At 39.5% G+C, this 69404-nt stretch overlaps 2 protein-coding genes across 11 annotated transcripts in view; one reads left to right on the top strand and one right to left on the bottom strand.

Annotated features, from left to right (window-relative positions):
- Window positions 1-17886: 17886 nt before the first annotated feature.
- On the bottom strand, window positions 17887-45476 carry LOC105704289 (transcriptional repressor p66-beta). 10 transcript variants are annotated; one of them, XM_023433127.1, is made up of 14 exons: window positions 44966-45476; window positions 44861-44899; window positions 44573-44759; window positions 43847-43948; window positions 43661-43780; window positions 43469-43587; window positions 42973-43082; window positions 39896-39964; window positions 35579-35859; window positions 33685-33910; window positions 32557-32854; window positions 24251-24684; window positions 19304-19608; window positions 17887-18169 (listed from the first exon to the last, which is right to left on the bottom strand). In XM_023433127.1, exons 8-14 carry the CDS (start codon window positions 39943-39945, stop codon window positions 17910-17912), a joined length of 1854 nt encoding a protein of 617 aa, XP_023288895.1. In that variant the 5' UTR covers window positions 39946-39964; window positions 42973-43082; window positions 43469-43587; window positions 43661-43780; window positions 43847-43948; window positions 44573-44759; window positions 44861-44899; window positions 44966-45476; the 3' UTR covers window positions 17887-17909. The 10 variants fall into 10 exon arrangements, with proteins under 10 accessions (XP_023288895.1, XP_023288890.1, XP_023288889.1 ...); XM_023433122.1 differs by lacking the exons at window positions 42973-43082; window positions 43469-43587 and having other exon boundaries at window positions 44569-44759; XM_023433121.1 differs by lacking the exons at window positions 42973-43082; window positions 43469-43587.
- A 10577-nt stretch (window positions 45477-56053) lies between these two features.
- The window catches only part of LOC105704290 (F-box/LRR-repeat protein 3), a gene marked incomplete at its 3' end in the record, with an annotated part of 14278 nt that continues 927 nt past the window's right edge, over window positions 56054-69404 (top strand). Inside the window, exons 1-4 of the mRNA XM_023433131.1 lie at window positions 56054-56459; window positions 61753-61847; window positions 64972-65166; window positions 67111-67512. Of these exons, the coding sequence (XP_023288899.1) occupies window positions 56121-56459; window positions 61753-61847; window positions 64972-65166; window positions 67111-67512 (1031 nt within the window). The remainder of the gene's footprint in view (window positions 56460-61752; window positions 61848-64971; window positions 65167-67110; window positions 67513-69404) is intronic.

Here is a 69404-nt window from a genome sequence, read left to right as displayed (position 1 = left end):
GCAGTCTTTGCTTGGAGTAGGTGAACTAACTTCAGCGTTACATCTCTCCCATAAGGAGTGTCACCCCCCTGGGGGTGATTCAGATTGAGATTACCCAAATCATGCGCGTTACGATTATTTTAAATTTGTGAGGAGATTGATCTGAGCGGCTAGATCAATTCCTCTGGTGAGATCTAGGGGAGTGAGGAATAAAAAGGGGTGCGAACGAATGGCTATGTGGCTAGTGTATTAAGATAATTTGCATTTATTCGTCCGTGAGATCTGAACTACAATCAGCTGGGAGGGCACCCGAGGAGCCTTGACCTAATTTTCTCTAGGTTAATATACTTCCGCGTCGCGGCGGTTCGGGTGTCGCGATAGCACGCCTTAGCAGCAGTAGGTTACTGGACGCCGGAGTGCTGATGTGGGAATTCCTTACTGTTTTAATGGCGGTCTACGCGTGGTTCTGTCTCGCGATGCTGAGATTCGAGCTCAGCTGTTTGGAGGAAGTTTAGGGGTTCTTAACACTAGATTGCCTAAGGAAGTCATTTTGACTGCTTTTCAATTTCAATTAGAAAAACAATTATGTTTATAATGACACAGCTTCTTATAATTTTGTGACTTTTTGTACAACATATAAATGCGTTTATTAATCATAGTAGTTGCGTCCCCCCTCCTTCATTTCCGGTATATATATATATATGTGTTATAACTGTATTGCCCAAAAGCAGTCATTTTGACTACTTGGAAAATTTTTAGAAAAAAATTTNTTCATTGTTAATACAAACTAATAACTTATTGTATGACTGTAAATAATATAAAAAATATTAAAAATTAATTTTAAACAAATTTCTTTACACATTAGTTATTCTTTCACAATGCAGTCATTTTGACTGCTTTGGGGCAATATAGGTATATAATAAGTTTCAGTCTTTCTAGTGTTAATCTATCCGGTTAACCGGAGCAAGGCATGGAAGTCGCGATGATGATTAGAATTCGGGTTTGATCGAAGATGAAGGGTTAATAAATAGACTAGAATGAAAATGAGGATGAGTCGAGCTTGCGAAGGATCCTCTACCTGGCTTGTTCAGCAGCCGTATTCAGTGACAGTCTCTTTTGATCGACCCAGCCGGATGACTGTGCGTGAACACCTTCGTCCCGTGACGTGCCCTAGGGTTGGAGGTCTCCTAGAAGCCTCCCGTCCAACGGAGGTCGCAGTGCCGCCGTCTGGTCCTGACTCGGTGGTTGGGACGCTGGAGTACCGAATAACTCTACTGCAACTCGCAGGATAGTGGTCCTTGGCAGGGAGTCCGGCGGTCTCGGTCTCTGACTCGCTAGGAATGGAGTACCGGAGACCAGGAGCTCCACTCGAAGTTTCGATGACGACTGACATTGACTTATTGCAAATTGACTAAAGAATTTCGACTAATGACATTATGACTGCCGTCTTGATCGGACTGCTGGTTTTATTAGCAGGATGTTCCAATTGGTGGGGGTTTCCTAGGGCCCAGTTGAGGGTGGCGTTTCTGGGTCGTGCTGACGCCTTGCGTGGTCATCAGGTTGGTTGCCCCGGGTCGATCGATGACTTTTGGGGCCGTTTGGCCGATGAACTCGTCGGATCCTTTCGCAAGAGTTTCCTAATCGCGTTTCCGCATTCGGATTTCCATGGCTAGCTCCGGTGATCGGAAAATGGGTTTTTCCTATGTTAGGGTACGGAGGGTGTCTACGTAACAAGTAGATTGAAAACTCTTAGATTTTAGTTTACCAAATTATACGCGAAGAGATAGGAATAAGACCGGGGTAATCCGGAATTCAAAATTATTTGATGAAACAAAATCTCCAGATAGGTAGTAAAACTTAACCAAGTCAAATACCTGCGGTTTCTGCCATCGTGGTAGCCATCGCATCCCTTAATTCTGAATCCTCCGAACTCAATCCTGGGACTGTGCTATTGCGGCACCTCCCAAAAACGAATATTAGAACGTGTAAAATACAAGAAAAAGAAAAAAAAAGAAGAGCCGTACCTTCGATTGACGGAAGTCAATCGAAGCACGTTCACCCAAAAAAAAATCCAAGGACGTGTAGATCCGCAACTTCGGCTTTGTCAGTACCACAACCCTGAAGCAGGAGCCAACACGATTTTCATTTGTGGAGGACAGCTCGGGCTCTGTCACAGTGACTGCCTCCGATCTACCGAGCTTTCGCAGTTGGGAAGAACAAGAATTGTGGCATGAATAAGTGCACAAGAACCCTATCAAAAAACATCCTACCGAACCTGAAATGCCAGTGGATATCCGAAGCTGGATAACCTAAAATAAGTTGAGACTAACACCTGTAGAGCAGTGCTCCAGGAATCACATAAAGATAATTCAAGTAATTTAGAGAATCGTGTCGTAAATTGAAGAATACACGGATAACTGGATTCCGAAGCCTGTTGGTTGATCGGCCCCTTCCCCCTGGACTACTTTGCCAATCGGCGCTGTACCCACTGAACACCAAACCTAACAGTTACGTTACTTAAAACTAACAAATAACATAACGTTTGTTACAATGTAATAACCTAACAGTTACGTAACTTTAAGCTAACAAATAACATAACGTTTGTTACAATGTAATAACCTAACAGTTACGTAACATAGAACTAACTAGTTACATGACATTTGTTACAATGCAGTAACTTAACAGTTATGGAACTTGTAGCTAACAGGTTACATAACATTTGTTACTATCATATCCTACATAAATGTAGCGTAACTTTGTTACTCTTATCTTACATTATGTTACTGTCCTGATATTACTGTGTATATGCAGCACATATTTGTAACAAAACGGAACTACATTGATGCTGTCATTTATTTCATTACATCATCGTCATCGTCATTGTCATAATTCATCGTCAAATGTCAGAAAATTAATATATGTCATATTTTGTTTACTACTCGTATGAAAAAATGTGACTTTAATTCATACGCGCATATACATTATCAGTCATTGTTTGCTAGTCGAATGAAATTGAAAAATTAATATTATTTTAAGGTAACTAAAATTATAACATTAATATAACATGTTACCTTACCGAGTGGGAAATAATAACTAACATCTAACTTCCGTGTTACTTTTATGCTACATAACATGTTAGTTTCGAAAAAGTAACATTTACCTAACAGTTATATAACAGTGTTCACTGGGTATGCGTGTGCACCAAGTAGAATAAGTTTCCTTCGATGTAATAATATATGAAGAGCGAGGAACGAGTGACACAGTTCAGTCGTGCTTGCAATATATGTGGTGAAATCAGTTACATATGTTAAAACTCATATCGGAAGAAAATGTAATTATGGCAAAAGTATAAGAATTGCTGTTAAAACTGGTATCGGAAGAAAATGTAATTATTTGCAAAAGTAAAAGAGTTGATGCTGAAACTGGTATCGAAAGAAAATGTAATTATTTGCAAAAGTATAAGAATTGCTGTTAAAACTGGTATCGGAAGAAAATGTAATTATTTGCAAAAGTAAAAGAGTTGATGCTGAAACTGGTATCGGAAGAAAATGAAATTATTGCAAAAGTATAAGAATTGCTGTTAAAACTGGTATCGGAAGAAAATGTAATTATTTGCAAAAGTAAAAGAGTTGATGCTGAAACTGGTATCGGAAGAAAATGTAATTATTGCAATAGTAAAACGACTGACGTTTAAATTTGTATCGGACGAAAATGTAATTATAGCAAAATTAAAAAAATTGAAGTTAAAATTGGCATCGGAAGAAAATATAATTATTTGAAAAAGTAAAAGAGTTGAGAATCAATGTTAAAACTGGTAATTATTTGCAAAAGTAAAAGGATTGATGTTAAAGTTGGTATCGAACGAAAATGTAATTATTGCAAAAGTAAAAGGATTTATGTTAAAACTGATATTGAAAGAAAATATAACTATTTGCAAAAGTAAAAGAGTTGATTTAGAAATTGGTATCGGATCAAAATTTAATCACAAGAGAGTCAATGATAAAACTGGTATCGGAAGAAAATATTATTTGTAATGGTATGCAGTTTTGGTCCGTGCCTATGCACCGAAAATCTGCATCCTTCGAGGGTTCGAGCCTCACGACTCCTGAGACCGAATTTAAATTAAATTCTAATATGTAACAGAAAACGAGACTAGCGAGAGAGAGAGAGGAGAGTGTTTCACGAGCGATCAGCTGAGCGCGTCAATATTCCGGATTTCGGGAGGCCTGTCCGCGAGAACCGGTTCGAGCGAGTTTTTCTAACGCTAAGCGTTCCGGCGCCGTCCGATCTNCATAGATGACGCATGATGTCCCTCTGCAGTCAATTAGGGCCCCAGAAAGCATGAATCCAGAGGATTTCTGGAGTTTTACTTCGATTTCTTGATACTTATTGTACGAAAACGACAGGTGGAGTATGCCATTTGGTACAATATCCAATATAATTCGACACATCTGTCAATATAAGAACGAACGTCGGCAACGTAGGCATTTAGAAAAATCTTCTTTATCGACGTCGATCAAGTTCCTCGACGTATTTCACTTCACCTTAATGTGTTGCACCAATCTCACCTATACATCTTTTTAAATCGACCCCTGACAATACTTTTCGGACAAACACTGTAGATCAGTGAATAAGATTAACCCTTTGCACTCAAGGCCTTTGCCATTCAAGGTGCCAACGGTAACTAAGAGTCACCTCTCGAGTACAAAGGGTCAAATCAGTCGACTGGAATAAGACACTTTTTTTTAAAGGTATTGGATCGAACTGTCCGAAACTTTGACACATGACTCGTGAACACCTAGGAATTATCCTGACACTTTCACCATTCGAATTTGTAAACAAATTTTTTTAAGTTAGCCCAGACCAGGACCAAAATAGCTCTCATATTTGGACTCTCATATTTCCATCGGTATCCAATTATTGAAGACTCTAATATGAGAAATGAAAGTGTCAGGACAATTGTACGACAATTTAAAACACTCTGGTAATCCAGAAACTCGCATTTGAGCGGGATAAAGGCAAAAAAAGTGAGTTATGCGCTTCTATGCTTAAACGATGGTAATACGAGGTCCCGGAGTAAAAATTTAGTTGACCTGGAAATTACAGATGGCGCAGGGGCTCCTTCTGCAGTCAATTACACCCTCAGAAACCATGAATCCAGGGGATTTCTGGAACTTTACTTCGATTTGTTTATAATTATTGTACGACAGCAACAGATGGAGTATGCCATTTAGTACAATACCTAACATAATTCGACACAACTGTCGATATAAAAACGAACGTCGGCAACGTAGGTATTTAGAAAAATCGTTTTTACAGACGCCGATCATGTTCCTCGACGTGTTTCACTTTACCTTAAACACCGTCACTAGACCGATGTACTTTGCTCTCGTTTTTTTCATTTTTTCAAATCGTTTTAATCGTCATTTGTTGGTCACACCAAAAAAGAGCGGGGAGATGTATAATGCCATTGCCGAAAGGAACGCACGGCTCACTAGCGCCGCGGATCTGCTTTCAAAGGGGCGAAATGTTCTCTATTGGTAAAGAAAAACGCGACTGCAGATTTAAAATACGGCACAGTATCGAAAGAATGAAGTTATCGCCTTTTCGTTTTTAGTATCAGGGTCAACGTAGGTTGGGAAAGAAGACTACGAATACCAAATGAAATTGTTATGCGTGGATGATTGAGATACGACGCGGCACACACGTATATTCTGTTTTACCGACCACGAAGATTTGGCCCCTTTGAAAGTAGTTCCAATTTTTACAAAGAAGTAAAAGGCGTAGAGGGCGCCAGTGGGCCGTGCCTCCTTTTCAAACAATGACAAACATCTCTCATGTATGTACAGTAGGCACCCCCACTTCGAAAATATGAAATGAAACCTATTGGAGAATTTAGTGCTTTTTTACTGCTATTTTAGTGCTCCACCCCTTAAACCGAAAATCGGTGGTGGTGCTGAGTAAACGTTCACTCAGCACCCCCACAGTGCATACTACGTTAAGGTAAAGATTCACGGAAAAAACGAGTATGCAGCATTTTGGTGCTATTTAAGTGCTTTAGGAATACCCAAGAGACAGATCCGAACATCACCCCCTTCATACTAAAACTACCCCCGATCGTATAGGCTCCAAGATAGAAAAGGTTGAAATAATAACACATTTTGCACGTTCTTCTCTCGCATTATTTTGGTGTTATTTAAGTGCTTTAAGGATATCGTTGGTGTACATAGAGCACATAAATAGCACCAAAATAATGCTAAAAGAGAACGTGCAAATTTGTATATTTCTACCTCTTTTGTTTTGGAGCCTATACGATTGGGAGTAGTTTTGAGGTGAAATGGGTGGTCTGTAGAATCTGGCTCTTCGATATCCTTAAGACACTTAAATATCACCAAAATAGTGCGAGAGAAGAACGTGTAAAGTGTGTTATTATTTCTACCTCTTTTTTCTTGGAGCCTGTATGATCCGGGGTAGTTTTAGAATGAAGGGGGTGATGTTTCGGATCTGTCTCTTGGGTATTTCTGAAGCACTTAAATAGAACCAAAATAATTCGAAAAGAGATCATGCAAAATGTTATTATTTCTACCTCTTCTCTCTTGGCGCTTATACGATCGGGGGTAGTTTTGGCGTGAAAGGGGTGATGTTTCGGATCTGGGTCTTAGGTATTTCTAGAGCACTAAAATAGCACCAAAATAATTCGAAAAGAGAACATGCAAAATGTTATTATTTCTCCCTCTTCGCTCTTGGCGCTTATACGATCGGGGGTAGTTTTAGCGTTTAAGGGGTAATGTTTCGGATCTGGGTCTTAGGTATTTCTAGAGCACTAAAATAGCACCAAAATAATTCGAAAAGAGGACATGCAAAATGTTATTATTTCTACCTCTTCGCTCTTGGCGCTTATACGATCAGGGGTAGTTTTGGCGTGAAAGGGGTGATGTTTCGGATCTGGGTCTTGGGTATTTCTAGAGCACTAAAATAGCACCAAAATAATTCGAGAAGAGAACATGCAAAATGTTATTATTTCTCCCTCTTCGCTCTTGGCGCTTATACGATCGGGGGTAGTTTTGGCGTGAAAGGGGTGATGTTTCGGATCTGGGTCTTGGGTATCTCTAGAGCACTAAAATAGCACCAAAATAATTCGAGATAAGAACATGCAAAATGTTCCTATATCTACCTCTTCGCTCTTGGCGCTTATACGATCGGGGGTAGTTTTGGCGTGAAAGGGGTGATGTTTCGGATCTGAGTCTTGGGTATCTCTAGAGCACTAAAATAGCACCAAAATGCTGCATACTCGTTTTTTCCGTGAATCTTTCCCTTAACGTAGTATGCACTGTGGGGGTGCTGAGTGAACGTTCACTCAGCACCATCACTGATTTTCGGTATAAGGGGTGGAGCACTAAAATCGAGGTTGTAGTACTAAAATAGCACTAAAAAAGCACTAAATTCTCCAATAGGTTTCATTCCATATTTCCGATGTGGGGGTGCCTACTGTACAATGGCGGACATGAATGCCTCCCCTGCAGATACTGCATCGCCTGTGCAGGATGGGAGGGCATTGATGTCTCCCGGTGTACATACATACATCTCCCCGCTCATTTCTAGTCGCACTTTCTAGGTTCGTGACGCTGTAAAGAGATATTCGAATAACTATTACGTTAAAAGTAATGTAATGGTATACAGTATGCCATGAATGAAGTCATTTTTTATAATTTAAAAAATGGATAAATGTGTATTTTGCGGAAAGTTAAGCAATGCGACATTACACAAGTGCGTAAAGATAAATAACCTTTCCTAGTTTTTCAACCTTACTGATAGTGTTGCTCTAACTTCAGTCCCCGATCACGAGCTAAAGTACATGCAAACATATTCAGTAGTTTAAAGAATACAGATGTACAATTTTTCTTATAATTTGCATACGACATTTTCCTTTAATATGTCGGTCGGACAATGACACTTTCAATTCGCTTCAGCGTTAATGCAGCGAATGTGTAGCAATCTCGTATCCATATTATACAAATCAGTGACCACCGCATATAAGCCGAAAACGCCACCGCGTTTTGGCACTAAAACAGACGTTCGCCATTTTTTTTTTCGCCACTCGAATCGCTGTGCAATTAAAGAAAGGAAATGTATCACGTTTAGTACTCTCAAAACCAAAAAAAAAATCATCATGTTCATAGCGATTCTTATGGCTCGTGTCCACATGCAAGCAAAACTTGCGAAAGATACCCTCAGACACTCATAACCTCACTTCTATGGGAGCTTATAAGTGCCTTACTTATATATGATCGGACCGCTGCTAATAGACGTCATACCTTCTTTTAAGGTGATGTGAAAGAGTAGAGATGAGAGGTCAAATCGTTCGTGAAAGTATTCTCCTAATTGGGTGTATCGATTAGTTACAAATTTTGCCACGTGAATATGGAGGCGCTAAAGGAGGTCCTGAGACTCACAAAATTTCATTTTTCATCAAAAATGAATTTATTTATCATGGACTAGAACCGACGTGGCGTGGTTCGTGCACGTTTTCGACGTTTTACGCTTCTTGAAGGCTTAGAATCGAGAATGAAGAGTTTCAGGACCTAGTTCGAATAATTTAGAACACTAGAGAAATGGAATATTCCAGAATCAGATGGGAAAATATGGAAAATAGATTCAACAACAATTACAAGAGAACGCTGGATTGTCCCGTGGCTAACACGTGTTTTTACAGCAAAAATTTAGTTCCAGCTAAACGTCACAGATGGCGCCATTGGTTCATTGGAGTAGCAAAAGTCACGAATCCACGGGAACTCAAATTTTACATCGATCTTTTTATCATTATTCTACCGAAATGACATATGGAACCCTTCATTTCGTATAATTCTCAACACAAAATGTAAGTCTTCATTATAAATATAAACGTCGGTGACGCGCCAGCTTATGTTCCCACTTGAGTATTTAAAATGGCGTTATCACCAAAATGGGTGTAAATAAATTTAAATTTATCGACGTAGATTAAATTTCTCAGCGCCTTTCATATCATCTTAAAGTATCTTATCGTACCGTCATTCTGAAAAAAAAATGCAACTACAAGATTTTAGAATGGTATTTATGCAAACGAGTGGCTCTAAACGTATGTTTATTTCTCCTGCAGCGACTGCAACAGTTACCGTCTCGTTGTAAGACATTTTTAGTACTGAATATCTAGCGCTCAAGTAAAATTGCGGCAACTTTGGAACTATTAGCAAGGAAGGTACCTGAGGTGTCCCCCTCCGATTTAGTTCATTTTTAAATATGTTATAGAGGACTAAAATCTAAGGAACCCATGTTTTTTTTTATCGGCGGATAAACACTTTTAGGGGGTGAAATCAGGCTTCAAGGTTGGTCGTGCAAGGGGGTGAGTTGGCTGTTTCATATAGAAGCACTCGACCGATTTTCATGAAACAACCGTCAAAATGTAAGGAATGAAGAATTATGAAACATGCATTTGGAATTTTTCGAAAAAATTAATTTTTAAGGGGTGAGCCACCCTTTGAATACTTCTTTTACCCCTTACGCGAGCAGTAATTGTTCTATCCAAATGAAACTTTTTTTTGTATTGTTCTGGTCTATAAATTAACCAAGTTTTATTTGGAAAGAGCAATTACTGCTCGCGTAAGGGGTGAAAGAAGTATTCAGAGGGGTGGCTCACCCCTTAAAAATGAATTTTTTCGAAAAATTCCAAATGCATGTTTCATAATTCTTCATTCCCCACATTTTGACGGTTGTTTCATGAAAATCGGACGAGTGCTTCTATATGAAACAGCCAACTCACCCCCTTGCACGGCCAACCTTGAAGCCTGATTTCACCCTCTAAAAGGGTTTATCCGCCGATAAAAAAAAACACGGTCCCTTAGATTTTAGTCCTCTATAACATATTTAAAAATGAACAAAATCGGAGGGGGACACCTCAGGTACCTTCCTTGTAGGTAAACGCCAAGGCAAGTTCTTCTATCAAATCATCCTGCAAGTCCTTACTAGAGCAACTTGCGGCAAGAAACTTGCTGCAAATCCATTGATAGTGTACACAGAAATGTAATTGCTCTACCAAATCGTCCTGCAAGTCCTCACTCGAGCGACTTGCGGCGAAAAATTTGCTGCAAATCTGTTGATAGTGTACACAAAAATGTAATTGCTCTAACAAGTAGCCCTGCAAGTCCTTACTAGAGCGACTAGCGGCAAGTAATTTGCTGCAAATCTGTTGATAGTGTACACAGAAATGTAAGTTCCTCTATCAAATCGTTCTGCAAGTCCTTGCTAGTGCAACTTGCGGCAAATCCATTGATAGTGTACACAGAAATGCAATTGCTCTATCAAGTCCTCCTGCAAGCCTTTACTAAAGCGACTAGCGGCAAGAAATTTGCTGTAAATCTGTTGATAGTGTACACAGAAAGGCAAGTTCCTCTATCAAGTCGTTCTACAAGTCCTTGCTAGAGCAACTTGCGGCAAAAAACTTGCTGGAAATCCATTGATAGTGTATACAGAAATGTAATTGCTCTATCAAGTTACCCTGCAAGTCTTTACTAGAGCAACTTGCGGCAAGAAATTTGCTGCAAATCTGTTGATAGTGTGTACAGAAATGTAATTGCTCTATCAAGTCACCCTGCAAGTCCTCACTAGAGCGACTAGCGGCAAGAAATTTGCTGCAAATCTGTTGATAGTGTACACAGAAAGGCAAGTTCCTCTATCAAGTCGTTCTACAAGTCCTTGCTGAAGTAACTTGCGGCAAGAAACTTGCTGGAAATCCATTGATAGTGTACACAGAAATGCAATTTCTCTATCAAGTCACCCTGCAAGTCTTTACTACAGCGACTAGCGGCAAGAAATTTGCTGCAAATCTGTTGATAGTGTACACAGAAATGCAAGTTACTCTATCAAATCGTCCTGCAAGTCCCTGCTAAAGCAACTTGCGGCAAGAAACTTGCTGGAAATCCATTGATAGTGTACACAGAAATGTAATTGCTCTATCAAGTCACCCTGCAAGTCTTTACTAGAGCGACTAGCGGCAAAAAATATGCTGCAAATCTGTTGATAGTGTACACAGAAATGCAATTGCTCTATCAAATTGTCCTGCAAGTCCTTGCTAGAGCAACTTGCGGCAAGAAACTTGCTGGAACTCCATTGATAGTGTATACAGAAATGTAATTGCTCTACCAAATCGTCCTGCAAGTCCTCACTCGAGCGACTTGCGGCGAAAAATTTGCTGCAAATCTGTTGATAGTGTACACAGAAATGCAAGTTACTCTATCAAATCGTCCTGTAAGTCCCTGCTAGAGCAACTTGCGGCAAGAAGCTTGCTGCAAGTCTATTGATAGTGTACACAGAAATGTAATTGTTCTATAAAGTCGTCCTGCAAATCCTTACTCGAGCGACTAGCGGCAAGAAATTAGCTGCAAATCTGTTGATATTGTACATAGAAATACAATTTGCTCCAGCAATTAATGTCGCAAACAGATTACACGTGGACACGAGCCGTCAGGAGAGGAGCAGACATGGCGGATCGTTTTACAGCACAGAGAAGACCTTATGGGGCCATCGGAATCGGAACGTTGCGCAATCGCGCGCACTTGACGATACACATTTACGCAGTCTTTTAAAAACATTACGAAGAGAAATCGGCGCGTGCATCCAGGAGACGTAACGGCGCCACAAAAAAGCAACGAATTCGCATCTCGGCTCCATTACAGCCCCTTCGGGAAATAATACACATCAGGGTTGGGTAAGTATAATACGTAATGTAATATACGTGCTGTTCTACGTGTATATTACAACGTATAATACGTCCCTAGTTTTCTACGTGAGCGCAAAGTACATTACGCCCTTCTCGTTTCGAATAGAAAATACGAAATCCAATTAGAAATTTGATATTAAACAGAGTCAAGTCGACAGAATTTGAACACAAACGGCATATTAATTGTTTCTTAACAATTTTTACGTGTTTATATGTGCGCTAAAAGACGTTAACCTCGCGAGTACATGTATCAGGTATCTGTGGAATCCGCCATATTAAAAAGAAAATTCCAAACAATTTTGAATACAAGCGCCAAATTAATTCATTGTTCCTTACAATATTTCCGTGTTTACATGTGTGCTAAAAGACGTTTATAATCTAGCAGGAGCCGTATATCGACCATCTGCGGCATTCTTCATATTGGAAACGCAATTTACTGGTTTTCTACGATTTTCTCCGGTAAACTACTTTGTTACTTAATATACGTGAAAAAATGGGGAATTACCCAATCCTGATAAACATTCAGAGGGGAGCCGATCTGTACAGTAGAGACGTCATCTGCAATTTCCTGCACGCGCGAATGCTCGACTCGCCCCAATTACTTCCCTCGAGCACCACAGAGTGCGCCACCTCACATATGAAGAGTAAAAATGTGAACCCCATTAGGCCTAAAATTGGACCAATTTAGTGATGCGACGAGTCGAGTATCTTAACTTGTCAAACTCGAGTCAACTCGAGTCATTTTTATAGTGACTCGAGTTATTGGTACAAACGAATGCGAGTTACGAGTGTAAGAGTGAGAACGCGTTACTTGGACCGAACACCAATCACGCTTTATTTGTTTATTCGAGTAATCGTTATTCGAATCGTTATACTCTCCAACTCGCACTAATCTGTATACTAACTGGATAGCTAACACAAGACACACCAGCGCCACTACACGTGAGCAGCGGTACTAAACAAGTAACGTGTGCGCATGTGCAACAGTTTTAAACCGTCAATTCGTCAATCACAGCAGTAACAAATGTTGAACCGTTAAGTCGCGAGGATAAACATTTAAGGTATAAAGGGAAGAAGAGGCAATTTAAACGTAAAATGGGGCTCTGGGAATATCGCAAGAATGCTTCAACTAAAACAAAAAAATTATCTTTTTTCCCGTAAATATTTCAATAAAAATGACAATTATTTTCTTCCGGTAAAGTAATTTGATCCCCCTTATGCTATCTACGGTTGAATGACGCGTTGGTTTGACGCATGCGCAAATACTACGATATTAGTTAACGTGCTCATAACTAGAGGTCTCTGTGGTCATTTCAAAACGCCGCGCCATTTTGTAGGATATTAGTTCATAGATCAGTGCCAACTCGCCGTTGACTCGACTCCAAACTCGAATCAGCAATTCTTTTGAATTGGATTAACTCGAGTTGGTAAAGTATCCGTCTCGTCACGAGCATTTTAACTCGTTAAACTCGAGTCATTTAGAATCATTTTTATTGTAACTCAAGTTATTGATGCAAACGAAAAAATTCGGATTGGTATACTATTCAACTCTGTAAAATCGAATCAAACGTGTATTCAAATCAATTCGATTCAAACATGTATTCGAGTCAACTCGAATCAAACATATATTCGAGTCAACTCGAATCAAACGTATTCGAGTCAACTCGAATCAAACATCTATTCGAGTCAACTCGAATCAAACATGTATTCGAGTCAACTCGAATCAAACATGCATTCGAGTCAACTCGAATCAAACATGTATTCGAGTCAGCTCGAATCAAACATCTATTCGAGTCAACTCGAATCAAACATGTATTCGAGTCAACTCGAATATTCGAGTCAACTCGAATCAAACATGTATTCGAGTTAACTCGAATCAAACATGTATTCGAGTCAACTCGAGTCATTTTTATTGTAACTCGAGTTATTGGTACAAACGAATGTGAGTAACGAGTGTAAGAGTGATACCGAGTTACTCGCACCGAGATACCAATCGCGCCTTATTTATTTATCCGGGTAATCGTCATTCGAATTATTTAGTCTCCAACTCGCCATTGACTCGACTCGTCGCGCCGAATGTTTGCGACACCAAATTATAAATTCGAGACTAACCTCGAATTAAGGGGAAATGGTACATAGTTTTTTCTATGTGCGTTTTCACACCTACGAGAGCTATAAGCGGGGAAACTTCGCACTCAAAAATGTCTGCACAGAATGTACTTTGAATAACTTGAATGGCTGAAATCACAGCCTTCCGAAAATATAACTTTCCCTGTGCAACCAGATTTTTCAATTATCTGTCAGAAAAAATATAAATAAGGAGTAAAAATCCGAACTGGCAGCTCACGAATCTGTCATGGCGGCCCAACATGGCCTGTGTTGTTGCTCGTTTAACGCTTATAGCATTGTTACACGAAACCACTAATGAAAATCCGAAAAAGGGCCGCGCAAAGAAAATTGTTCACTCGCCAACTTCACCTCATATCACTGGAAATCGCGGTTAATAAGCCGAACTCGACCTTTTTGGACGCGAACATACGAAGCCGTCAACGAGTACATTTCTCTCGCATAAAACTTGAGCAAATTTCCGCCACGAGCGCTAGTTGTACGTCGTGACGTCGTGCGCTGTTAAAGATGCGCAGTGGACGACCTGCAGAAACAGCCAGCGACATGAACGTACTTATCGGGGTCCTTGTAGAATTTTCCATTCGATGCAATACGTTCATGCATCGTGAAAACACACGAAACTTATAGATGTTGAATCCTTTTCTTGTGTAGTACAGTGGATATCTGTTTTCTAATGAATTAATTATTAACAATGTCCTTATTTCTTTACGTGAAGTGTGAAATTTTGATCGAGGCCGCACCCTGTGACTCTTACGATCGACGTTCCTATTCTTGATATCAAAATCACTGTGCCGTGACTTCCAAGGTTGTTACGTCACAAGTGTTGCCTCCGCTTGCCGTTACGCGGCAGCACTGTCGACTCGACTGTCTTGAAACGTACCATTCCCCCTTAAGAGGATGTGTTACAGAATCGTTTCAAACTTTACAATGTGAACACGGAGGCTACAAGGAAGCTTGACACGCTTGAAATTTCATATTTTAAACAAAATTTTGAAAATATCTATAAACAAATTAAAAAAAAAATGGAAATTTTATGAGTACCAGGACCTTCCTTATAGTCGCTGTGTTGACATTGTAAAGTTTGAAAGGATCCGGTAAACCCAGTTTAGAGAAAAGTTTCATAAACGAGAACTCTGACGCCACTTTTACATCACCTTGACAATGCTCTCGAAATCGCGTAACTCGAGTTGGTAAAGTATTCGACTCGTCACATCGCTAGACCAATTGAAACCACCAGGCCTCAATTTCAGTTCTTTCCTCGCCGAATAATTACAAGATTTTGCTATGCATAAAACGCGGCGTTCAATCGCAAGTTGGCCTGCCAAATTATTACGAAATCTAGAACAACGTACGTAACTTCTTCAAAGATCCGGCAGAGGCGCCAGGGGGCGAACACCTTTTAAACGAGGATTAAGGTGATGTGAAAGCACCGTGAAGAGGTGTTTATGAAACTTTTCTCCGAACTGAATGTACCTAATCGTTTCAAACTTGACAATGTGAATATGTAAGCTATGAAGAAGGTCCTGCCGCCCATAAAAATTTAATTTTTAAAAAATTTGTTTATAGATGTTTTCAAAATTTGTATAGAAAATGAAATTTTATGAGTTTCAGAACCTACCTCAGGGCTTCCACATTCACGTTGTAACGTTTGGAACGATTCGGTACACCCAGTTGGTTGAAAAGTTTCATGAACGATGGACCTTTCGGATGCTACGTTCATATCCCCTTATGATGATAGGAGTCAATCGTTCATGAAACTTTTGTCCGAACTGAATGTACCTAATCGTTTCAAACTTCATAACGTGGACGTGAAGACTATTAGGAAGGTCCTGACACCCATGAACTCCATAATTTTACAAACAATTTTTAAAGGGAGCAAAAAAAATTGAAAACTTTTTATTTAGCCTAGACTACAACAAAACTCATATTTTTGGTGATAAATGAAATTTCAGGAACATTGCGTTTTTTCTTAGGGCCTCAATAATCATGTGTTAAAGTTTCAGAAAATTCGGTGCACCCAGTTTGAAGAAAAGTTTTATAAATATTTTCACGTTTTGATATACATAGAATGACCCTTTCATATCACTTTAAAGTGATACGAAAGTGGCGACAAGGTCTCTTTTATGAAACTTTTGACCGAATTGAGTACACCAAATCGTTTCAAACTTTACTTTGTGAATATGGAGGCTGTAAGGAAAGTCCTGACACCCAGGACATTTAAAATTTTTTTTTAATTTGTTTATGGCATTTTAAAACTTGTTTATAAAAAAATGAAATTCCATGGGTGTCAGAACATTCTTTACAGTCTTCCCGTTCTCGTTATAAAGTTTGAAGCGATTCGGTACACCCAGTTCGGACAAAAGTTTCATCAACGATTGGCTCCTCAGACGCCACTTTCACATCCCCTTAAGGTGATATGAAAGGGTCATTTTATTTACATATAACGCCAATATATTTATGACTTTTCTCCAAACTGAGTGTATCGAATCATTTGAAACTTCAGCACGTAATTATAGAGGCCCTAAGGAAGAACACGGTGCTCATGAAATTTGATTTAAAAAAAAAAAAATGTACTGGTTCTAGTCTGGGATAAACAAAAAATTTTTTTATTTAAATTGAAATTTCATGGGCACCTAGTTTTCCCTTAGGGCCTTCATAATCATGTGCTGATGTTTCGAATGATTCGGTGAAATGTGGAGAAAAGTTTTATCAATATTTTTACTTTTTATATACATAGAAATTACCTTTTCATATCCCTTTAAAGCGATATAAAAGTGTCATATACATACCAAAATGTCAAAATATTTATAAAACTTTTCTCCAAAATAGGTGCACCGAATCATTTGAAACTTCATCACGAGATTATGAAGACCTTAAGGAAGAACGCAATGATCGTAAAATTTGATTTGTCAAAACAGAGTTGTTTATTTAGTTTATTTTGTTATTTAGTCTAGACTAGAACCAAGATTACATTTTTTTTGTGATAAATGAAATTTTATTAGCATGGCGATCTTCCCTAGGACCTCTATAATCTCGCGATGAAGTTCCAAATGATTCGGTGCACCCAGTTTGAAAAATAGTTTTATATTTTGACTTTTTATATGTATAGAATGACCCTTTCATATCACCTCAAGCTGATATGAAAGTGACATCTTATGAGTCGATCGTTTCAATGTGAAGAGTGGCAATAAGGAAGGTCTTGACACCCATGAAATTTCATTTTTTACGAAAAATGTTAAAAATGCCTGGCAAAAGATATTTAAATAATTGAATTTCATGGGTGTCGAGACCTTCCTTATAGCCTCCATATTCACATTGCAAAATTTGAAACGATTCGATATACCCAGTTCCGAGATAAGTTTCATAAACGAGACCTCTTCGACGCCACTTTCGCATCGCCTTAAAGATTTGTTGCGATACGAGCGATTCACGCGTGCGCGTGCAGAGGGGCGCATCCGGAGCCGAGGGAAGAAACAGCAAAGGGGGAAGCTCCTCCGTGCGAGCTCTACGTTAAGTTAAACCTTAGGAGTAGTCACAGTTCGATGAAAATAAAGAGATATACACAGAGAGGAGATTTAAATCTAGGCGTCCATTCTCAAAGATGAAGCTCGACGGGATCCTTAACCACGCGCAGTCTTCCTGGAAGTCCGAAGAAGATCCCACTCTCGATGGTGCCGCCGCCGACGTCGTGACGAAGAACTACTCGCATCATCACCGCCGACTAACGTGCCTCCAGGTGTTTGCAGAGCGACTCGCATCATCACCGTCGGGTAAAGTGCCTCCAGGAGTTCGCAGAGCACGAGAGTCACCACCTGGAGACGCAGTCGTAGCCTTCTCCGAGACCCCCGGACGGGTTCCCCGAGCAAGCCCTGGTTCCCCCCGAGCCTGCGACGCGATACGTCCAGGACCCTCGTCCCCGGGGCCCCGGTCCCTTGGGCACTGTCGATACCCAGGCACACGCCACCCGGAGAGTCTGCCGAGGAAGGACAGGTCGTCATTCCCTGCCTCCTGGGGGCGACGCGTCGCACTTCCGACTGCGGGGACCGTGCGGTTACGTCTTCCAGTTGTGCGGATGGGCCCGAGGGGGCGGCTGGTTGCCCTGGCCTTGGGAGGCCTGCGACGGGATCATGTCCAGGAGGTACTGGCGCTGCATGTCGGCCGCCTGTCTTTGGAGCTCGACCAGACCCTTGCCGCCGGCGGCCTGCGCCATCGCCAGCTGGTACGGGTACAGGATCGGGTTGAAGGGCGGCATCATGTGCGCCGGCAGCGGCTGATGCGGCGGGAGACCCGGCACCGGGTTCTTCGCCAATTCTGGAAAACGACAGCGACGGGACGGGTGAGACTCGGCAGACTTTGCGCCAAATACTTAAGGTGAAGTGAAACACGTCGAGGAACTTCATCGACGTCGATAAAGAAGATTTTTCTAAATGCCTACGTTGCCGACGTTGGTTTTTATATCGACAGCTGTGTCGAATTATATTGGGTATTGTCCCAAATGGCATACTCCACCTGTCGTTTTCGTATAATAATTATCAAGAAATCTAAGTAAAACTCCAGAAATCCTCTGGATTCATGCTTTCTGGGGCCCTAATGGACTGCAGAGGGACCCCCTGCGTTATCTTTGGTTTCCAGATCAATTAAATTTTCACTCCGAGTCCTCGTATTGCCATTGTTTTAGCATAGAAGCACATAACACACTTTCTTTGCCTTTATCTCGTTCAAATGCGAGTTTAACGATTACCAGAGTGTTCTAAATTGTCGTAAAATTGTCCTAACCCTTCCATTTTTCATTTCAGAACCTTCGATAATTGTATATTGATCAAAATATGAGAGCTCGACGCCATTTTGGTTCTGGTTTGGGCTAAGTCAAAAAATTTTTTCCATAAATCTAAATTTTGAATGTATCAGGACAATTCATAGATGATCACGAGGCATGTGTCAAAGTTTCGGACAGTTTGGTCCAATATCCTTAAAAAAAAAAGTGTTGTATCGAATGGACTGATTGAAGAGCGTTTCATTTCACCTTAAGAGGATGTGAAAGTGGCGTGAAGAGGTCTCGTTTATGAAACTTTTCTCCAAACTGAGAGTACCGAATCTGTTAAAACTTTACAACGTAAACGTGTAGACTATAAGGAAGGTCCTGACACTACTGAAGTTTCCTTTTTCATAAAAAATTTTGAAAATATCAATAAGCAAATTATAAAAAAATGGAAATTTTACGGGTTTCAGGACCTTCTTTATAGGCTGCATATTCACCTTGTCAAGTTTGACACAATTCGATACACCCTGTTTAGAGAAAAGTTTCATGAAGTCTTTGACGCCACTTTCACATCCCCTTAAGGCTTGTACACCCAGCCCATTTGTACAAACGATATATGTAAATGATCCTTAGCAGGCGCCGGATTTTGTTTGTTTCCATATCTTGATAAACAGGCGGAGAATCACCTCGGAGAAGCTGCTGCTGTAACGCAGCCGCAGCGGCCGCGTGGTGCGGGTTGAATTTGCCGCTCTCGGCTAACTTGACCAGCGGATGCTCCTGCAATTTCGGGGCAGGCGGCGTAGGTGCAGGTGCAGGTGCAGGGGGCACCTGGGGTGGAGGCGCCGGAGGGGTAGCCATTCTTCTAGTAGGAGTCGCCAGCTTCGGAACCGGCTTCGGGGCCGGTGGGTCAGGACTTGGACACGCCACCTGAGCCAGCTTCTCCTCGATCTCTTCCTCTTGTTTCAATGCCTTCACGAAGGCCGCTTTCAACCTGCGAGCATTTAAGCAACATCAATTCCAGCGTGTATATAAAGCTGGAATTGCCACTTTAGCACAATTCAATAAAACTTGTTGAAAAATTTATTGCTATTTTATTGCACAAGAATGACATTTTTTGCTCTCATGCTTTTCCGAAAAATGGTGGCGATGTCAGCTTTATATAAAGCTAGCACTGCGACAATAAAAAACAATTATTAAGTAAATGTTCATCGATGAGTTATATACCGGAATTTATTGCTAATTAATTGCTCGCGGAAAAACCAAATTTCAATTTTTTTTTGCTCACCCCTAAAGGGGTGAGTCTCCACCCTGATCGCTGTACAGAAACATGAAAAACATGGGAGAATCAAACTATTTCTTCGCGTGGGAATTAATTGCTCCAAGAATCAATATCTTCGTAAAGATACAATTTTCAAACCTACATTAATTAGCAATTAATTCCCACGCGAAGAAATAGTTCGATTCTCCCATTTCTTACGTGGCCATGCTGGGGCGACATAAGAGGGGTTGGCCTACCACCTTAGGGGTTGTGAATAAAAATTAGGTTCTTCTCGGAGCAATTAATAAGCAATTAATTTCCACGTGAAGAAATAGTTCGATTCTCACATGTTTTTCATGGTTCTGTCCTGCAATCATCACTAGGGGTTGTGATCCACCCCTTTAGGGGTGAGAAAAAAAATTGAAATTTGGCTTTTCCGCGAGCAATTAATTAGCAATAAATTACGGTATATAATTCGTCGATGAACGTTTACTTAATAATTATTTTTTATTCTGGCAGTGCTAGCTTTATATAAAGCTGACATCGCCACCATTTTTCGGAAAAGTATGAGAGCAAAAAATTTCTTTCTTGTGCAATAAAATAGCAATGAATTAGCAATAAATTTTTCAACAAATTTTATTGAATTGTGCTAAAGTGGCAATTTCAGCTTTATATAGATAATTCCAGCTACATTAAGATGATATGAAAGGCGCTGAGAGATTTAATCGACGTCGATTAAATCAAATTCATCTATACCCTTTTCGGTGGGAACGCCATTTTGAATACTCAAGTAGGAACATAAGCTGGCGCGTCCCGTTACCGACATTTATATTTATGTTGAATCTTTTACAGCCTACGTTGAGAATTATACGAACCGAAGGGTTCTATATGTTATTTCAGTGAAGTAACGATGAAAAGATCGATGTAAAACTGCCGAAATCCCATGAATTTAAGACTGTTTATATTTCGACGAACCAATGTCGCCATCTGTGACGTTTAGCCGCAACTAAACTTTTCTTTCAAAAACACGTGTTAGTCGCAGGACAATCCAGCATTCTCTTGGAATCGTTGGTGAAAGTATTTACCACATTTCCCCATCTGACTCTGTAATGTTCCATTTCTACGGTATTCTAAATTGTTCGAGCTAGGTCCTGAAACTCTTAATTTTCGATTCTAAACCTCCAAGAAGCGTAAAACATCGAAAACGTGCATGGACCCCGCCATGTTGGTTCTAGTCCATGATAAATAAATAAATTTTTGATGAAAAATAAAATTTCATGAGTTTCAGGGCCTACTTTACAGCCTTCATATTCACGTGGTAAAATTTGAAACGAAACGGCACCCCTAATTCGAAGAATACTTTCCTCAACAATTTGACGAACTGAACCGTTCCATATGTAATTTCGGTAAAGTAATGATGAAAAGATCGATGTAAAACTGCCGAAATCCCGTGAATTCATTATTCTAACGACTGTTTAGGACCAGTGTCGCCATCTGTGACGTTTAGCTGCAACTAAATTTTTGCTCTAAACACCCGCGCTAACCCCGGGACAAGCCAGCATTCTCTTACAATCGTTGGTGAAAGCATTTACCACATTCTCCCATCTGACTCTGTAATATCTCATTTCCACGGTATTCTGAATAGTTCACACTAGGTCCTGAAACTCTTCATTTCCGACCCTAAGCTTCCAAAAAGCGTAAAACATCAAAAACACGCACGGACGAGATCACGTTGGGTCTAATCCAAGATAAACAGACAAATTTTTGATGAAAAATGAAATTTCATCATTTCATTTCCTTCCTCATACCTGTATATTACCCTGCATAATTGTATCGTAAAGTTTGAATTTATTCAGTATTCTCAGTTTGGAGAAAAGTTTCATTTTGCATAAAAAATTTTGACAACGTCTATAAACAAATATTAAAAAAAAATTGAAAATTCATGAGTTTCAGGACCTTCCTCATACCTGTATATTACCCTGCATAATTTTATCGTAAAGTTTTCATTTATTCGGTATCCTCAGTTTGGAGAAAAGTTTCATTTTGCATAAAAAATGTTGACGTCTATGACCTTCCTCATACCTGTATATTACCCTGCATAATTGTATCGTAAAGTTTGAATTTATTCAGTATCCTCAGTTCGGAGAAAAGTTTCATTTTGCATAAAAAATGTTGACGTCTATAAACAAATATTACAAAAAAAAAAATTGAAATTTCCTGAGTTTCAGGACCTTTCTCATACCTGTATATTACCCGGCATAATTATATCGTAAAGTTTGAATTTATTCAGTATCCTCAGTTTGGAGGAAAGTTTCATTTTGCATAAAAAATTTGGAAAACGTCTATAAACAAGTATTAAAAAAAAAAATTGAAATTTCCTGAGTTTCAGGACCTTCCTCATACCTGCATATTACCCTGCATAATTTTATCGTAAAGTTTGAATTTATTCAGTGTCCTCAGTTTGGAGGAAAGTTTCATTTTGCATAAACAATTTGACTTCACTTTCACATTCCCTTAAGGCTTGTACACACATGTATACGAATGCTATATAAATGATTCTCACGGTGAAGTGAAATACATCAAGGAACTTGATCGACGTCGGTAAAACAGGTGTTTCTACGTACCTTCGTTGCCGACATTCGTTTTTATATTGACAATGGAGTGTACCATTTAGTACAATACCCAATATAATTCGACCCATTTGTCAATACAAAAATGAACATCGGCAACGAAGGTATTTAGAAAAATCTTCTTTACCGACGTCGATGAAGTTCCTCTACGTGTTTCACTTCACATTAAGGTGATATGAAAGTCTGATATACGCGTACCAAAAAGTCAAAATATTTATAAAACTTTTCTCAAAACTGGGTGCACCGAATTATTTAAAATTTTAACACGTGATCGTGGAGGCTCTAATGAAGAACACGCAACCCATGAAATTTCATTTTTCGAAAAAAATATCTTTTTTTGGTTTTTGTCCGAGATAAATGGAAAATTTGTTTCGAAAAATGAAATTTCACAAGCAGCGCGTTCTTCCCTAGAGCCTTCATAATCACGTGATAAAGTTTCAGATAATTCGGTGCACCCAGTTTGAAGAAAAGTTTTATAGATATGTACGTACCAAACATCACCTTAAGGTGGGATGAAAGTGACGAGAATAGGTCCCGTTTATGAAACTTTTCTCCGAACTGAGTGTACCGAATCGTTTGACTTGACAATATGAACATATAACCTATAAAGAAGGTCCTGACAGCCACAACATTTTAATTCTTTAACCAGTTAACTGTGATTGACGAGTATACTCGTCATGGAGAAGTGGCACAATTTTGTGTATTGACGAGTATACTCGTCATGCGTATAAAGTAGGGACCATTGGGTATTTAAATTTAAATTTCTGAGATAAACAAAACATATTCTCAAATTTCAAGATGTTTAGAATATTTTGAGGCCAGGCCGGAATAAAACAAAGGAATAAAAAATAGAAATAATTTGAGATAAACTCATGCGCCCCGTATGCACCGGCTGAAACAGCTTGCCATCTATTAGATATTATTTGTTTGAATTCATATATATTATACAAAAAAAAAATAATGGAACGTTATCGCGAAAGAATTTTTTGCTAGAATTTGTTGAGGACCCTATTGCATTATATCCAATAACCCGGGAAAAATCGACACAAACTCGGCCATCTAGGCCCAATGTAACACAATTACTCGGGAGTCATGTTCTGGATCATATACCCAGAACTTCGAACACAACAAATCCTACCCGAAGGTGTGCACGTTGTTATAAACGCAAATCAGGAAAGAATCCCGTTACTGGTGTTCCATTTGCAAAGTCCCATTATGCGTAACACCCTGTTTTGCCGAATACCACGCCACGGCAGGAATTTAAATTCTTGCTATCAAATGCATTTAATTTCTCTTGCGTTTTTCGTCTAATAAGTATGTAATATATGTTTAAGTTGACCAAATAAATATACATTGGTAATAAAAGTGTCAATTTTATAAAATAAACCCATCTTTTTGATCCAGTATCTTAACAGCGACACCTACTCTGTGATTGACGAGATACTCGTCATCGCTCGATTTCGGCGACACATATAGTTCCGCGCTCGCAAAAGGGGGCGCCACAGGTAGCTGGTTAAAAATTAGTTTATAAATGTTTTCCAGATTTTGTGATAAAAAAATGCAATTTCATGAGTTTCAGGACCTACCTTAGGCTTGAAATAACCTTAAAAAAAGAAGCGTTTCACATTCCGAATCGGGTCCCTTTCGTAACATGCGAACTTACACCTACTTATCCCATGAGAAGTCTATCGAAGGACCTACGCACATCGAGAATAATTTGAAAAGAAGGGTAGAAGAGTGTTTACCGATTGGTATGCTCAGCCTTGAGTCCCTTTTTGACGTTTGTCGTGACACAATGCTCGCATATTACTCTAGGATCGCGACCTGCCGGTGGTCTCTGAAAAGTGGCATGTTGGCCCCGGGGTCCCTCCTTCTTGCCACTGTTAATAGGCTTCTCCCATTTCCAGACCGGAGTGAAGTCGGTTACGCACTGGGTGCACTCAAAGGGCTCCGGAGGAGGTGGTATGGCCGGCTCTTTCGTAATAAAGTCCACGACGTGTTCCAGGCCCACCAGGTAGATGAACTCCGTGTTAGATGGATTGGGCACAAAGTGCATCTCCGGGGGCGGAGGCTTCGGTGGCGGTATCTGGAGCAGAGTCTTCTCCAGCTGCTTCCTCAGGGCGAGCTTTGCGGCGGATTCGCGCTGCTCGGAGGTCTGATTGCTCTCCCGTGGTCGTTCCTGGTCAAATAAAGGGAATTATTGGTACATCCAGGTTTAGCTGCGACAACATATCATGAATAAAGAGCCCTTTTTCTATACTACGATGTCTAGTTATTTCGCGTTATACGGGGTGGTTCATTTAACCTCTTAACTTACAATATCGTGTGAGAGACGTGATAAATCGATCGGGCCAAACGTGAACAAAACGTGTGAGAGACGTGGTATGTCAATCGGGTCAAACGTGAACAAAACGTGTGAAACATGGTAAATCAATCGGGCCAAACGTGAACAAAACGTGTGAGACATGGTATGTCAATCGGGCCAAACGTGAACAAAACGTGTGAAAAACATGGTACATCAATCGGGCCAAACGTGAACAAAACGTGTGAGAGACGTGTTATGTCAATCGGGTCAAACGTGAACAAAACGTGTGAAACATGGTAAATCAATCGGGCCAAACGTGAACAAAACGTGTGAGACATGGTATGTCAATCGGGCCAAACGTGAACAAAACGTGTGAAAGACATGGTACATCAATCGGGCCAAACGTGAACAAAACGTGTGAAACGTGGTAAATCAATCGGTCCAAACGTGAACAAAACGTGTGAGAGACGTGGTATATCAATCGGGCCAAACGGGAACAAAACGTGTGAGAGACGTGTTATGTCAATCGGGACAAACGGGAACAAAACGTGTGAGAGACGTGTTATGTCAATCGGGCCAAACGTGAACAAAATGCGTCAGAGACGTGGTATGTCAATCAGGCCAAGCGTGAACAAAACGTGTGAAAGACGTGGTATGTCAATCGAGCCAACCGTGAACAAAACGTGTAAGAGACGTGGTATACCAATCGGGCCAAACGTGAACAAAACGTGTGAGAGACGTGGTATGTCAATCGGGCCAAACGTGAACAAAACGTGTAAGAGACATGGTATATTAATCGGGCCAAACGTGAACAAAACGTGTGAGAGACGTGTGAGACGTTGAACGTTCAGTCAAACCGAGAAATGGCCCGATGTATGTCCGACATTTTTGTTGTTTGTGGCACGCGCTATTGGAATTTAAATCGTAAGGCAAGGGGTTAACTTGAGACACCGAATTATCTCAAGAAATACGGATCGTACGAAAAAATGTTTCAGAACAAAAATTATTCCTATTAGAGAGACACATAAAGGGGAGCTATCAGTTTCACCGTAGATGGCTCTCTTGTCGATGAAAGTGAGATTAGGTTGATTTTCGTGAGGTGAAATGAAACACGTCGGGGAACTTGATCGACGTCGATAAAGATTTTTCTAAATGCCTACGTTGGTTTTTATATTGACAGCTGGGTCGAATTATATTGGGTATTGTACCAATAGGCTATAAGGCTAGTCCTGACACCCATGAAATTTTAATCGTTGAGAAATTTGTTAACTCAATTTGTATTTTGAAAATCCTTTATTAAAAATGAAATATCAAGAGTGTCAGGACCTTTCTTATAACCTCCACATTCAATTTGTAAAGTTTGAAACGATTCGACACACCCGATTTGAGGAAAAGTTTCATAAGCGAAATCTCTCTGATGTCACTTTCACATCCCCTTAAGGCGATGAGTCAATGAGACCTCGTTTATGAAACTTTCCATCGAACTGGGTGTACCGAATCGTATCAAATTTGAAAATATGAACACGAAAGCAATAAAGAAGGTCCTGACACTCATGAAATTTAAATGTTTTAACCATTTGTTTATAGATGTTTTCAAAAATTTCTTATAAAAACTGAAATTTCATGAGTGTCAGAACCTTTCCTGTAGTCTCGATGTTCATATTACAATGTTTGAAACGATTCGGTGCACCCAGTTCGGAGAAAAGTTTCCTGAACGATTAACCCCTCGGATGGCACTTTCACATCACCTTAAGGCGATGAGTCAATGAGGCCTCGTTTATGAAACTTTCCATCGAACTGGGCGTACCGAATCGTTTCAAATTTGAAAATATGAACACGAAAACTACAAGGTAGGTCCTGACACTCATGAAATTTCAATGTTTTAACCATTTTTTTATAGATGTTTACAAAATTTCTTATAAAAACTGAAATTTCATGAGTGTCAGAACCTTTCCTGTAGTCTCGATGTTCATATTGCAAAGTTTGAAACGATTCGGTGCACCCAGTTCGGAGAAAAGTTTCATGAACGATTGACCCCTTGGATGCCACTTTCACATCCCCTTAAGGCGATGAGTCAATGAGGCCTCGTTTATGAAACTTTCCATCGAACTGGGCGTACCGAATCGTTTCAAATTTGAAAATATGAACACGAAAACTACAAGGTAGGTTCTGACACTCATGAAATTTCAATGTTTTAACCATTTGTTTATAGATGTTTACAAAATTTCTTATAAAAACTGAAATTTCATGAGTGTAGGGACCTTCCTTGTAGTCTCGATGTTCATACTATAAAGTTTGAATCGATTTGGTACACCCAGTTCGGAGAAAAGTCTCATGAACGATTGACCCTTCGGATGCCACTTTCACATCCCCTTAAAGGGTTATATGTAGTTGTCGTAGGCGAAATTCAAGAATTTTTGTTCATAACTGAAATGCATTTTTTAATCGAAAACAGGATGTGATTTCATAGTACAATTATTGAACTTAATATATCATTTTTTTTTTGTCAGGATATATTAAAAAATTAGGGAGGTACAGCAATCCTCCGAAAAAGTTTCTCTTTTTTTTTGCGGTGACCACGATATCTCAAGAAGTATTTCACCGATCGGCTTCAAATTTTCTACAATGGATTTTTCGAAATTCCAATTATTATCAAAATGGCAGAGGTTTTCCTGAAAAATCGCTTTTTTCGTCTTATAACATTCTCATTTTTCCTTAATAAAACAGCAAGTTTGCATAGAAAAAAAAAGAATCATTCGTTCATTCAGGAGTCCTCCATGTGTCCAAAGGAATGAGCCCTAAAAATTTGAGCTGATCGGTGAAATACTTTTTGAAATATCGTGGTCACCGCAAAAAAAAAAATTTTTTCAGAGAATAGCTGTACTTCACCAATTTTTAAATATGTCTTGGCCAAAAAATGATATGTAAAGTACAATAATTGTACTATGAAGTCACGTCCTGTTTTCGATTAAAAAATGCATTTCAGTTATGAACAAAAATTCTTGAATTTCGCCTACGACAACTACATATAACCCCTTAAGGGGATGTGAAAGTGGCATCCGAAAGGCCAATCGTTCATGAAACTTTTCTCCGAACTGGGTGTACCAAATCGATTCAAACTTTATAGTATGAACATCGAGACCACAAGGAAGGTCCCTACACTCATTAAATTTCAGTTTTTATAAGAAATTTTGTAAACATCTATAAACAAATGGTTAAAACATTGAAATTTCATGAGTGTTAGGACCTTCCTTGTAGTTTTCGTGTTCATATTTTCAAATTTGAAACGATTCGGTACACCCAGTTCGATGCAAAGTTTCATAAACGAGGCCTCATTGACTCATCGCCTTAAGGGGATGTGAAAGTGCCATCCGAGGGGTTAATCGTTCAGGAAACTTTTCTCCGAACTGGGTGCACCGAATCGTTTCAAACTTTGCAATATGAACATCGAGACTACAGGAAAGGTTCTGACACTCATTAAATTTCAGTTTTTATAAGAAATTTTGAAAATATCTATAAACAAATGGTTAAGAAATTGAAATTTCATGAGTTTCAGAACCTTCCTTATACCCTCAAAACTTAAATTTTAAAGTTTGAATCGATTCAGTACACCAAATTCGGAGAAAAGTTTCAAAAACAATACCTCATTGACGTCACTTTCACATCACCTTAACCACCATGAACATTCAGTAACTTCGTCACTGCACATCACGCAATAACCTACTGATCTATATAGAAGGTGTAACAGAAATGGTGGACACGGTTTATAGAGTGCTATTCTTGTTGAAAAAGGAGTCGAAAAGTCCTGTACTATTTTTTCCTACAGTGCGTAGTTTTCCTGTAATAACTAATTGAAGCACAGCCAATCAAATGCGTTCGCCAACGGAACGCATCGAAGGGGACGACGGAAAGTCTGCTATGCGCAGTCAGCCGAATGCAGCTTAAGGGCTAATTTACACGGTGCCAGTAACTGAAGTCGGTAAAACCGAATATTAAAATAAATTTACACGGTGCCAGGAACTCATACGAGTCACTAAAACCGAGTATTAAGGCGAATTTACACGGTGCCAGAAACTGAAATCACTGAACCCGATTATTAAAGCGAATTTACACGGTGCCAGGAACTGAAGTCACTAAAAACGAGTATTAAGGCGAATTTACACGGTACCGATATCTGAATTCAGTAAAACCGAGTATTAAAGCCAGTTTACACGGTGCCAGCAATTCGTACCAGTTACTAAAACCAAGTATTAAGGCGACTTTACACGGTGCCGGTAATTGAATTCAATAAAACCCAGTATTAAAGCGAGTTTACACGGTGCCAGTAACTGGTACGAGTCAATAAAACCGAGTATTAAAGCGAATTTACACGATGCCAGAAACTTAAATCACTAAAACCGATTATTAAAGCGAATTTACACGGTGCCAGGAACTAAAGTCACTAAAACCGAGTATTAAGGCAAATTTACATGGTGCCAACAACTCGTATGAGTTACCAAAATCAAGTATTAAGACGAGTTTACATGCCGCCCATAATTCAAGTCACTAAACCCGAGTATTAAGGCGAATTTACACGGTGCCAGTAACTGAAGTCAGTAAAACCGAATATTAACCCTTTGCGATCGTATGTCTACTCTCAGCCACCAAAATTCTCTTGATCTTGGGAAAATGCGACCGCAAAGGGTTAAAGCGAATTTACACGGTGCCAGTAACTCGTACGAGTCACTAAAACCGAGTATTAAGGCGAATTTCCATGATGCCAGCAACTCGTACCAGTTACCAAAACCAAGTATTAAGACGAATATACATGACGCCAGTAACTCGAGTCACTAAAACCGAGTATTAAGGCGAATTTACACGGTGCCAGTAACTGAAGTCAGTAAAACCGAGTATTAAAGCGAATTTACACGATGCCAGTAACTGAAGCCACTAAAACCGAGTTAAGGCGAATTTACACGGTGTCAGGAACTCGTACGAGTCAATAAAACCGAGTATTAAGGCGAGTTTACTCAGTGCCGGTAACTGAATTCACTAAAACCGAGTATTAAAGCGAGTTTACACGGTTCCAGTAACTGATACGAGTCACTAAAACCGAGTATTAAGGCGAGTTTACACGGTTCCAGTAACTGATACGAGTCACTAAAACCGTGTATTAAGGCGAATTTACATGGTGCCAGTAATTCAAGTCACTAAAACCGATTATTAAAGCGAATTTACATGGTGCCAGTAATTCAAGTCACTAAAACCGAAAGCGAGTTTACACGGTGCCAGTAACTGAAGCCACTAAAACCGAGTTAAGGCGAATTTACATGGTGCCAGTAATTCAAGTCACTAAAACCGATTATTAAAGCGAATTTACATGGTGCCAGTAATTCAAGTCACTAAAACCGAGTATTAAAGCGAGTTTACACGGTGCCAGTAACTGAAGCCACTAAAACCGAGTTAAGGCGAATTTACACAGTGCCAGGAACTGAAGTCACTAAAACCGAGTATTAAAGCGAATGTACAAGATGCCAGCAACTCGTACGAGTCCCTAAAGTCGAGTGCTTTACAAGATAGTATCGTTTACACCGTCTTATAGTACTTGCACAGTAGTAAGCAGAAAGCCATGTGCTATAACCCAAAAATGTCGAAGGGGCGACGCAATTTTAACCCTTTGAACACGGAGCTATTTCAACATATGGGCGAAATTCGTCTGACCGTGCAGGCAATATTGGACCAAACGTCGGGTGCCTTTAGGCGCTCTTAATAGCCAAAGGGTTAAACATTTTACGAATAAAATCATTAAACGGTAATTGAACGTGTCGGGTGAAGAGCGGTACTCTATTCTCTATTCTCTATTCGCTATTCTTGACCTGTTGTAGTTTCAAATTCCACAGGCATTCTTCCCCCTAATGCAATTCAACAGATATCAACGTGGGGTCTTCTGTCCGCCTTTGAGCCATCTCGACCCAACATTCAACACAAAATTGCACAAAAGTGCTTCACTTTGCTCTTGGAACTTGCATGCCGCCCTCGAAAAACGCATCTACATGTGTCTGATAGACAAGACAGTAGAGTAAAACACGTGGTGGAGGGTTACAACCCGCGCCAAGAAATAGGATTGCTTTCTATTCCCTCGACTCGCATTGCCACTTGAGCGAGTACTCTACTCCAGTACTAAAATGGCAGTTTACACAAGAAAAGTAATCCTCGGTTTTAGTGACCCGTACAAGTTACTAGAACCATGTAAATTCGCCTTACTACTTGGTTTTAGTGACTTGTACGAGTTACTGGCACCGTGTAAATTCGCCTTAATCCTCGGTTGTAGTGACTCGAGTTAGTGGCACCGTCTAAATTCGCCTTAATACTAGATTGTAGTGACTCGAGTGATTGGCACCGTGTAAATTCGAATTAATACTAGGATGTAGTGACCCGAGTTACTGGCACCATGTAAATTCGCCCTAATACTCGATTTTAGTGATACGTACGAGTTACTGGCACCGTCTAAATTCGCCTTAATACTCGATTTTAGTGACTCGAGTTACCGACACCGTGTAAATTGGCCTTAATACTCGGTTGTAGTGACTCGAGTAACTGGCACCGTGTAAATTCGCCTTAATACTAGATTGTAGTGACTCGAGTTACAGGCACCGTCTAAATTCGCCTTAATACTCGGTTTTAGTGACACGGACGAGTTACTCGCATCGTGTATATTCGCCTTAATCCTCGATTTTAGTGGCTCGAGTTACCGACACCGTGTAAATTGGCCTTAATACTCGGTTGTAGTGACTCGAGTAACTGGCACCGTGTAAATTCGCCTTAATACTAGGTTGTAGTGACTCGAGTTACTGGCACCATGTAAATTCGCCCTAATACTCGATTTTAGTGACACGTACGAGTTACTGGCATCGTGTAAATTCGCCTTAACACTGAACCTAGCGACGATTTATACCCCCATTACAAATACCATTTAAACCAGTCAAGTTGACCCGCCGGTGGTAGATTTAGTGTTAATACTCAGTTTAGTGAGATCTTTCACGCCATTGTTTGAAAGGGAGGCCCGGCCCACCAGCGCCCTCTACGCCCTCCATACCTGTGTAAAAATTGGAATTACTTTCAAAGGGGTGAAATCTTCGTGGTCGGTAAAACAGGGTATACGTGGGTACCGCGTCGTAATCTCAATCATCCACGCATAACAACATTATTTGGTATTCGTAGTCTTTTTTCCCAACCTACGTCGACCCTGACATTAAAAACGAAAAGCTGACAACTTCATTCTATCGATACTGTGCTGTATTTGAGATCTGCAGACGGATTTTGCTTTACCGACAGTGAACATTTCGCCCCTTTAAAAGCAATTCCACGGCGCAAGTGAGCCGTGCCTTTGTTTCGAAAATGGCGTGAAACATCTCCCCGCTCAACTCTGGTATCAGCAATCCAGTTGGTATACAGATCAGCGCCGTGGCCACGAGCCATAACCTAACGAGACACCTGCAAACTCGCCATCATTGACTCAACAGCGAAAACAACGACGACAGCGTGCAAAGGTAAACAGATCGAAAGTCAGTACCTGCTCCGAAGGTGCAGGAGTGTTTAGGGACGCACTTTTACTCTCTTGAGATCCAACAAGCTGCTTTGCAATTGCACAAAAAGACGACATTTCGATATTATTCAAGAGACCATGGTTAACGCTAAAGGTAAGACCAGCAGCGAAGGTACGAGTCGAAGCTAGCGAACCTGGTGAGTAAATGTGCAACTACTTACTACGTCGAAACTCACTTGATGAGCCGGCGCCGGGGTCGGATCTTTCGTGGATCTTTCCGTCCTATCAGCCGGAGTGTGATAGGTGGAAACACTCGGACTTCCGCTTGGTGGACGACTTCGGGGATGCGGTGGCTGTGGTATGACCATGTTCGGAGGAATCCCTGTACTGGAGGTTGTGTTTCTCCCAGCGGTTGGTGGCAACAGCATACCCGGTGGTGGTGCGTGTATGCTGCTGCTGGTTCGAGCTGGTGCTGGCTGGCCTCTTAATAGAGGTGGAGGCGCCTTCCCGGTACGGTGACTAAAAAAAGGATTCATTTTACTTCGCTTTAAGGTAGACATCAGGTATAAGCCATTCTCCTCCAATTTAAGGTGAAGTGAAACACCCTTCAAATCAGTCGATTCGAATACAACACTTTTTTTTAAGGGTATTAGACCAAACTGTCCAGAACTTTGACACATCACTCGTGATCATCTAAGAATTGTCCTGACACATTCAAAATTTGGATTTTTGAAAAGAATTTTTTAACTCAGCCCAAACCAGAACTAAAATGGCGTCGAGCTCTAATATTTCGGTCGATATACAATTATCGAAGGCTGATATGAGAATCGAAAGGGTCAGGACAATTTTACGATAATTTAGAATACTCTGGTAATCGATAAACTCGCATTTGAACGGGATAAAGGCAAAGAAAGTGTTTTATGCGCATCTATGCTAAAACGATGGTAATACGAGGTCTCGGAGGGAAAATTTCATTAACCTGGAAATCACAGATGGCGCAGGGGGTCCCTCTGCAGCCAATTAGGGCCCCAAAAAGCATGAATCCAGAGGATTTCTGGAGTTCTACTACGATTTTTTTATAATTATTGTGCGAAACCGACAGGTGGAGTATGCCATTTAGTGCAATACCCAATATAATTAGACACAACTGTCAATATAAAAACGGACGTCGGCAACGTAGGTATTTAGAAAAATCATCTTTATCGACGTCGATCAAGTTCCTCGACGTGTTTCACTTCACCTTAACTAAAAGACGTTTAAACGCTCTGCTAAAAGTGAGTTATGAGTAAGAGCCTAGATTTTATTTTTTTATTATTGTCATATTAGCCTGATATATGAACAATTCATACCTATGGGGTGTTTGTTGTGTCGTAACCGGAGGTGGTAACTTGCTGGGAACTTTCGGTACCGCTGCAATGTTCTCCTTCAATTGTTGCGATTGTTTAAGCTTCTTTATCAACACCAACTTCATTTCTTCAGATCTCAACTCTTCCCTGAACTTCCTGACGATCCTCTCGCGTTCAGCCAGTTCATCAGAAGACAATTCCTTAATTGGTAGCAATGGCGGCATTTCACCTAATGCATAAATATCATAAGTAAACATAAGTCCCATGTATTTACCTTAAGCTGATGTGAAAATGGCTACAGAGTTCCCATTCATGAAACTTTTCATCAAACTGGGTGTATTGAATCGATTCAAACTTTGCAATATAAATATGGAGGTTTACACCCTCCATATTTATATTGCAAGGTCATGAGATTCATGAAATTCGTTCATGGACATTTAAACAAATTTCTTAGAAAAAATGAAATTTCATGAGTCTCAAAGCCTTCCTTATACCTCTCCTTTAATGTTGCAAAGTTTGACACGATTCTACACATCCAATTCGAAGAAAAGTTTCATGAACAATTGATTCTTCAGATGCCACTTTCACATCACCTTAAGGTGAATTGAAAATGGCGTCAAAGAGTTCTAGTTCATGAAACTTTTCATCAAACTGGGTGTATTGAATCGATTCAAACTTTACAATATAAATATGGAGGATATAAGGAAGAACCTAAAACTCATGAAATTTCAATCTTTTTTAAATTTGTTCGTAGATATTTCTAAAATTTTGTATAAAAATGAAATTTAATGTGTCTAAGAGCCTTCCTTATACCTCCCCTTTAATGTTGCAAAGTTTGACACGATTCTGCACATCCAATTCGAAGAAAAGTTCCATGAACAATTGATTCTTCAGATGCCACTTTCACATCACCTTAAGGTGAATTGAAAATGGCGTCAAAGAGTTCTAGTTCATAAAACTTTTCATCAAACTGGGTGTATTGAATCGATTCAAACTTTACAATATAAATATGGAGGGTATAAGGAAGAACCTAAAACTCATGAAATTTCAATCTTTTTTTTTTTTTACCGACGTCGATCAAATTTCTTGACGCGTTCCACTTCACCCTAGAATGAGTATGAAAAAAATTAAGAGAAAATAGCGCTTCAATTTCCCGAATTAGACCACTATAACTTTCAAACTGAAACGTACTACCATGGTATAACAAATTTCACTTCATAACAAAACCTTTTTTAAGGTATAAACAAACAAATAGAGCCTAATGAACAGCGTGTACCTTCGTCGGTATCAATTGCATTTCCATTTAAATATCCATTCGACACAGGTGTCGATATAAATACGAACGTCGGCAACGTAGAAATTTAGACGAATCTTTTTTACCGACGTCGGTCAAATTTCTCGACACGTTCCAGTTCACCGTAGAATGAGTATGATAAAATTTTGAAGAAGAAAGCGTTTCAATTTGCCTTATTAGGCCACTATAACTTTCAAACTGAAACGTACTACCATGGTATAACAAATTTCACTTCATAACAAAACCTTTTTTGAGATATAAACAAACAAATAGAGCCTAATGAACAGCGTGTACCTTCGTCGGTATCAATTGCATTTCCATTTAAATATCCATTCGACACAGGTGTCGATATAAATACGAACGTCGGCAACGTAGAAATTTAGACGAATCTTTTTTACCGACGTCGGTCAAATTTCTCGACACGTTCCAGTTCACCGTAGAATGAGTATGATAAAATTTAAAAGAAAAAGGCGTTCCAATTTGCCGAATTAAGCCACTATAACCTGAAAACCGATACGTACTACCATGCTATAAGTTTCACTTGAAAACAAAACCTTTGCTGAGGTATAAACAAACAAATAGAGCCTAATGAACAGCGTGTACCTTCGTCGGTATCAGATGCATTTCCATTTAAATAGCCATTGATTCTCGGTTCATCAGGACTTTCTGCATAACTTCTTTCAGTTCTTGGCCTAAGATTACGGCGTGATCTTCTGTCTTCGCCAGACTTTGGGGCAAGAATGCCCCTTGTGGCATTTTGAATATTTCTAGCTTCCGGCATGTTGCTATCCGAAGTTGGACTCGACGAGAAGTGCACACCTAGGTCTAACGGAGTTCCAGGATCCGTAGATGTCGGTAAAACAGTCGGGGAATCTCTCCTGTTGCTACAACGAATAAAGAAAGATAACTCATTAGCATTTTAAGGTGATATGAAACTAGTGACAAAGAAGTCTCATTTATGAAACTTTTCTCCAAATCGGGTGTACCAAATCGATCCGAAAGAAAACTCATTTAGCATTTTAAGGTGATGTGAAACTAGTGACAAAGAGGTCGCATTTATGAAACTTTTCTCCAAATTGGGTGTACCAAATCGATTCAAACATTACAATATAATTATGAAGGGCTTAAGGAAGATCCTGAAACTCGTTAAATTTCAATTTTTTAAAAGTTTATTCGTAGATATTTTCAAAAATTGTTATACAAACTGAAATTTCATGTGTAAGGACCTTCCCTGTAGTCTCGACGTTCATATTGTAAAGTTTGAAACGATTCGGTACACCCAATTCGGAGAAAAGTTTCAGGAACGATCGATCCTTCGGATGCCACTTTCACATCCCTTAGGGTGAAGTGAAACCCTCCTCAAATCAGTCGATTCGAATACAACACTTTTTTTTAAGGATATTGGACCAAACTATCCGAAATTTTGACACGTGGCTCGTGATCATCTAAGAATTGTCCTGACACATTGAAAATTTGGATACTTCAAAAAAATTCTTTTAACTCAGCCCAGACCGAAACCAAAATGGCGTCGAGCTCTCATATTACGATCAATATACAATTATAGAAAGGCTCTGATATGAGAATCGAAAGAGTCAGGACAAACTTACGACAATTCAGAACACTCTGGTAGTCGATAAACTCGCATTTCAACGGGATAAAGGCAAAAAAAGTGTTGTACGCGCTTCTATGCTAAAAGGATAGTCATGCGAGGTCTCGGAGTGAAAATTTAATTGACCTGGAAATCACAGATGGCGCAGAGGGTCCCTCTGCAGTCAATTAGGGCCCCAGAAAGTATGTATCCAGAGGATTTTTGGAGTTTTATTTCGATTCCTTTATAATTATTGTACGAAAACGACAGGTGGAGTATGCCGTTTGGTACAATACCCAAAGTAATTCGACACAGCTGTCAATATAAAAACGAACGTCGGCAACATAGGCATTTAGAAAAACCTTTATCGACGTCGATCAAGTTCTTCGACGTGTTTCACGTCCCCTTAAGGTGAACTGAAACCCGCCTCAAATCAGTCGATTCGAATACAACAATTTTTTTTAAGGATATTGGACCAAATTATCCGAAATTTTGACACGTGGCTCGTGATCATCTAAGAATTGTCCTGACACATTGAAAAGTTGGATGTTTCAAAAAAATTCTTTTAACTCAGCCCAGACCGAAACCAAAATGGCGTCGCGCTCTCATATTTCGATCAATGTACAATTAATGAAGACTCTGATATGAGAAACGAAAGGGTCAGGACAATATTACAATTTAGAACACTCCGGTAATCGATAAACTCACATTTGAACAGGATAAAGGCAAAAAAAGTGTTTTATGCGCTTCTATCCCAAAACGATGGAAATACGAGGTCTCGGAGTGAAAATTTGGTTGACCTGGAAATCACAGATGGCGCAGGGGTTCCTTCTGTAGCCAATTAGGGCCCCAAAAAGTATGAATCCAGAGGATTTTTGGAGTTTTATTTCGATTCCTTTATAATTATTGTACGAAAACGACAGGTGAAGTATGCCGTTTGGTACAATACCCAATATAATTCGACACAGCTGTCAATATAAAAACGAACGTTGGCAACGTAGGTATTTAGAAAAATCCAAATTTTGTATGTATCAGGACAATTCTTAGATGATCAGGAGTGGTGTGTCAAAGTTTCGGCCAGTTTGGTCCAATACCCTTAAAAAAAAAGTGTTGTATTCGAATCGACTGATTTGAAGGGGATTTCGCTTCACCTTAAGGTGATAAAAAAGAATCACTCTATACCAGGTGTATAAGCTTAAATCCGCTGTTTGCTCATAGATTGCGTTAGTGAGCATATTAAGTTACTATGGACCCGCCATACTTTTCTTTTGTATGAGTTTGACATCTGTCAACGATAATCAGGGCACATCATCAGCAATTTCATACAACAACATACATTTTTCCTTTGGTAATCGTGTCTAGTTTTTTGCCAGAAATAGAGCATATGCGGGAAGCTCTGCTTTTCTGCTTCAATTTGAAGAAATCGGCTGCCGAATCGTATCGAATGCTTGTGGAGGCCCATGGCGACAGTGCTTTATCGGAAATAACGTGCAGAGATTGGTTTCGTCGGTTCAAAGACGGCCATTTTGACCCGAGCGACAAGAAGCGTGAAAATCAGCCCAGGATGGTTGAGGACCATCAACTGCAGGCTCTTTTGGACGAGGACGATACCCAGTCGCAAAAAAGCTTGCCGAGCAATTGGATGTTACTCAACCAGCCATTTCCATACGCCTACGTGCCATGGGAAAGGTTCAAAAGATCGGAAAATGGGTGCCGCATGAATTGACCGATAGGCAGATGGAGCGACGCCAAAACATGGGAAATCTTCCTCGCCAGACAAAAAAGTAAGTCGTTCCTATATCGGATTGTGACTGGCGATGAAAAGTGGATATTTTTCGAGAATCCTAAACGCAAGAAATCCTGGGTTGATCCTGGCCAACCATCAAAATCGTCCGCAAGACCAAATCGCTTCGGACGGAAGAGGATGCCGTGAATTTGGTGGGATCAGCAGGGTATCGTCTAGTATGAGCTGTTGAAACCTGGTGAAACCGTCAATGCCCTCTGCTCCCACTAACAGCTGATCAAATTGCCCCGTGCTCTGCGTCAAAAAAGGCCGGGTTATCAACAAAGACATGACGAGCTGATTTTCCTCCACGACAACGCCCCATCGCCCCCGTCAGAAATGGTCCGAAAGTACTTGGAGGCCCCCAACTGGAAGTGTTACCCCGTGTCGCTTATTCCCCAGACCTGGCCCCTTCCGACTACCACCTGTTTTCGTCGATGGGCCACGCACTCTCTGGGCAACACTTCGATTCTTACGAAGACGTCCAACAATGGCTTGATGAGTGGTTTGCCTCGAAAAAGAAGAAATTTGTTGGCGTGGTATCCACAAATTGCCCGAGAGATGGAACAAGTGTGTAGCTAGCGAAGGCCAGTATTTTGAATAAATTATTTTTTCGCTTTCTGTGAAAAAATCGTGTTTTTCTGACTAAAAAACGGCGGATTTAAGCTTATAAACCTGGTATACCAAAACGTCAAAATATTTATAAAAGTTTCCTCTAAACTGGATGCGCCGCATCATTTGAAACTTCGACACATGATTATGAAGGAAAGAACGCGAAGCTCGTGAAAAATCACTATTCACAGGGGAAAAAAAAATGTGACCCTGGTTCTGCTCTAGGCTAAAAGAAAAAACATTTTGTTAAAAAAATGAAATTTCACGAGCATCGCGTCCTTCCTTAGGACTTTCACAATCACGTGACGAAGTTTCAAATGATTCGACGCATTCAATTTGGAGAAAAATTTTATAAATATTTTGACTTTTTGCTATGTATATGTTACCGTGAATGACCGAAATTGGAGAATGTCGACTTTCACCAGTGAATGTCAACAGATACCAAATACGTCGGTGAAAGATCGAATATTTCATTACATTGTTGTACATTCGGACCCTCTCCAGTGTGTGTCGACAATCACAGATATTAGTGCATGGTGAATGTCAACATTTACCGGTGAAAGTCGATATTCTACAGATTTCGGTGTTTCACTGTAACATATATATGACGTTCTATATATCAAGCCGTCACGTGATTATGATGGCCCTAAGGAAAAACGCAAAGCTCGTGAAATTTCATTTTTCACAATAAAATGTAACCTTGGTTATGGTGTAGGCGGAATACAAAAACATTTTATTGAGAAATGAAGTTTCATGAGCATCACGTTCTCCCTTAGGGCCTTCATAATCACGTGATGATATTTCAAATGATTCGGTGCGATTTTGAGGAAGGTTTTATAAATATTTTAACGTTTGGATGTATAGAACGGCCCTTTCATATCACCTTAATCATTTAATATAGCTTAAAAGCACCCAATTTGAATGTTTTAAATCTTACTTGACACTTAGATCGACAACTGCATCTCCATCCAAATCCATTGCCTCCATTCTCCCTTGTCCAGTTAGCCTAGAATATAAAAATAAATATTAAACATCGTTTAATAACCCGCTATCATTTTTAAAATTCATTTCCATTACATACAACTAATCATTAAAACAACAATTTTTCAAGGCGTTCTTTCTTAACAATGACAGAATAAAAAACGTCCTATTATCGGCCTAAGAGGATATGAAAGAGTCAGCCTGTATATATCTCAAAAGACAAATCGTTGGTGAAAGTATTCTCCGAATTGGAAGCACCGATTCGTTTCAAATTTTACCACCAGAATATGGAGGCGCTGAAGCAGGTCCTCAAACTCATGAGATTTCACTTTTCATCCAAAATTTCTTTACTTATCATGGACCAGACCCAACATGGCGGGAGCCGGGCACGTTATCGATGTTTTACGCTTCTTGGAGGTTAAGAATCGAAAATGAAGAGTTTCAGTACCTAGCTCGAACAATTAAGAATACCGTAGAAATTGAATATTACAGAGTCAGATGGGAAAATGTGGTAAATACTCTCACCAACGTTTGCAAGAGAATGCTGGCTTGTCCTGCGGCTAACACGTGTTTAGAACAAAAATTTAGTTGCAGCTAAACGTCACAGATGGCGACGTTGGTTCGTCAAAATGTAAACAGTCATAAATTAATGGGATTTCGACAGTTGTACATCGATGTTTTTATCATTGCTTTACCGAAATCACGTATGGAACCCTTTCGTACATATAATTCTCAACGCGGACTGTAAAAGACTTCAACATAAATATAAATGTCGGTAATGGGACGCACCAACTTATGTTACCACTTGAGTATTCCAATCACCATTACCACCAAGAAGGGTATGGATGAATTTTACTTTATCGACGTCGATTAAGTTTCTCAGCGCCCTTCATATCCTCTTAAGAGGTGGTATGTATTAAAATGTGATAAATACTTTCACCAACGATTGCAAGAGAACGCTGAATTGTCCTGCGGCTAATGCGTGTTTTTAAAGCAAAAATTTAGTTGCAGCTAAACGTCACAGATGGCGACGTTGGTTCGTCCAAATATAAACAGTCATGAATTCATGGCATCTCGGCAGTTTTACATCGATCTTTTTATCATTACTTTATCGAAATTACATATAGAACCCTTCAGTTCGTATAATTTTCAACGTAGACTGTAAAAGACTTCAGCATAAATATAAATGTCGGTAACGAGACGCGCCAGCTTATGTTCCCATTTGAGTATTCAAAATGACGTTCCCACCAAAAAGGGTATACATGAATTTTAATTTCTCGAGCTGGATTAAATTTCTCAGCGCCTTTGATATCATCTTAAGAGGTGGTATGTATTAAAATGTGATAAATACTTTCACCAACGATTGCAAGAGAACGCTGAATTGTCCTGCGGCTAATGCGTGTTTTTAAAGCAAAAATTTAGTTGCAGCTAAACGTCACAGATGGCGACGTTGATTCGTCCAAATATAAACAGTCATGAATTCATGACATTTCGGCAGTTTTGCATCGATCTTTTTATCATTACTTTACCGATATGACATATAGAACCCTTCGGTTCGTATAATTTTCAACGTAGACTGTAAAAGACTTCAACATAAATATAAATGTCGGTAACGAGACGCGCCAGCTTATGTTCCCATTTGAGTATTCAAAACACTGTTCCCCCCAAAAAGGATATAGATGAATTTTACTTTATCGACGTCGATTAAACTTCTTAGCGCCTTTCATATCCTCTTAAGGTGATATGACAGTGTCAACAAAAAGGCAAAATATTTATACAACTTTTCTCCAAACCGAGTGCAGAAAATGATTTCAAACTTTAGCACGCGATTATGAAGGCCCTTAAAAAGAATGCAGTGAAATTACACTTTTCAAACAAAATTTTTTTTATTTTAGCCTAGACTCGAAACAAAACCTCATTATCTTATTGAGATAAATAAAGTTTCACGACCACCGGGTTCTTCCCTAGGGCCTCCATAATCACGTAAAGTTTGAAATTATTTAGTGCACCCAGTTTGGGAAACACTTTTATAAATATTTTGTTTTACAGTTTTATAAATATTTTGAATTTTTTGTATGTACATATCACACTTTCATATCACCTTAAATATTAGACTTCGGTTACATATAAGAGTTTTGAGGTTAGAACATGTATTCAGAAAAAATAATCAAGTATCAAATATTAAAAGAACCATGAGGCGCATGCATACATGGTGAGCTGATGAAACATGTGTTCATATATCAAGAGACTTATATTTTAACTACATAAGTCGCAGTAAAATTGAGGTTACGATTTCCTTTCTACGAATCCCTTCATATCAGTTTGTGAATTATTCGTGGAATAAAAGTTGATTTATAGTTTTATATTCAATAATGAATTATTTTTAGTTTTGTTTACGTTATAAACATGCCTCCGGCTTGTTAAAATCATATCTACAACAATTACAGTTATAACTTGAATAATATTTTCTGTATACTTGTCTCATCACTAAAGTTACAGCAGTAGCGTAACATTTTCTTTGCTCGGATAATTTTGTACAGTGAACAAAAATCATGTACTCAGATTTGCAGAAATCCCGTCCGCTCTCTACTACTTCTCTCGACATAGATTGAGCTAGGTACGATCTGTATTATCCATCTATAAGGTTCATAATGTACTATTACGCTATCTTCAGATCGAGCTACCATTCATACATACTGCTCGTCCACAAAGTTAACCTTCAAACCTGGCTTATTTTTTACATCGTTTACTGCCATCATGTTCAAATAGACCCATGACAATCAAATATGATAGTACGATCCCAATTTTGTTTACATAATTAATATTTAAGTGATTAACTACATAGCAAATAGGTATAAGAGAAAGAAAATTGGTTCATATCTAAATGGACCCAAAGTAGACAAGAAGGTTAAATAACGTATCACTCCTTTCGACGTAGATTAAGTGTCCAGTCGTAGACTACGTGCACTCTGTCCACAAAATTGATAATGCATTCCTCTCGACATAAATTGAGCCACCGTTTACATACACTACCTGAATCATGCATCCGTAAACATAACCTTCATGCCTTTCTCGAGTCTATTTAGATCCTCTTCGACTCTTTTTCCATTCATACTTCTTTCCCTCGATCTTCTTCGCTACAACTTTAATTACCCAATTATTAATTATATGAATAAATTTGCGGGAAATAATTTAAATATTAGGGAAGACACAAAGAATAACAATATACCATTACTCTTGACATTGGTCGATCCACATTCACACGTACTATCTGTATTATTCATCCATAAAGAAGTATAAGGAGATCTAATGCTATGTATTGAAATCGTTCCCACTTTAAGGGTCTAAGATGTTCAGATTTTTTTCTGATCTAGTGCCAAGAGCGCCTCCTCGATGAAATTTTGCAATTAAAAATTATCGTCAGCTAGTCTTTATCACGTTAAAATCATTACAGTGTATATCATCCACGGATTATTGTTTCACTTTGCGTCTCTTAATTGCAAAATTAAAAGCATTTTAGGTAACTTACATCGCTAGGAAATGTTTTGGTCATGTAGGATTGGAGTTCCCTCATGTTCCGCAAGTAGCGCTCGCATCGTTAGATCAGAAAACATCTGAAATCGTGGGTCCCGATTTTGAGGCTACTTTCTGTGGAACCGACCATAGAGGTTATGTCTCCTTATACTACTTCATGCATCCATCCACAAAGTTAATAACGTACAATTGGTCTTGATATAGATCGAGTCTCTGTCCCATGTACTACCATTCACCCGTAAAGTCAACTGCGTACCATGCTACCAAATTTCTAGCATTAAGACAAACAATATACAGCACTATTTACCTGCAAAATGAAAAATATTATACACTCCCCAAAATATACAAAATACGAAAAGCAATTAATACATACTCGCAGTTAAAAGACCGCCATTACATCCTTAGCAAAATCTGAATGTATCGGCGACACAGCTGCTCGTAAACATTAAGACAAATAATATACGGCACTATTTACCTGCAAAATGAAAAATGTTATACACTCCCAATACATACAAAATCCAAAAAGCAATGAATACATACTTAAAATTAAGAGAATGAAATTACATCCTTAGCAAAATCTGAATGTATCGGCGATGCAGCTGCTTGCAAACATTAAGTCAAATAATACACAGCAATATTTAGCCGCAAAATGAGAAACATACATTCCCAAAAATATAGAAAATACAAAAAACAATGAATACATACTTGAAGTTAAAAGAACGCCGTTACATCCTTAATAAAATCTGTATGTATCGGTAACGTAGCTGCTCGCAGGAGATTAGGGATTCTCGACGTGGCGATCCGAGGATGCCGATTATGAGAAACTAGGACTCAGCGCGTCCGCAACATCAAAGGAAGTCAATTAAGTCAAGATGTTTTGAGCAGTGTAGATCTAAGGTGCAAAATCAGGTCCAAAGTAACCGATCCAACTAGATCGCACCCTCCGTTCGCACGTACTACCAATCCCATTCACGTGCAAAGTCAACTACGTACCATGCCACCTAATTGCAAACATTAAGACAAACAATATACCTGCAAAATGAGAAACATTATACATTCCCAAAAATATAGAAGATACAAAAAAACAATTAATACCTACTCGCAGCTAAAAGAGCGCCATTACATCCTCAGTATAATCCGAATGTATCGGCGACGCAGCTGTTCGCAGAATGTTAGGGGACCTCGACGTGGCGAGCCGAGGATGCCGATTAAGAGAAACCAGGACTCAGCGAGTACGTGACATCAAGCGAAGTCAATTAAGTCGAGATGTTTTGAGCAGTGAAGATCTAAGGTGCAAAATCAGGTCCAAATTAACTGATCCAGCTCGATTGCACCCTCCGTTCGCACGTACTACCAATCCCATTCACACGCAAAGTCAACTACGTACCATGCCACCAAATTGCAAACATTAAGACAAACGATATACCTGCAAAATGAAAAACATTATACATTCACAAAACTATAGAAAATACAAAAAACAATGAATACCTACTCGCAGCTAAAAGAGCGCCATTACATCCTCAGCATAATCCAAATGTATCGGCGACGCAGCTGCTTAGAGGATGTTAGGGGACCTCGACGTGGCGAGCCGAGGATGCCGATTATGAGAAACCAGGACTCAGCGAGTCCGGGACATCGAACGAAGTCAATTAAGTCGAGATGTTCCGAGGTGTGAAATTAGATCCAACCGCTGGAAGATTCACAGCCGGTGGCAACGGTTCGCTCTCGTTCGCACCCTAACCTCAACTGGCACGTATCCGACTGTCGATCGAACGGTAGCGCACCCTCCTTTCAAGACGCATCCTCGGAGAATACCATAGCGCCTACGTAGCCAGGATCCGAAGCGAGTCGCCCTGGACCGCCGAACGGCGAGGTTAGGCCTCGACGATGCTTCCTCTGGCACTCTCTTCCCCGGCGACGACGCGTTCCGCGTTCCCTGGGGAGCCCGGCGCGTCGGATAAACGCTCTCGGCAAGGAACACCGTACGGTACGCACTGAGTAAGAAGACCGCGAGCCGCGCACAATGGCAGTCGAGATCAACGCGCAGCGGCGATACGAGACTAGCGACCCCAACGGACTCGTGATTGGCGGGCAGCCTAGGCTCCAGGGGAAAGCGGCCGCGCTCTAAGAGAATGCGACTGCGCGTGGCGCGCGCGACCGAGACCCCGCCATGGTGCATGGAGGGTGAGGGAGCGAGAGGGGCCACCGAGCGGCTCGGCAAGCGCGCGCGGCGCTCCCATTGGCTGGTCGCCGCGGCCGCTCGACGCTCATTGGCTGGCCGCCGCTGCCGCTCGACGCTCATTGGCTGGCCGCTGCGGCTGCTCGACGCTCATTGGCTGCCGATCCTGGGACCCGCCGAGTGGGGAATCCTCCGAGCGCGCGCAGAGGTACGACGGCGAGCATTAATTACTTCCCCTCCTCTCCTCCCCTGCCGTGGCCCGGTACTACAAAAGTACCGAGAAGGGGTTGACGGAGAGAGAGAGAGACGGAGGGAGACGCGCGCGCCGGAAACGGATGGAAATCCGTCGCCCTTTCCCCTCGCTCGGTCGCACTCGGCCTCCACGCCGGATTTTCCCGAATTTCATCAACCCCTCCACTCTGACCATTGGGCGCTTCTCGCGACCCTACAAATCGATTTTTCACCTCCGAACCAGGGACCCGCGATCCGGGGCTTCTTTAACTTTTCGCGGATTATTTATTTGCGCGTTCTATACCCTTTCGCCCTCGCTTCGGCTCGCTCGGGGTTGGGTGATGACGCTTCTTTCGAGGCTTTTTATAGAAAATNTTCTCTATTCCCAGAGTGTTCAAAATTGTCGTACAACTATCCCGACCCTTTCCTTTCTCATATTAAAGCCTTCAATAATTGTACATCGATCGAAATATGAATGCTCCACGCCATTTTGGTTCTGGTCTAGACTGACGTAACGAATTATTTCCGAAAGTTCGATTCAATTCCTTTACGAAGTAAAACTCCAGAAATCCCCTGGGTTCGTGGTTTCCGAGGCCCTAATTGACTGCAGAGGGACCTCTTGCGCCATCTGTAATTTCCAAGTCAACTAAATTTTCACTCCGAGACCTCGTCTTCCCATCGCTTTAGCATAGCAGCGTTAAAAAGAGAAAGGCAGTATGTATCTCGTTCCAATGTAGAAAACTAGAGACGTATTATACGTTGTAATACACACGTACAAAAGCACGTATATTACATTACGTATATTTGTATATTAATTTTTAACTTATATTACATAACAAAGTGGTTTACGGCAAAAAATCATAGAAAACCAGTAAATTACGTTTACAATGAGGCCCTAAGAAAGACAGTGGAGCTCATAAAGTTTCATAAAAAAGAAAATATATATTCTTGCTTCTAATCCGAGATAGGTACCACAATTTTTATATTAAAAATGATATTTCATGGGCATCGCATTCTTCCTTAGGGCCTTCATGATCACGTGCTGAAATTTCGAATGAATCGACGCACCCAATTTATAGAAAAGTTTTATAAATATTTTGACGCAGTCTATATATATAACTCATTCATGATTTATATATATAGTGTCCTTTTCATATGACCTTAATAACGCTCTAAATAAATGTGGTGGAATAATTACGTTTTAAACCTATGGTTAACGACCGGTTCCGCTAACCTCGATTAAATCATTGATTACATAACCGTAGGTTAAAGTTAACATCTAACAAGGAAAGTATCCCAGGTCGATCTCTCCGATTTGATTTCTTTTAACATGTTAAAGTAGACTAAAAACTAAGCAATACGTATTTCTTTTTTATCTGCCATTAAACACTTTAAGGGGGTGAAATTACCATCCAAAGTAAGGCATGTCAAGGGGCGATTTGACAGTTTCACCCACAAAAACATAATATTTTCTAACCAATCCACCTGGAGAAGCTTTCTCATAACGACAAATGAAAAATATAATTTTTTCAATTAAGGTGAAGTGAAACACGTCGAGGAACTTGATCAACGTTGATAAAGAAGATTTATCTAAATGACTACGTTGCCGACGTTCGTTTTTATATTGACAGCTGGGTTGAATTATATTGTGTATTGTACTAAATGGCATATTCCACCTGTCGTTTTCGTACAATAATTATAAAGAAATCGTTAATACATACTCGCAGTTAAAAGACCGCCATTACATCCTTAGCAAAATCTGAATGTATCGGCGACACAGCTGCTCGTAAACATTAAGACAAATAATATACGGCACTATTTACCTGCAAAATGAANACGTTCGTTTTTATATTGACAGCTGGGTTGAATTATATTGTGTATTGTACTAAATGGCATATTCCACCTGTCGTTTTCGTACAATAATTATAAAGAAATCGAAGTAAAATTCCAGAAATCCTCTGGATTCATGCCTTCTAGGGCCCTAATTGACTGCGGAGGGACCCCCTGCGCCATCTGTGATTTCCAAGTCAATTGAATTTTCACTCCGAGACCTCGTATTACCATCGTTTTAGCAAAGAAGCGCATACAACCCTTTTTTGCCTTTTTCCCGTTTAAATGCGAGTTTATAGATTACCAGAGCGTTCTAAATTGTCGTAAAATTGTCCTGACTGTTTCGATTCTCATATCGGAGCCTTCGATAATTGTATATTGATCAAAATATGAGAGCTCGACGCCATTTTGGTTCTGGTCTGGACTGAGTTAAAAAATTTCTTTGAAAGATCCAAAGGTTTAATGTGTCAGGACAATTCTTAGCTGATCAGAAGTGATGTGTGAAAGTTTTGGACAGTTTGGCCTAATACCCTTAAAAAAAAGTGTTGTATTCGAATCGACTGATTTGAAGGATGTTTCACTTCACCTTAACAGTTTTCAATGTTCGTTTAATAATGTAATATAACCTCGCAATAACAAAAACTAACCTGTACATCCTAGCAAATTCTCTTTCTTCTCACGAAAATGGGCCTGAGGCGTCACGTAATTCCTTTCTTTTTCTAATAAGATTATTATTACATCCCCAAATACGATTGGTGCCAAAAATCAAAACACCCAGAAGGTTTTCCATTTTGAATTTCGGTGTCACAATCCGTGGAAGATGGCGTTGACGGTACTTATTTGTCCATCATTTCTTGTATGTTTCACCATTTCGCTTAAAAATTCGTGCCGAACCAGTTCATATGAATGGTTTCGCATTTTCCCCACCAAAAAGTGTTCCGTAATACCGTGAGCTAATCATTTTTCACATTTTCCTCCAGGCCCCCAGGATTAGGTAATTTCCCATTTTTTGAGGGTTTTAACGTATATTACGTAACAAAATCGTTTACCCTAAGAAAATCCTAGAAAACCAGTAAATTACGTTTCCAACATGAAGAATGCCGCAGATGGACAATATACAGCTTCTGCTAGGTTATGAACATTTTTCAGCACATATGGAAACACGGAAATATTTTAAGAAACAATAAATTAATTTGGCGCTTGTATTCAAAATGGCGGTCTGCACATATGCATGATATATGTATTCGCGAGGTTAACGTCTTTCAGCGCACATATAAACACGTAAAAATTGTTAAGAAATAATTAATATGGCGTTTGAGTTTAAATTCTTTCGACTTAACCCTATTTAATATCAAATTTCGAATTGGATTTGTTATTTTCTATTTAAAAGGAGAAAGGCATTATGTACTTTGCGCTCGCATAGAAAACTAGGGACGTATTATACGTTGTAATATACACGTAGAAGACCATGTATGTTACATTACGTATATTTGTATATTAATTTTTGACTTATAATACATAATAAAGTGGTTTACGGCAAAAAATCATAGAAAACCAGTAAATTACGTTTACATTATGAAGAATGCCGCAGATGGACAATATACGGCTTCTGCTAGGTTATAAACATTTTTCAGCACATATGGAAACACGGAAATATTTTAAGAAACAATAAATTAATTTGGCGCTTGTATTCAAAATTGTTTAAAATTTTACGTTTTCAATATGGCGGTCTACACAGATGCATGATATATGTATTCGCGAGGTTATCTTTCAGCACACATATAAACACGTAAAAATTGTTAAGAAATAATTAATTTGCCGTTTGTGTTCAAATTCTTTCAAAATAACGCTGTTTAATATCAAACATCTAATTGTATTTTTTATTTTATATGTAAAAGGGGAAGAGAAATAATATACTTTGCGCTCGCGTAGAAAACTAGGGTCGTATTATAGGTTGTAATACACACGCAGAAAAGCACGTATATTACATGACGTATATTTGTACATTTTTATATTTATTTTTGACGTATATCACGTAACAAAGTGGTTTACAGCAGAAAATCGTAGAAAACCAGTAAATTACGTTTCCAATATGAAGAATGCCGCAGATGGAGGATATGCGGCTTCTGGTACGTTGTAAACGTCTTTTAGCACGTATGTAAACACGAAAATATTGTAAGGAACAATAAATTCATTTGGCGCTTGTATTCAAAATCGTTTAGAATTTTACGTTTTCAATATGGCGGACTCCACATATGCATGATATATGTATTCGCGAGGTTAACGACTTTCAGCACACATATAAACACGTAAAAATTGATAAGAAATAATTAATATGGCATTTGCGTTTCAATTCTTTCGACTTAACCCTATTTAATATCAAATTTCTAATTGGATTTGTTATTTTCTTTAAAAGAAAAAGGGCATAATGTACTTTGCGCTCGTGTAGAAAACTAGGGACGTATTATACGTTGTAATAAACACGTAGAAGACCCGAATATTGCATTACGTATTATACTTACCCAACCCTGATGTAATGATTCCTCCACAGCCTTCCTTCCGGGGCTGTCATCGTTTTCTGCAAATCCCACTAATCGTTTTATTACCTTGCAATTGTAAAAGACGAAAATTACATCTTTCACGAATTTCAGGAATAGAGGGTCAATAAGTGTGAAAATATTATAGCAGTAGAATGAAAAACAATTTTAACTACACCAGTGAAAAATTATAGTTTACTTCATTTCAGCCACAGCAACGTAGTAATACATAATTATTGTAAATGAATGAATAATTAATTAAGATTGTTCTAAAAATTACGTGCAAAATTAAAACGCTAAATCGTTCTATACGTGAAGATAATGCGTTAATAATTATTTACATTTCTATTACGTTGAGATGTTGGGACAAACTTCGTATTTTCCTGTGTGTAGGTGTTTTTAATTTTCAAATTTGCCGCCAAATTCGCGGGCTACACTTTTGCACTCGCTCGCAGGGTTGGGTAATTTCGCGTCGTTTGAGGTTTTTGACGTATATTACGTAAACAAAGTAATTAACCATAGAAAATATTAAAGTTAAGTGAAACACGTAGAGGAACTTGATCGACGTCGGTAAAAAAGGTTCTTCTAGGTATCTACGTTGCCGACATTCGATTTTATATTCATAGCTGTGTCGTGTTATAATGAGTATTGTACTAAACGGCATACTCAAACTGTCATTTTCGTACAATAATTATAAAGAAATCGAAGTAAAACTCCAGAAATCCCCTGGGTTCGTGGTTTCCGAGGCCCTAATTGACTGCAGAGGGACCTCTTGCGCCATCTGTAATTTCCAAGTCAACTAAATTTTCACTCCGAGACCTCGTCTTCCCATCGCTTTAGCATAGCAGCGTATAAGACACTATAATTGCTTCTATCTCGTTCCAATGCGAGTTTCTCTATTCCCAGAGTGTTCAAAATTGTCGTACAACTATCCCGACCCTTTCCTTTCTCATATTAAAGCCTTCAATAATTGTACATCGATCGAAATATGAAAGCTCCACGCCATTTTTGTTTTGATTTGGACTGGGGTAACGAATTATTCTCAAAAGCTCGATTCAATTCCTTTAAAAAGTGTCCTGTTGGAATCGACTGATTTTAGGGGGTTTCACTTCGCCTTAATGTTGCCGATGTTCGTCTTTATATTGACAGCTGCGTCGAATTATATTGAATATTGTACTAAATGGCATACTCCACCTGTCGTTTCTGTACAATAATTATAAAGAAATGGAAGTAAAACTCCAGAAATCCCCTGGATCCGTAACTTCTGAGGCCCTAATTGACCGCAGAGAGAATCTCTGCGCCATCTGTGATTTTCGTGTGAACTAAATTTTCACTCCGAGACCTCGTATTATCATCGTCTTTGCTTAGCAAGGCATAAGACACTTTTTTTACCTTGATCCCGTTGAAATGCGAGTTTCTGGATTACCAGAGGGTTCTAAATTGTCGTAAAATTGTTCTGACCCTTTCGTTTCTCATATTAGAGCCTTCATTAATTGTACATCGATCGAAACATGAATGCTCCACGCCATTTTGGTTCTGGTCTAGACTGACATAACGAATTATTTCCAAAAGTTCAATTCAATTCCTTAAAAAAAATGTCTTATTCGGATCGACTAATTTGAGGGGGTTCCACTTCGCCTTAATATTGCCTACGTTCGATTTTATATTGATAGCTGCGTCGAATTATATCGAGTATTGTACTAAATGTCATACTCCACCTGTCGTTTTTGTATAATAATTATAAAGAAATGGAACTAAAACTCCAGAAACAACCTGGATTCATGGTTTCTGAGGCCCTAATTGACCGCATAGGGAATCCCTGCGCCATCTTTGATTTTGATTTCCGTGTCACCAAATTTCACTCCGAGACTTTGTATTCCCATCGTTTTTGCATAGCAAGGCATAAAACAATTTTTTTTACCTGTATCCAGTTCTAATGCGAGTTTCTCTATTCCCAGAGTGTTCTAAATTGTCGTACAATTGTCCCGACCCTTTCGTTTCTCATATTAGAGCCTTCAATAATTGTACATCGATCAAAATACGAAAGCTCCACGCCATTTTGTGTTCGGCCTGGACTAAGATTACGAATTATTTCCAAAAGTTCAATTCAATTCCTTCAAAAAAAATGTCTTATTCGAATCGACTGATTTAAGGGGGTTCCACTTCGCCTTAATGTTGCCGACGTTCGTTTTTATATTGACAGCTGCATCGAAATATATCGAGTATTGTTCTAAACGGCATACTCCACCTGTCGTTTTTGTACAATAATTATAAAGAAATGGAAGTAAAACTCCAGAAATATCCTGGATTCATGGATTCTGAGGCCCTAATTGACCGCAGAGGGAATCCCTGCGCCATCTTTGATTTTGATTTCCGTGTCAACTAAATTTTCACTCCGAGACCATGTATTACCATTGTTTTAGCTTAGAAGCGCATAAGATACTTTTCTTGCCTTTAACCCGTTCAAATGCGAATTTCTCGATTATCAGAGTGTTCTAAATTGTCGTACAATTGTCCTGACCCTTTCGTTTCTCATATTAGAGCCTTCATTAATTATACATCGATGGAAACATGAATGCTCCACGCCATTTTGGTTCTGGTCTAGACTGACATAACGAATTATTTCCGAAAGTTCGATTTAATTCCTCTAAAAAAAGTGTCCTATTCGAATCGACTGATCTGAGGGGTTTCACTTCACCTTAATGTTGCCTACGTTCATTTTTATATTGATAGCTGCGTCGAATTATATTGGGTATTGTACTAAATGGCATACTACACCTGTCGTTTTCGTACAATACATATCAAGGAATCGAAGAAAAACTCCAGAAATCCTCGGAATTCATGGTTTCTGAGACCCTAGTTGACTGCAGAGGAAACCCCTGCGCCATCTGTGATTTCCGTCTCAACTAAATTTTCACTCCGAGACCTTGTATTACTATTGTTTTAGCTTAAATCGCATAAGATACTTTTTTTGCCTTTAACCCGTTCAAATGCGAGTTTCTCGATTATCAGAGTGTTCTAAATTGTCGTACAATTGTCCTGACCCTTTCGTTTCTCATATTAGAGCCTTCATTAATTGTACATCGATCGAAACATGAATGCTCCACGCCATTTTGGTTCTGGTCTAGACTGACGTAACGAATTATTTCCGAAAGTTCGATTCAATTCCTTTAAAAAAAGTGTCATATTCGAATCGACTGATCTGAGGGGTTTCACTTCACCTGAAATCCTAACCAAGATTTGCTTGCTCAGGGTAAGAGACCGTTTGAAATTCCAGAAAATCCAGTGGAGTTTTCCCGGATGGCGAGGTATCGGTGGGCTAGGAAAATTACGTTGCAGGGCGTACATAGTTATCCCTTCCATTTCATCCCTACTACGCGGTCGAGCTACAGGGAGAGAGAGGGTGAGATATAGAGAAACGTCCAACCCTTTACCAATGTTTGCTCCCCGGGAAAGCTTCGCAGCGATTGCGCTTCCGCGGATTTACTCCCACAACTGCAACCCCCCTCTCGCTCTTTTCCAATCCTTCCTATGGTTACCTTTCGAGTGAAACATCCTACTGAGCCCTACAGGGGAAAAAATAATTTCATTATAATTACTATAGGGACATGCCACCGCGGAACGAGGAATGTCCGTAAATTAAGGTGAAGTGAAACACGCCGAGGAACTTGATCGACGTCGATAAAGAAGATTTTTATAAATGCCTACGTTGCCGACGTTGGTTTTTATATTGACAGCTGGGTCGAATTATATTGGGTATTGTGCCGAATGGCATCCTCCACCTATCGTTTTCCTACAATAATTATAATGTAATCCAAGTAAAACTCCAGAAATCCTCTGGATTCATGATTTTCGAGGCCCTAATTGACTGCGGAGGGACCCCCTGCGCCATCTGTGATTTCCAGGTCAATTAAATTTTCACTCCGAGACCTCGTATTACCATCGTTTTAGCAAAGAAGCGCATACAACACTTTTTTTGCCTTTATCCCGTTCAAATGCGAGTTTATCGATTACCAGAGTGTTTTAAATTGTCGTAAAATTGTCCTGACTCTTTCGATTCTCATATCAGAACCTTTCTATAATTGTATATTGATCGAAATATGAGAGCTCGACGCCATTTTGGTTCTGATCTGGACTGTTGACAAATTTTTTTTTAAAATCCATATTTTGAATGTGTCAGGACAATTCTTAGATGATCAGGAGTGATGTGTCAAAGTTGTGGACAGTTTGGTCTAATACCCTTAAAAAAAAGTGTTGTATTCGAATCGACTGATTTGAAGGGTGTTGATGGGGGTGTTGAAGGGAATTGATCGAAATATGAGAGCTCGACGCCATTTTGGTTTTGGTCTGAACTGAGTTAAAAAATTTTTTTTAAAAATCCATATTTTGAATGTGTCAGGACAATTCTTAGATGATCAGGAGTGACGTGTCAAAGTTTCGAACAGTTTGGTCTAATACCCTTAAAAAAGAAGTGTTGTATTCGAATCGACTGATTTGAAGGGGGTTTCACTTCACCTTAAATAATTCATGCTTGCATGACACGATAAGAAAATGATATTGTTGGACTTTTAAATATAGTACATGTAAATATGAATGCAATACATATTTAAAAAATATGAGTAGACTCGAGTGTTCTTCTTTACTTTTAACGGCTTTCCATCTTCCCGCCTTTCCTGCCTATAAGCCTCACCTCTCAACAATTTTCGATTTACAAGGTATAAACCTTTATTAGCAATATTACTAGACCAGAAGTGCTAGTGATCTCGTTCTTTCATATAGCGCATACGTAATTCGGCGAATAAACCCACGTGAGATGAAAGTGCGAGAAGTGAGCGCGCTCGTCAAAAATACGTAATGAACGCCCTGTGTATGCGCCAACGTTTCGGAATAGCGCCTCTGGTGACTGAAAGTTGTACTAAAATTACCCAAGGAACCGTCTCCCCGTGCCATCGAAGATTTCGCGGGGTTTCCAAAGCTGTATATAGGAGCGTGAACTGGACCAATCTTTTCCATCTTCCCGCCTTTCCTGCCTATGAGCCTCACCTCTCGACAATTTTCAATTTACAAGGTATATATCTTTATTAGCAATATTACTAGACCAGAAATGCTAGTGATCTCGTTCTTTCATATAGCGCATACGTAATTCGGCGAATAAACCCACGTGAGATGAAAGTGCGAGAAGTGAGCGCGCTCGTCNAAGATATATTGAATAAACATAACCTCACTCTTAAACATTTGCATGCACACAAAGGTTATGCATACCTTAGAATGTACTGCTTCTATATTACTTAACTTACGCAAAATTAATACCCACGTCAATAATTACAAAAGCTAAATTTGCTGTTTGGTTAAATTCATAAATTGCGTTTAATTAAAGCTTGTTGGTTGGGAGTCTCTGTATATATTTTAAATGTCACGATGGAACCAATGAGAGAAGAGGTTTTCTTGGATTCCCATTGGTTAACGCTTCGACATTACTCGTTACGCTCTTAGCGAGAGGTCTTTTAGGGCTCGATATACTACCGATACCCATAACGACATTTGTCGCTACATTAACGACGTTTGTCGCTTCAAGAAAGTTATAGAATAGGTTTTGTCGTTACGGTGTCGCTTCGGTAGATTAGCGATTACGATAGCTGTCGTTACGAGTTAGAGAATAGGCCTACAGCGAAGATTTCGCGGGGTTTCCAGAGCTGCATATAGGAGCGTGGACGGGACCAATCGAAGCGAGGCATTTCCCGCACGATGTGCGCAGGGCCAGCGGTTGATCTCGAGCCCGCTTTCGCAAAGCGGTGAGGATCGTTGACGTCTCGGGGCCGCGAAAAGCTGGTATCGCGCTTCGGGCTCCTCTGACTCCGAGTCGCCGAGACATGGTGAAGGGCGACGGCGCGGACGGCGACGTCCTCCGGGACGACTCGAAGGACCGGGAGACGAGAGACATGGCGGCCGACGGGGACGACGGAACGGGGCCGAGGGCTCGCTTGACGGCGGCCGCCACGTCGACGGAGAAGCCGGAGACGACCTGTGGCCCCAGGAAGGGCGAGGCTCCGTCGCAGACCACCAAGGGGAACAACTGTAAGCTCGTGAGTCGTCCTCTGGAGGGCCCCCAGGACGAGAACGGCGGACCCTGCTGGGGCAACCTGCCCAGCGTCATCCTCCTCGAGGTCTTCTCTTATCTACCGCACGAAAGTCGCATCGCAGCATCTCAGGTAATCTTGTGCTTAAGGTAATACTATATATATGAAATGTGCAAATATTTATAACTTTTCTTAAAACTAGGTACACCGAATTATTTCAAATTTCAGTACGTGATTATGAAGGACGTAAAGAAGAACGTAATGCTCATGAAATTTCAGTTTAGTGAAAGAGTCATTCTATATATATGAAGCGTCATAATATTTATACAATATTCTCCAAACTGGGTGCACCGAATCGTTGGGAACTTTACATGTGATTATGGAAGGTCTAAGGAAAACCGTGAGGCTCATGAAATTTCAGGTTGTTTACCTTAACCGGTTAACTGCATTCAATGTGTATACATGCCAATAACCCATAATGTTACAGTAAATTCCACCGTTAACAGGTTATGGCGATACGAACGGGTCATTCTATATATAAAAATGTAAAAATATTTATAACTTTCCTCAAAATTGGGTACATCGAACCATTTCAAATTTCAGTGCGTGATTATGGAAGACGTAAAGAAGAACGTGATGCTCATGAAATTTTAGTTTAGTGAAAGAGTCTTTTAGAGACTATATATATAAAGTGTCAATATATTTATACAATATTCTCCAAACTGGGTGTACCGAATCATTGGGAACTTTACATGTGATTATGGAAGTCCTAAGGAAGAGCGTGAGGCTCATGAAATTTTAGGTTATTTCACTTAACCGGTTAACTGCGTTCAATGTGTACCCATATCAGTAACCCATAACGTTATAGTAAATTCCACAGTTAACAGGTTATGGCGATACGAAAGGGTCATTCTATATATAAAAATGTAAAAATATTTATAACTTTCCTCAAAACTGGGTACATCGAACCATTTCAAATTTCAGTACGTGATTATGAAGGACGTAAGGAACAACGTGATGCTCATGATATTTCTGGTTATTTCACTTTACCAGTTAACTACATTCGTCGTGTATATATGTCGGTAACTCATAATGTTACAATAAATTGCGCAGTTAACAGGTTATGGTGATGCAAAAACGTCATTCTATGTATCAAAATGTAAAAATGTTTATAACTTTTCCCAAAACGGTGCACCGAATCATTGGAAACTTGATCACGTGATTATGGAAGGCTCACAAAAGAATTTGATGCCGATGAAATTTCTGGTTATTTCACTTAACCAGTTAACTGCGTTTATCGTGTATACATGTCGGTAACCCATAACGTTACAGTAAACTGTGCAGTTAACAGGTTATGGTGATTTGAAAGGATCATTCCATATATCAAAATGTAAAAATATTTATAACGTTTCCCTAAACTGGGTATACCGAACCATTTAAAATTTCAGTACGTGATTATGGAAGTTTTACCATGGAAGGTACCCCAGGTCAATCTCTCCGATTTGACTTCTTTTATAATGTGTTATAGTAGACATTTAGCTGCAGCTAAATTTTTGCTCTAAAAACACGCGTTAGCCGCAGGACAATCTAGCATTCTCTTGCAATCATTGGTGAAAGTATGTACCACATTTTAATACATACCACCTCTTAAGGGGATATGAAAATGACATGCGAAAGCTCCATCGTTCATAAAACTTTTCTACGAACTGGGTGTCTCAAAACGTTTCATACTTTAAAACGTGAATATGGAGACCCTAAAGTAGGTCCTGAAACTCGCGAAATTTCATTTTTTGTAAACTATTTTTAAAATACATACAAACAAATTTCAAAAGAATTTGATGAGTTTCAGGACCTTCCTTATAGTTTTCCTATTCACGTTGTAAAGTTTCAGACTATTCAGTAAACCGAGTTGGGAGAAAAGTTTTATAAACAAAACCTTTTCGATGCCACTTTCACATCACCTTAAGAGGACATGAAAGGCGCTAAGAAATTTAATCGACGTGGATAAAGTAAAATTCATCTATACCCTTTTTGGCAGGAATGCCGTTTTGAATATTCAAGGGGGAGCATGAGCTGGTGCGTCCCATTACCAACATTTATATTTATGTTGAAGTCTTTTACGATCTACGTTAAGAATGATACGAACTGAAGGGTTCTATATATCATTTCGGGAAAGTAATGATAAAAAGATCGACGTAAAACGGCTGAAATCCCATGAATTCATGATTCTTTATATTTCGACGAACCACCGTCGCCATCTGTGACGTTTAGCTGCAACTAAATTTTTGCTTTAAAAACACGCGTTAGCCGCAGGACAAGCCAGCATTCTCTTGCAATCGTTGGTATTTACCGCGTTAAAATGTATTAAAGTACATACCACCTCTTAAGAGGACATGAAAGGCGCTAAGAAATTTAATCGACGTCGATAAAGTAAAATTCAGCCATACCCTTTTTGGCGGGAATGCCGTTTTGAATACTCAAAGGGAACCATAAGCTGGCGCGTCCCATTACCTACATTTATATCTATGTTGAAGTCTTTTACAGTTTACGTTGAGAATTATACGAATTGAAGGGTTCAATATGTCATTTCGGTAAAGTAATAATAAAAAGATCGACGTAAAACTGCCAAAATCCCATGAATTCATGACTCTTTATATTATAACGAACCAACGTCGTCATCTGTGACGTTTAGCTGCAACTAAATTTTTGCTTTCAAAACACGCGTTAGCCGCAGGATAATCCAGCGTTCTCTTGCAATCGTTGGTGAAAGTATTTACCACATTTTAATACATACCACCTCTTAAGATGATATCAAAGGCGCTGAGGAATTTAATCCAGCTGGAGAAATTAAAATTCATGTATACCCTTTCTCGGGGGAACGTCATTTTGAATACTCAAATGGAAACATAAGCTGGCGCGTCTCGTTACCGACATTTATATTTATGCTGAAGTCTTTTACAGTTTACGTTGAGAATTATACGAATTGAAGGGTTCCATATGTCAGTTCGGTAATGTAATGATAAAAAGATCGATGTAAAACTGCCAAAATGCCATGAATTCATGACTGGTTATATTTGGACGATTCAACGTCGCCATCTGTGACGTTTAGCTGCAACTAAATTTTTCATCTAAAAACACGTGTTAGCCGCAGGACAATCCAGCGTTCTCTTGCAATCGTCGGTGAAAGTATTTACCACATTTTAATATATACCACCTCTTAAGAGGATATGAAAGGCGCTAAGAAATTTAATCTATGTCGATAAAGTAAAATTCATCTATACCCTTTTTGGCGGGAATGCCGTTTTGAATACTCAAGGGGGACCATAAGCTGGCGCGTCCCATTACCGACATTTATATCTATGTTGAAGTCTTTTACGGTCTACGTTAAGAATGATACGAACTGAAGGGTTCTATATGTCATTTCGGTAATGTAATGATAAAAAGATCGACGTAAAACTACTGAAATCCCATGAAGTCACGATTCTTTATATTTCGACAACCCAACGTCGCCATTTGTGACGTTTAGCTGCAACTAAATTTTTGTTCTAAAAACACATGTTAGCCGCAGGACAAGCCAGCATTCTCTCGCAATCGTTGGTGAAAGTATTTACCAAATTTTCCCATCTGACTCTGTAATATTCCATTTCTACGGTATTCTAAATTGTTCGAGGCAGGTCCTGAAACTCTTTATTTTCGATTCCAGGCCGTCAAGAAGCGTAAAAAATCGAAAACGTGTGAATGAGTGTGTATGAATAATGAAATTTCATGAGTTTCAGGACCTGCTTCAGCGCCTCCATATTCCCGTGGGAAAATTTGAAAGGAATCGGTATCCTGAATTCGGAGAATACTTTCTCCAACGATTTGACTTCTCACAAGGAAACATTCCCAAGTGTTCGCCGCCCATCTTATTGATTTTCATATATGTTGAAGAACACAAAAATCTAAGAAACACGTGTTTTTGTTTTTATCTGCAATGGTCCACATTTAAGGTGAAATGAAACACGTCGAGGAACTTGCTCGACGTCGATAAAGAAGATCTTTCTAAATGCCTACGTTGCCGACGTTCGTCTTTATATTGACAGCTGTGTCAAATTATATTGGATACTGTATCAAATGGCATACTCCACCTGTCGTTTTTTTACAATAAATATCAAGAAATCGAAGTAAAACTCCAGAAATCCTCTGGATTCGTGCTTTCCGGGGCCTTAATTAACTGAAGAGGGACCCCCTGCGCCATCTGTGATTTCCAGGTCAATTAAATTTTCCCTTCGAGACTTCGTATTCCCATCGTTTGGGCATAGAAGCGCACACAACACTTTTTTTGCCTTTATCCCGTTCAAATGCGAGTTTATCGATTACCAGAGTGTTCTAAATTGTCGTAAAAGTGTCCTGACCCTTTCGTTTCTCATATCAGAACCTTCGATAATTGTATATCGATCGAAATATAAGAGTTCAACGCCATTTGGGTTCTGGTCTGGGCTAAGTTAAAACATTTTTACAAAAATCCAAATTTTGAATGTGTCAGGACAATTCTTAGATGGTCAGGAGCGATGTGTCAAAGTTTCGGACAGTTTCGTCCAATACCCTTAAAAAAAAGTGTTGTATTCGAATTAACTTATTTGAAGGGGGTTTCACTTCACCTTAAGGTGAGGTGAAACACGCCGAGGAACTTGATCGACGTCGATAAAGAAGATTTTTCTAATTGTCTACGATGCCGACGTTCGTTTTTGTATCGACAACTGTGTCAAATTATATTGAATATTGTACCAAATGGCATACTCCACCTGCCGTTTTTGTACAATAAATATCAAAAAATCGAAGTAAAACTCCAGAAATCCTCTGGATTCATGCTTTCTGGAACCCTAATCGACTGCAAAGGAACCCCCTGCGCCATCTGTGATTTCCAGGTCAATTAAATTTTCCCTTCGAGACTTCGTATTCACATCGTTTTGGCATAGAAGCGCACACAACACTTTTCTTGCCTTTATCCCGTTCAAATGCGAGTTTATCGATTACCAGAGTGTTCTAAATTGTCGTAAAATTGTCCTGACCCATTCATTTCTCATATCAGAGTTTTCAATAATTGTATATTGATCGAAATATGAGAGTTCGACGCCATTTTGGTTCTAGTCTGAGCTAAGTTAACAAATTTTTTCCAAACATCCAAATTTTGCATGTGTCAGGACAATTCTTAGATGATCAGGAGTGATGTGTCAAAGTTTCGGACAGTTTGGTCTAATACCCTTAAAAAAAAGTGCTGTATTCGAATCGACTGATTTGAAGGGGGTTTCACTTCACCTTAAATGTGAACCATTGCAGATAAAAACAAAAACACGTGTTTTCACCGTCATTGATGACAATAAATTTTATTCGTGGATCGTGGACTGAGTTTATGAATGTTACTAATGTTTTCCTTCATTCGTAGGTTTGCAAGAACTGGAGGTATGCACTCTTCCACCCGACGTTCTGGAAGAAGATTACGTTCACGCTAAAGGACGAGGACAACATTTCTTGGGCCAGGTGAGGAGAGGGGGATCATATTGAAAGAGAATTTCAAAATAAATGTATCTCTAAAATAACGTATCCAGTTCGATATAGCGACTGGGAATAGTTTTTAAATTAAGGCGAAGTGAAACACGTCGAGGAACTTGATCGACGTCGGTAAAACAGGTTTTTCTGAATACCTATTGTGCCGGCGTTGGTTTTTATACGAACTGCCACGTAGAATTGTATTGAGTATTGTACTAAATGGCACACTCCATGTGTCGTTTTCGTACAATAATTATAAAGAAGTCGAAGTAAAACTCCAGAAATCCCCTGGATTCATGGTTTCTGAGACCCTAATTGACTCCAGAGGGAACCCCTGCGCCATCTGTGATTTCCATGTCAACTAAATTTTCACTCCGAGACCTTGTATTACCATCGTTTTAGCATAGCACCTCGTAAGACACTTTTTTTACCTTCATTTCATTCAAGTTCAGTTCAGTTTCTCGATTATCAGAATGTTCGGAATCGTCGTACAATTTTCCTGACCCTTTCTTTTCTCATATTAGAGCCTTCAATAATTATATATCGACCGAAATATGAAAGCTCCACGCCGTTTTGGTTCTGGTCTGGACTGAGATAATTATTTTCAAAAGTTCGATGCAATTCCCTCAAAAAATAGTGTCTTATTCGGATCGAATGATTTGAGACTGGTTTCAGTTCTCCTTAATGTTGCCGGCGTTCATTTTTATATTAACAGTTGCGTCGAATTATATTGTGTATTGTATTAAATGGCACACTCCATGTGTCGTTTTCGTACAATAATTATAAAGAAGTCGAAGTAAAACTCCAGAAATCCCCTGGATTCATGGTTTCTGAAGCCCTAATTGACTCCAGAGGGAACCCCTGCGCCATCTGTGATTTCCATGTCAACTAAATTTTCACTCCGAGACCTTGTATTACCATCGTTTTAGCATAGCACCTCGTAAGACACTTTTTTTACCTTCATTTCATTCAAGTTCAGTTCAGTTTCTCGATTATCAGAATGTTCGGAATCGTCGTACAATTTTCCTGACCCTTTCTTTTCTCATATTAGAGCCTTCAATAATTATATATCGACCGAAATATGAAAGCTCCACGCCGTTTTGGTTCTGGTCTGGACTGAGATAACGAATTATTATCAAATTTCGATGCAATTCCCTCAAAAAATAGTGTCTTATTCGGATCGACTGATTTGAGACGGGTTTCACTTCCCCTTAATGTTGCCGGCGTTCATTTTTATATTGACAGTTGCGTCGAATTATATTGTGTATTTACTAAATGGCATTCTCCATGTGTCGTTTTCGGAAAAATAATTATAAAGAAGTCGAAGTAAAACTCCAGAAATCACCTGGATTCATGGTTTCTGAGGCCCTAATTGACCGCAGAGGGAACCCCTGCGCCATCTGTGATTTCCGTGTCAACTAAATTTTCACTCCGAGACCTTGTATTACCATTGTTTTAGATTAGAAACGCATAAGACACTTTTTTTTGCCTTTATCTCGTTCAAATGCGAGTTTATCGACTACCAGAGTGTTCTAAATTGTTGAAGAATTGTCCTGACCCTTTCGTTTCACATATTGGAGCCCATTAACTATTGTACATTGATCGAAGTATGAGAGCTCAACGCCATTTTGGTTCTGGTCTGGGCTAAAGTTAAAAAATTGTTGGAAAAAATTCAAGTTTTGAAAGTTTCGGGTTAATTCCTAGGTGCTCACGAGTAATGTGTCGAAGTTTCAGACAGTTCTATTCAATGCTCTTAAGGCGATGTTAAAGTGGCGTCGAAGAGGTTTCGTTTATAATACTTTTCTCTAAACTCGATTTACCGAATAGTGTGAAACTTTACAACGCGAATAGGGAGACTATAAGGAAGGTCCGGGAACTCATGTAATTTCAATTCTTTTCAAATTTGTTTATAGGTATTCTAAAAATAGTTTATAAAAAATGAAATTTCGCGAGTTTCAGGACCTACTATAGGGTCCCGTATTCACGTTTTAAAGTATGAAACGATTTGAGACACTCAGTTCGTAGAAAAGCTTTATGAACAATTGAGCTTTCGGATGCCACTTTCACATCCCCTTAAGGTGATGTCAAATTGGCGTCGAAAATGTTTTGTTTATAAAACTTTTCGCCCAACTCGGTTTACCGAATACTTTGAAACTTTACAACGTGAATAGGTAGACTATAAGGAAGGTCCGGAAACTCATGAAATTTCAGATCTTTTCAAATTTGTTTATAGGTATTCTTAAAATTGTTAATAAAAAATTAAATTCCGCGAGTTTCAGGGCCTACTATAGGGTCTCCGTATTCACGTTTTAAAGTATGAAACGATTTGGGACACTCAGTTCGTAGAAAAGTTTTATGAACAATTGAGCTTTCAGATGTTGAAGCGGTTTTGTTTATATAACTTTTGTCCCAATTCGGTTTACCTAATAGTTTGAAACTTTGTAACGTGAATAGAGAGACTATAAGGCAGGTCCTGGAACTCATGTAATTTCAGTTCTTTTCAAATTTGTTTATAGGTATTCTAAAATAGTTTCTAAAAAATGAAATTTCGCGAGTGTTAGGACCTACCTTAGGGTCTCCATATTCACGTTTTAATGTATGAAACGATTTGAGACACCCAGTTCGTAAAATAGCTTTATGAACAATTGAGCTTTCGGATGCCGCTTTCACATCCCCTTAAGGTGATGTGAAAGTGTCGTCGAAGAGGTTTTGATTATAAAACTTTTCTGTAAACTCGATTTACCGAATAGTGTGGAACTTTGTAACGTAAATAGAGAGACTATAAGGAAGGTCCGGGAACTCATGTAATTTCAATTCTTTTCAAATTTGTTTATAGGTATTCTAAAAATAGTTTATAAAAAATGAAACTTCCCGAGTTTCAGGACCTACCTTAGGGTCTCCGTATTCACGTTTTAAAGTACGAAACGATTTGAGAAACCCAGTTCGTAGAAAAGCTTTCTGAACAATTGAGATTTCGGATGCCACTTTCACATCCCCTTAAAAGAAAGTGTCTTATTCGAATCGACTGATTTGAAGGTCTCACTTCACCTTAAGTCTTCGCCCATGTATATTTTTCACCTTGTGTAATCGATGATCATTTATGTTGGGCGATTAGGTTCCTTGCAAACTGCTTTGGCCTCAGTGTACGAGAAGCCACGATACGTTGCGATTCTCCTGGGCGATGCGTCGGCGAGGCTCTGTGGATATTGAAGAAGTTGAGCAGCAACACGCATTTACGTAAATTATTCTTGGAGCCCAGCAGCTGCGCTTTTGAATGGACATGTCGACGTGAAGACAACAAAGACGAAGGGTACTAGAAGGAATCATTATATTTTCCTCAGTTACGGTTAAGATGATATGAAAGGCGCTGAGAAATTCAATCAACGTCGACATATTAAAATTCATCGATACCTTTTTTGGTGGGAACGTCATTTTGAATACCCAAGTGGTAACAGTAGCTGGCATGTCTCGTTACCAACATTTATGTTGAAGTCTTTTACAGTTTACGTTGATAATTATACGAACTGAAGCATTCTGTATGTCATTTCAGAAAAGTAATGATGAAGAGGTCGGTGTAAAACTGTCGAAATCCCAGGAATTCATTATTTTAACGACTGTTTAGAACCTATGTCGCCATCTGTGACGTTTAGCTGCAACTAAATTTTTGCTCTAAAGACACGCGTAAGCCGCAGGTCAATCCAGCATTTTCTTGCAATTGTTGGTCACATTTTAACACATACCACCGCTTAAGAGGATATGAAAGGCGCTAAGAAACTTAATCGACGTCAATGAAGTAAAATTCAGCTATACCCTTTTTTGGGGGAATACTGTTTTGAATACTCAAGTGGGAACATAAGCTGGCGCGTCTCGTTACCGACATTTATATTTATGTTGAAGTCTTTTACAGTCTATGTTGATAATTATACGAACTGAAGCATTCTGTATGTCATTTCAGAAAAGTAATGATGAAGAGGTCGGTGTAAAACTGTCGAAATCCCGGGAATTCATTATTTTAACGACTGTTTAGAACCTATGTCGCCATCTGTGACGTTTAGTTGCAACTAAATTTTTGCTCTAAAGACACGCGTTAGCCCCGAGACGAGCCAGCATTCTCTTGCAATTGGTGGTCACATTTAAATACATACTACCGCTTAAGAGGATACGAAGGGCGCTAAGAAATTTAATCGACGTCGATGAAGTAAAATTCAGCCATACCCTTTTTAGTGGGAACGTCATTTTGAATACTCAAATGGGAACATAAGCTGGCGCGTCTCGTTACCGACATTTATATTTATGCGGAACTCTTTTACAGTCTACGTTGAAAATTATACGAATTGAAGCATTCTGTATGTCATTTCAGAAAAGTAATGATGAAGAGGTCGGTGTAAAACTGTCGAAATCCCAGGAATTCATTATTTTAACGACTGTTTAGAACCTATGTCGCCATCTGTGACGTTTAGCTGCAACTAAATTTTTGCTCTAAAGACACGCGTAAGCCGCAGGTCAATCCAGCATTCTCTTGCAATTGTTGGTCACATTTTAATACATACCACCGCTTAAGAGGATACGAAGGGCACTAATAAATTTAATCGACGTCGATGAAGTAAAATTCAGCCATACCCTTTTTAGTGGGAACGTCATTTTGAATACTCAAGAGGGAACGTAAGCTGGCGCGTCTCGTTACCGACATTTATATTTATGCGGAAGTCTTTTGCAGTCTACGTTGAAAATTATACGAACCGAAGGGTTCTATATGTCATTTCGGTAATGTAATAATAAAAAGATCGATGTAAAACTGCCGAAATCCCATAAATTCATGACTGTTTTTATTTTGACGAACCAGCGTCGCCATCTATGACGTTTAGCTGCAACTAAACTTTTGCTTTAAAAACACGCGTTAGCCGCAGGACAATCCAGCGTTCTCTTGCAATCGTTGGTGAAAGTATTTTCCATATTTTCCCGTCTGACTCTATCATATTCCATTTCTACGGTATTTTAAATTGTTCGAGCAAGGTCCTGAAACCCTTCATTTTCGATTCTAAGCCTCCAAGCCGCGTAAAACATCGAACACGTGCCCGGAAGGAAGGTCCTGGAACTCACGTAATTTCAATTCTTTTTGTTTTCAGATGCAATTTGTATTTCAAACATCTTTGTTTATACGCGTTCTAAAAGTAGTTTATAAAAAATGTAATTTCGCGAGTTTCCAGGAGACTCATTTTGCCGCCAGTTGTTAATTCCGATGTATGTTTAACAGGCGTCAGATTTGTACGCGCATAATGGAGGCTTTGCTGGATATCGTGGAGAATTCTAATCAACTGGAGGCTCTCGGTTTCGGATGTGCCGAAGACTTGATGGCGAATGCTGGAGCGATCCTCGAGCAGCTGCAGAACTATCACGCCAAACATCTGACACATCTCAGCCTTGCCTCTGTCAAGGAAGATCCCGATCACTATGCCCTCCTGGAGCTGGATTGCAGCGCCTTTAGATCCTTTGTAAGATTATCCGTGCTAACGATAGATTACGATTACGTTAGTGACACTTTACTCAAGGCATTGGACAATGGTACGATGGAGAGGCTTGTGATTCATGTGCATGGCCTAGAAGAGGATCACCCTGGGACTACGAACAGTGCTTGGCTGTTGTTCCGGCAAAAGAAGTGAGTATGACTCTTAGTTAACATCGAAAGGATCGGTGAATGGTTAAGGTGAAGTGAAACACGTCGAGGAACTTGATCGACGTCGATAAAGAAGATTCTTCTAAATACCTACGTTGCCGACGTTGGTTTTTATATTCAGAGCTGTGCAGAGTTATATTGGGTATTGTACCAAATGACATACTCCACCTGTCGTTTTCGTGCAATAATTATAAAGAAATCGAAGTAAAACTCCAGAAATCCTCTGGATTCACGGTTTCTGAGGCTCTAATTCACTGCAGAAGGACCCCCTGCGCCATCTGTGATTTCCAGGTCAACTAAATTTTCACTCCGAGACCTCATATTTCCATTGTTTTGGCATAGAAGCGCATCCAACACTTTTTTTGCCTTTATTCCGTTCAAATGCGAGTTTATCGATTACCAGAGTGTTCTAAATTGTCGTAAAATTGTCTCGACTCTTTCGATTCTCATATCAGAGCCTTTCTATAATTGTATATTGATCGAAATAAGAGAGCTCGACGCCATTTTGGTTCTGATCTGGGTTGAGTTAAAAAATTTGTTTAAAAAATCCAAATGTTGAATGTGTCAGGACAATTCTTAGATGATCAGGAGTGACGTGTCAAAGTTTCGGCCAGTTTGGTCTAATTCCCTTAGAAAATAGTGTTGTATTTGAATCGACTGATTTGAAGGGAGATTCACTTCACCTTAAGATTGATCGACGTCGATAAAGAAGATTTTTCTAAATACCTACGTTGCCGACGTTGGTTTTTATATTCACAGCTGTGCAAAGTTATATTGGGTATTGTACCAAATGGCATACTCCACCTGTCGTTTTCGTACAATAATTATAAAGAAATCGAAGTAAAACTCCAGAAATCCTCTGGATTCACGGTTTCTGAGGCTCTAATTCACTGCAGAAGGACCCCCTGCGCCATCTGTGATTTCCAGGTCAACTAAATTTTCACTCCGACACCTCGTATTACCATCGTTTTAGCATAGAAGCGCATACAACACTTTTTTTGCCTTTATCCCGTTTAAATGCGAGTTTATCGATTACCAGAGTGATCTAAATTGTTGTTAAATTGTCCTGACCCTTTCGTTTCTCATATCAGAGCCTTCGATAATTATATATTGATAGAAATACGAAAGCTCCACGCCATTTTGGTTCCGGTCTGGACTGAGATAACGAATTATTATCAAATGTCGATACAATTACCTCAAAAAATAGTGTCTTATACGGATCGATTGATTTGAGGCGGGTTTCGCTTCTCCTTAATGTTGCCGGCGTTTGTTTTTATATTGACAGCTGCTTTTAACTATATTGGGTATTGTATCAAATGGCATACTCCACCTGTCGTTTTTGTACAATAATTATAAAGAAATCTAAGTAAAACTCCAGAAATCCTCTGGATTCACGGTTTCTGAGGCCCTAATTGACTGCAGAAGGACCCCCTGCGCCATCTGTGATTTCCAGGTCAACTAAATTTTCACTCCAAGACCTCGTATTCCCATTGTTTTAGCTTAGAGGCGCATAAGACACTATTTTTTGCTTTTATCCCGTTCAAATGCGAGTTTATAGATTACTAGAATGTTCTAAATAGCCTTACAAGTGTCCAGACCCTTTCGTTTCATATATTAGAGCCTTTAGTAGTTGTATTTCGATCGAAACATGAAAGCTCCACGCCATTTTGGTTTTGGTCTGGGCTGAGTTAACGAATTATTTTCAAAAGTTCAATTCAATAGCCTTCAAAAATAGTGTCTTATTCGGATCTACTGATTTGAGGCGGGTTTCACTTCTTAAGGTGAAGTGAAACCCCCTTCAAATCAGTCGATTCGAATACAACACTTTTTTTTAAGGGTATTAGACCAAACTGTCCGAAACTTTGACACATCAC

This window comes from Orussus abietinus, unplaced genomic scaffold, assembly GCF_000612105.2.
Source record: "Orussus abietinus isolate OABI.00-Male unplaced genomic scaffold, Oabi_2.0 scaffold444, whole genome shotgun sequence".
Taxonomy (NCBI): domain Eukaryota; kingdom Metazoa; phylum Arthropoda; class Insecta; order Hymenoptera; family Orussidae; genus Orussus; species Orussus abietinus.
The sequence above is the reverse complement of the archived record's forward strand: the minus strand, read 5'-3'. Positions and strand labels throughout refer to the sequence as shown.

Bases quoted from the DNA above. Each gene is read 5' to 3' on its own strand.
- LOC105704289 (XM_023433122.1), bottom strand. From the start codon at position 43,695: ATGGGACAGAGACTCGATCTATATCAAGACCAATT. The intron at 32,855-33,684 runs GTATGAATTGTT...TCCTTTTTTTAG, and splicing joins ACACAACAAACACCCCATAG to TCACCGTACCGGGAAGGCGC. The intron at 18,170-19,303 runs GTGATTCTCCGC...GTCGTTTTCCAG, and splicing joins ACAGCAGCAGCTTCTCCGAG to AATTGGCGAAGAACCCGGTG.